Here is a 72,089-nt window from a genome sequence, read left to right as displayed (position 1 = left end):
ATTCAGACACAGCCAGACCCACTGAATTCAAAGGAAGCTAAATTCATCCTGGCTAACATAATTCTCATTGATTTCTAAGTATGACCAAAGGGTTTTCTGCATAGGCAGAAAGAATCAGCTCTGCCTCGTTTCAGAACTCATCTGTATAGATAATGCACATGGCTGAAATGGGAGGAAAATGGAAACAATGCTCTGCGGCTTTACACTGCAGCAAAATAGATCCCAGATTACCCAAGTTCAAGCTGAAAACAGTGAACAATTGCATCAATATGCAGGCTGCATGCTGGCACAGAGATGGGAGGAGGCCAGGTGGCTGGTGGAAGCAATTAGGAGCAGGTACTCTGGGCCAGGCAAGTGCTGGCAACATTGCTGGCCATAATGTTTTTTGTCACCCACCCATGAATCAATCACACAAGCACACAAAACATCAGCAGCACCATTGACCCATTGCACACCCCATAAAGCGACATGATGACAGACACACCAGGGTAACAACAATACAATAGATATAGTAAAAAGGTTAACAAACTGGCTGGTCCAACAGGAGGCATTGCGGGGAAGAGGGAGAACTTAGTTATGCTTGGGAGTAGGAGGATGTCATGGCTAGACAGCTGGTGGTTCTCCTAGGAGGGCTTGGAGGCTGCCTTGGATGTCCTGAGCTTGCCCTCCATGGCAGCAACCCTCTGCTCCGGTTGGTGAACTACAGGGGGTGAACAAGATAAAGGGAGGGGGCTCCATGATCATGCTGTTTCATTGTGTCACTGGATGCAATGATGTTCCCTCCAGGTTGGCATGCAGTTGATTCATGCACTCGAGTGACCAGTTATATGGGGCATCTGTACACTTGTGCATTTACATTTGTGGTGAAATATAATAATAATAATAATAATAATAATAATAATAATAATAATGGTACAGTGCAGCTTGTAGCTCTGATTGCTCCATTATGATGGGTCTATCCTCACAGCAGGAGGGGGGCGGTAAGGAGTTGTGAGCCCATTGTGGGAGTCAGAGTTGCAGTCAGCAGGCTCTCCCTACAAGTCAGGAAACCCAGGTGGTGAGCCAGTTTTCCCCCTGTATCTGCTTTTGGCTCAAGTGTATTCTATATACTTTTAAGTATGACTAAGTATGGGTCCAACTTGTTGAAATCAATAGGACTGCCTTTCTCTTAGGTGCAGAGCATGTGACTTGCCCAAGATCACCTAGTGGGTTTCTATGGACTAATGGGAATTTGTACCCTAGAATCTTAGTCCTGCACTCAAATAACTATGCCACAGGGGTTATTTATCCCATTTTTTTAACCTAAAAGATTTTTGAAGGACCAACAGAAGTACAATATATCCTCTTAAGCATTTGAAGTGGCAGAAGTGCAGGGTTTGAAGTAGTGTTTGTGTGTGTGGGGGGGGGGGGGGGAGAGCTAAACTTTTGTTTGCCAGCTGCTTGTCAGGTGATGGAGCTGTGTGCAGAATAAGAGAGAAATCAAAGCACTTAATATAATCTGGCTAAAGCATTTTCCAACTCTTAAATTGCCCCAATATCCCTGTGCTATTTATGATAATTGTCTTTTTAAAAAATCTTCCACAATGATTTCTAAGGAAAAGAGGGTAAAACAACTGTAATTTCTAATGCTAAAACTTTCAGCTCTCCACAACATACTGACAACATGTTTCATGATTAATGCACATGTCAAAAATGCTAATAATAAAGGACACACCTACATTCTTTCATATGCACATGAGGATTGTCTGTTAGCAATTCAGTTAAAAATGAATGTTAAATTGGGAGCACAATCTCTTTTCTTCTCCAGTCACCCGAACTGCCACCTCTGCTCACTGTTCCAAGACTTCTGCTATCTTTGAGGCTGCCTCAAGATATCTCTGTCAGATTTTCAAAGACCAGCAATGGCTAGTTGTGAGTGAAATCAGACAGAAATTGACAGCTTTAAGTCAAAGGAAGGGAAGCATGGGTAGAAGAAACAAATTGGCTAAAGATGGACTTTTGAGGAAGAAAGGGTAGCACTAGTACATTTGCTGGGGTACTCCATGACTTGTACCTTAACCCCTTAAATTTGAACATTCCTTCTTAGTTCTGTTTAATATGAAATTCCATTTGTTTCAGATACCCACTGATCAGGCACTATCTGTTTCCTTTCTATTAAATGACAGATTTAATTGTGTTTGTTTTGTATAGTGAAATGAACAATGGGGAAGTTTATAAAATGATCTTAAGAGAGCAATATTTAGATTGTTGATGTCAGCTGATAGATGTGCTCTAAATGGTACATGTTTGAAATGTTTTTTTTTGTACAGATTGTACAACAGCTTTCTGAAAAGCTAGCAAAATTGTTTGATATGCTAATGTCAAAATAGTAAAGCTGATGCCTTTTATTATAACAGCTTGCTTTGGAAGTTAAAGAAAGCAAAGGAACATGTAACATTTCAGAAGAGTGTCTGTTGAAAAACATTAAAAAGAGGCCTTTTGGATCATAGTTAAGTTTCAATTCAATGAACAAAAAACCTTTCAGTTTAATAAATTGTGTTAATGGTTTTTCATGTTCACTCAAGCTCCAAAATGCCGAGAAACTGTAGTTCTTAAATACCAGATCCCTAACAGATAGGCACCTTGTATATTTCACCCCATTTTGAACCCTACTTGTTTAATTTTATGTATTTATTTAGAGTATTTATACTCTGCTCTTCAACCACAAAGGCTCTCAGGGCAGCTTACAAATGCTTAATTAGACAATTCCCTATCCTCAGGCTAACAATCTAAAAAGATATGACACAATAGGGGAAGGGAATGGTGGTGGGGAAGGGAATCAGGTCCAGTAGTTCTTCTCTCCCTCTGAGGCCTGGATCATGGCAGATGGACTGGAGGGAGGGCTCTTCTTCTTAATCTAGGCCAGGCCTGATGGAACTGGGCCTTCATCTCTCCTTCCAAGACCGGTATCAGATGGACGATGCATGTGTCCAAAATGGGAGAAAACCACGATGACACTATGCTCTGTGGCTAATTGCTGGAGTAAAATAACTCCCAGTTTCCTCTTGATCAAGGTGGAAAGTGCAAACTTTCACACCTGTATGCAAACGGCACACTGGTGTGTAGACATTAGCACCAGCTAATGAGTAAGCAAAGTACCAGAGCAGCTTACAATTCAGTACTAACTTTGCTTAGAAAACAAAAGTCTTAAGTCCCAAAGTTCATTCACAAGTTTCAGGTACAGCAAGAGAGTTCATCAATATCCAAGTCAGGTAGACTGTATCCTGAGTTGACAACACAATCCAGGTCGAGTTCAGGAACACAAATGGGAGCCAGATAATCTCTGACAACTCCTGGAGGGCAGGGCTGGGAATTTATAGATCAGCATCTGCCTGCTGCTTAATTAATTGTTGCTTTCTTTAAATCCTCTGAGACTTCCTCAAGACATCCCTTTGTTATCTCCACTCGGTGAAGGTAAGTATGAGTAAGTTGTATTCTGTATCTGAATGAGCAAAACTCTCTGTCAAAGCTGGTATTGCGCACTGGTCTGTATCTGAGACTTGTGGCTCTGAAACCTCTTCCTGCTCTTATTCAGCAGAAGGTCCTAGCATATCCACAGCTTTAGTCTCTGAGTCTGAGTCTATTTCTGTGTTCTGGAAGCAGAGCATGACAACTGCACATATGCATGACTGGTCAGCTGCATCATTGACCCATCACACATCTCATGAAGTGCAATGATGTTAAACATGGCAGGTCACCAACAATACAATGGATTTGATAAGAATATCAACAAACTGGCTGAACAAAAAGGCATGGAGGGAGGGGGAAGAAGGCACATACAAGAGGACTCCATGATTGTGCTGTACCAATGTGTCACTGGGTGCACCAGGCATCATATGGGCGGTCAATTGCTTCTGCAATTGAGTGGTCAGTCACATGGCAGGTTGCACAGAGCACCATATGGGACAAGGAAGGAAATTGGTGACTGCTGCCAGTGCATCCATGTGCATGTGTACATGTTTGGGGCAGAAGAAGAAGAAAAAAAATATAATGGTGCCATACAGATTATACGCATTTTGGCTCATCCATCCTTGCAGAAGAAAGGGTGATGCAGACTGCCAGTGGTTGTCAGCACACTGTGGGAGTTGGTGATGCAGCCAGTGGATTTTCCTTGCCAGTCGGGAAACCTTGGAGGTAATCTGGCTATTCCCCTTTGTCTGCTCAGTGCCTCAGAACCTGATGGCTGCCAGAGCTGGATGGCAGAGGGGTGGGCCTTTCCATTCCTAGATTTGGAAACTGCAAACTGAAGCTTCTGATCTACTTTTACCAATACCATCCACGTGCAGTTGGAAGGGACTCCCCTGATTTCTGATTAAATGGCTGGATGTGATTTACTGTACTTAGCAAATAAATGAGAAATCAAAGTACTTAAGGCTTAATAATGCTTTCTAAAGCATTTTCCATTTCATTTTGTTCTTCATTTTATAACACTGTTTCATACCCTTTATTTATTTTTATAATGCTGTTTCATACCCTGATTCTAAGTCCCAAAATACATTAGCTTTGTATAAAGTTTGTGCCTCACAGAGCTTGGGAAAGCAAAGCTGATAATTTACAGGACTTGGGAAAAGTTAGTTTTTTGAACTACAGCACCTGGAATCCACTGGCCTTGCTAGCTGTATGATTCTGGTTTGTCACAGTCCAAAAAGAAACCTCTTAGTACAGTGATATTTTATCTGCTTGTTTGTTTTTTTAAATTTTATTTTATCCTTTTTTGTATGTCAGATCAAACAGTGGGGGAGAATCTCAAATAACATAAATAATAATAATAATAAAGGGGGAAAAACCATCTTCTACAAGACCATATTGTGTTAAAATACAACTAGTTTAGCCACCACCACAGCAATACAAAATCTAGAGCATAGCAAAGGGGCTTCCCATGTATTTTCGGCTTTACCTCACAGCTCTGTGATGTGACTTTTTTAGCTGTAAGTTAAAAACCACACCACAGTACCTTTTTGTTTTGCTTTTGTGCACCTAGGCTTTTAATATGAGGATTATATTGTTTTTGTTTTGGCCATGACATCATATTTAATGGTAATTGCTGAACTGTTGCTGCTAATTTAATTGAAGGCATTATTCTGCACTTGCAAAAACAAACAAAACAAAAAGAACACCTTTAATTATCCATAAATATGCAAAAACAACAACATCAAAGGTAAGCATTTTAAATCCCCAACATTGCTTTTCTGGAGAAAACCATTATAGTAGATTGTCAGTTTGTCCTCTTTGTTTACTCTTGTGTCCTTTTCCTGAATATCAATTTCTCTTTCACAAGCTTTTTATTTTATTTTCCGTAAGGCTTGGTGTATTCTTGGAAACTCCGTAGACCTTACCTTCTTAACTGAAGCCATTTATTGATATACTGCATCTCCTAGTGAAGTGATACATCAATAAATTAAAGATTAGTTCAATGTGTCAAATTTTCTGAAGCATTCTGGGAGAAAAAAAACACTTCTTTAGATAAATCTGGGGATCATGAAACAGATTCACACAGAAACCAAACACTGGAAGAGACACACTTTTAAAAATACTTCTTGGCACATAACTTTTGAATACTTCTTTTTAAGAACAATGCCCTCAATGCATGCTCAAGTGTGCCGTATACATGGTTTCCTTGTATTATATCTCTCCATGTAGATCTAATCTTTTCATTGTCATCTTTGTCCTCTTTAACCTGTCTAGGCTTCCATTTGCTTTTTGTTTTTTTGTTTTGTTTTTAGCATATTAGCATATTATTTTAGTATTTAACAGTGTGCTGTTTTATCATTCGCTTTTATTGTATATTTTTTGACGTACTACCCTTTGTTGGAAATAAACATCATCTATTATTGTTATTGTTATTATTATTAATCCCCCTCCTTCTTTCAAAAAGTTTAGATGATGTTAATGATTTTATATTCTACCTTTCCTCCAGAACTGAGATGCAAGGCAGTTTAATAAAACTGAAAGAGAAACAGACAGATACTGTAAATAAATTTATTTTTTTTTAAATGTGCATAGGTAAAGTTATTGTTAAAAAGGAATTAAACTAACTATAGAATTAAAAACAATTGAAAACATATCAATTAAAAAGGCAACACATCAAAAAAAGTACTGTTAAAAGTCCTTTCTTTAAAAGACTCAGGGGCTGTTGAGACCAGCAGTTTGGGCTGGCTTGAGACCGGAGTCAGGGCATAGCATCTCTACGATGCACGCCCTGGCTCTGCCCCCAGGGCGGTGTGGTGCCACACACCATGCCGCACAACACACGGCATCACAATGCTCCTCCAGCACTGCATACAGATGAAGCAGCACTGAAAGAGTGCCGTCAATCCACAGCAACATGGCTATCATGCCCTTTGATGGCTGCAAAAATGAAAGGTTTTTTTTCCCGATTACAAAATCACCACAGTAATGTTTCTGGCCTAGTTCTCAGTCATATGGTACACATAGGTCTGGGCTATATCATTTTTACTTGTAAATGTGGGTTTACACAATTGGATTGAAGATATTGCTTAATATAGGCAATTAAAATGTCAGAGAGAAGGCTTGAACCCTTTGCCTTGCCATTTCTATGCTACGAGATGATGATCATGATGATGTTCAGTTTTACAGTGTGCCAGATGTTAACTGACTGGAGGTTTGGACCTTCAGTGATTTAGATTCTCTTCATGAATCTAGGAATCAATAAGACTATGATTTCATAATATACCATGTTCCAGTTAGTGTCACTTATTTGAATAGGGTTATTTTGATCCTATATATATAGCAACACTATTCTACTGATATAATCACCACCACTATTACTGGAGCATTTGATCACATGAACTGCTTTCTGAAGAATGGACACAGCCTGACACAGCATTACCACGTATGCCCTAGTAACTGGGAGATTAATTGCTACTTTAGCTGCTGACTTTCATCTGCCAACGATTAATCAAATTTAGCCTGAATCAGGTAGCTACCACTCTGCAAGGGAAAAAAAGTAATTTTTAAATGTAAGACTGTTTTCATTTCATTTTTTCTGTGGGTGCATTTTTTTGTCTGTGTGTACATGTTTGTCCAACTAGGGAAAAGTGTGGAGATGATGTCTTGGAGGAGGTAGTGGATGGCCAGTGCCAAATGCTGTGTTTTGTAAGCTGTTTGTGTGAATGAAGGTTGCAGTGATGGAAAAGTTCCAAAGGTTCAATAGGGGAGAGAAGAATCCTGATTCTATAGTGTTTTTGAAAACAATGCTATTTTAGTGGGAGAATAGTCTGGTGTGATACTGTCCTAAGTGGTTTTGATAACTGCAGTTGGCCAAAACCTAAATCTTTGGCAATGAGACATAGCTGCTAAATTTTCAGACTTTAATCTTGGTGTTGATCCCCCCGCCCAAAGAAAGCAAGAGTGTAAAACATGCACTCACACACCTTTCTCTTGCATTTTTCTGGAGTTCTGTGCTGTTGATATTAGCTATATCCTACTTCAATTAAGATCTATCTTCCGTTTTAAATATTTCCTAGTATGAAGTTGGTTTTGTGGACTCTAAATACACATCTTTATTTGTTTTTAATTGACACTGTTTGTCTTTCAATTACCATACAATTAACAATTCTAGAAAATGCTTTTAATTGCATGGCTAATAATTTTCCCACATGCTTTGCATTTACCAACATGATTTGTCCTCAATAGACTCTGGATTAGACTTCACTGTTTTCCCCCTCTGTGTTGCCGGGGTTCTCTTTGAAAATATGCAGGTAGGAAGGAGGAAAGTAATGTGTTGGTACAGAAGCATCCTCAATTGCACCACTCTATCACCCTCTCATTGCTTTTACAATGTGGTGAGTGACTCTTGATGAGCTATCTCTCCCCTCTCTTTTCTTTAATGGCAACTTTCATGTCCTTTACTAAATTACATCTAATTATTTCAGATGAAGCACTAATGTACTTGGCAGCAGAAAAGATGGTATGCTCTTTCCTCTAATTTACAGCCAGATTCATAGACTCTAACTCATGTTAAATAGCATCTTAATCTTTGAGATGATTTATTGAGGTGGTTTCAGAGAGTATATCTTGGCTGCAGGTCAGAAACATGTTGGGGTTGGATGCTATGAGGAGGTCCACACACAAACCCAATTTTTAATTTAGAATTCTGTCATATCCTAGTACTACCTTAACCTGATTACACCTAATAACACTCATAGCTTAAGCTCCCAAACAACATGGTCATGTAAAAGGGCTGGGAGAGTTGTACTCAAAACATCTAGAGGACCAAAAATTCCTTATCCCTGGCCTATAGTGACCAGCAGTTTCACTACAAATCTGCTGTGTAATGACAATGCACATATATTTATCTTCCCCAAATGTTGTGCTTCTTTTGCTTAACAATAAAATTGTTCAGATGTTTAGTTCTGCACAGGATCAATGCAGGTCTGGTGTCAGATAAAGAGGAAAGTGGACGCTGGCCAGGACAAAATCAGATTGTCTGATATGAAAGGAAACTCCAGGTCATCTCTGTTACAAAGCTATGATCATTCCATTTGCACCCCAAAGCAGAGATGGTCCTCTTCCTCAATCTGGACTATTTTCTATTTTAGTTTATATGTTATTTGGGTATTTCCTCTTTTTTCTGTGTTAAAAAGAAAAACTGCAAGTTGTGTACAATGAAAATATAGTCACTACAAAAGTTTAAAAAACAAACATATTTATACCCTTCATACGTCTCACATTCCATGTTCCTATAATATGTGTTGTGCAGCTTTGGACCTTCCTTTCACCTCTGAGCACATCAACTGCTGAAAGTCCTTCAGCAATTGAGCCCAGTTGTGTCATTAGGCACAGTACTACTCATAGTTATCCTCTGTTCTACCCCAGTAGCTCATTGAGAACTGTCCTACCTGGGAATTTCATCTACTGGGACTATCTCTCGTTTTATTTTGGATTGTTTTATCATAGGGCTTTGTGGTTCAAAGACATTCAAAAAAGATTTACCGTGCCTCCTTTTCCACAGTACTAACTTGTATTAGCTATTGTGCTCCTGCTGTTGTCTTTGAGAGATCCTCTGTCAATGTCATCCCCATTATTGCTGCTGTCAAGTAGCTCTTTGGCACATTTAGTGTGGATCCTGTCGAACATAGGCAACCCTATCAGCAGCACTGTTGCCATCAGCACAGCTCCTTGCTTCACAGGAGCAAGCAGTCCCACCACTGCAGCAAGATAGTGCCATTGGTGAGATGGCAAGCCTGTCTAAGATTTTTCTTGGCAAGGTTTATTCAGAGGAAGTTTGCTATTGCCTTTGGTCTAAGGCTAAGAGAATAAGACTTGCTTACAATCACCCAGTAACTTTCCATGCCTAAGCAAGAATTCAGACCCTGATTTCCCAAAGTACTATCTCAGCACTCAAAATACTACACCATGCCTACTCTAAATGCAATTGCCTCAACAGACACTCCTTACCTTTAGATGTAAAACAGACAGAAAGTGAATTCTGAATGGAAAACCAACCATTTGTGTGTGCCTGTATGTATGTATTCATTGTAAGATTGCTTTTCGTCATCTGGTTACCTTGCATGATCATTTCATTGCTTCATCCGGTGTAATGGCCCTTGTTAGACAGAAGGGTGCTATTTCTTGAAGAGAATTTCAGAAAGTCCATAAAGTGCCTGTCTGCCTGGAAAAATTACAAAACAGAAGCATCTGCCACAGATGGAGTAGGCTGCCAGCTGAGTAAAACAGCAGGGGGAACCGGTGTTGGCCAGATTTGACTGTATCAGTGCAGGTGTCACTGCAGTTAATAAGAATTACTATTTTGGCTTGTTTTTAGCAATTTTGGAGACATGGGGATAATATAGTAGAAACCTTTATAAGTCATAAATAGAGAGCTAAGGAGGGAGCTTTTGTAAGTCATAAAGCGAAAAATAGGTATGACATCCGCTTTTAATGTCATATACTTATTTCTTTGGCATTTCAGAATCCTAAATACATCACAGTTTCTACAATGCACTTTGATACAGATTTTATTTCCAGGCTAGTATTAGGGACATCATAAGAAAGCTTTTCTAAAAAGGAGGAAAAACATATGTGTGAACTTGGTCTGTGAACCTACTGGGTTAGGAACAAAGATATCAAAATAAGTTTTATTCTTTTCTTTAAAACAACAACAATGCCCTATGTATTTTGCCAGAAAATATTTGTGTGACCTTCAAGAATTGTTAGGAAGGGACAATGCAAATACTAAAGATAATGCAAGTTAAATTAAATACATGAATTAGGGTTCAATTCCCACCTCGACCATGAAATCCACTGGGTGACCTTGGGCAAGGCACATGCTCTCAGTCCCAGGGGAAGGCAATGGCAAAGCTCCTCTGAACAAATCTTGCCAAGAAAACCCCATGATAAATTTGCCTTAGGGTTGCCATAAATCAGAAACAACTTGAAGGCACACAACAACAACAATTACATATCAGGATTGTCCCATTTCAGCTTAATAATAAAGCTGAGAGCTATGAAAATTGGGACATTAAGTCACATAAGTGTTAATATACATAAAAGGTATTATTCTGTATATCCACTTAAAAGAAAATATACATCACCTGGTAGGAATTTCAAGACAGTATGTGTCCAAAATTCATAAATAGTAATAGGCAGCATTCTAAGGAGGAAATAAGGTATTATACCTTTTTGATTTTTTTAATGTGGCACATTGTCCTGCCCCCAACCAGAAGGCATTTCCTGAATCAAATGTGTAGGGTTTAAAAAGGCAAGAATAAGCCCATTTTCTATATCCTTGAGATTTTGATATTTCCATATGAGGCACATGTATCCAGGAGGTTGCTAAAGGTTGCAGTATTTGTTGCTGTAGCTCTTTGGTTATTTTAAAATATCAAAACAGCATTCATGCTGTCCTTGGGAATTTGCTGGCAATTCACAACACCAGTGACAACTTTTTTATTCCCATTATTGAACTGGTTGCTTTTTAGATCTGATACATAGCAGAACAAAAAAAGTATTTGCTGGAATCATGAGCGACCTATTACATTGTGTAACTTTACATATACCTAGCTGTGTAGCAGAAGTGCTAAGAAGTGCCTTTACAGAATTGTGAAGATGTGTGATGGGACACCAGCAAGAACAACCAATGCACAGTGGGACTGATGTGAATTGGTGTTCAAAGGACATTGGTGCACTTGTTTGTTTTATCCCAGGCCTTCTGCCACTCCTCATATAGGATTGGGTGGCCTATATCTCGTGCCCATTTTATCATGCTTTCTTTTATTATCTCCTTTTCCAATTCTCTTTGTAGTAATACTTTATAAAATCTAGCTATCTTCTTTCTTTGCGGCTTCCACCAAATTTAATCTAACTCGTTCACGGTCACTTCAATCCCTCTGTTTTTTATATCTTCTTTAAATTTTGTTTTGATTTTCAGGTATTCCAACCAGTTCAATGTAACTCCTTCCTTTATTAATTCCTCTCTTTCTTTCATTTCTGGCTTCCCTTTTGCTCCCACCTTTACTAATTCTTTGTATGTTAACCATTTTGGTTTTTTCTTCCCATTCTTGTAAAAGGCTTCCTGTACCGAAATCCATAGGGGGACTTTATTATAGAACTTATCTCTGACTTTTACCCAAGTTGGGAACAAAGCTTTCCTTATATAATGATTTTTAAAATCCTTATATGATACCTGTTCTTTATAAAAAAGATAAGCATGCCAACCCTTCCTTAATCCTTCTCCCTCTAAATTTAATAAATCTGGGTTTTCCAATTTAACCCAATCCTGTATCCAATTGAGTTTTCCTGCCCACATGTATAATCTAATATCAGGTGCCGCATATCCTCCGCGCTCTCTGCTATCTTTCAGTGTTTCCCATTTAATTCTGGCTTTTCCCCCTTTCCACACAAATTTTTTCATAGCCTTGTTTATATTTTGTATCAATTCCCCTTTCGCGATAATTGGTAGATTGTAGAAAAGAAAGAAAAGCTTTGGCAAAATAGACATTTTTAACAAAGCAATTCTCCCCAGAATTGACAGTTGCAGATTATTCCATTTTAGTAACTTCCCCTTGATTTCTTTCCATTTAACTACATAGTTATTTTCATATAAATCTTGATTATTATTTGTGAGCCAGATTCCCAGGTACTTGACCTTCTTTGTTATTAAACAGCCCGATTTTTGCGATAGTTTTTTTTCTTCTTCCTTCCTCACATTCTTTATTAGCATCTGTGTCTTTTCTTTATTAACTTTAAACCCAGCATATTTCCCAAATTCTTTGAATTCACACATTAAATGATTTACTCCTTTCAATGGATCCTCTAGAATTGCAACTAAATCATCGGCAAAAGCCAAAACTTTCCTTTCCCTTCCCCCCAATTCTATTACCGATGATTTTCTTATTATCCCTTATTGCGTTCAGTACCACCTCTAATGCATTTATGAATAATAGGGGTGACAAAGGACACCCCTGCCTGGTTCCTTTGTTTATTTTGAAGACGTTGGATTTACTTCCGTTAATTCTAATTTGAGCAGATTGTTGGTTATATATCTGTTTATTTTCCACAAAAAAATTCCCAACTTTCATTCTTTTTAAGATTTCCAACATAAAGGTCCATCTGATATTATCAAAAGCTTTTTCCGCGTCAGCAAAGAGCAACGCAAGTTTTTTTTGTCTGTTAATATTATAGTGTTCTAAAATATTTATCAAAGATCTAATATTTGTTTTTATCTGTCTGCCCGTGAGAAAGCCATTTTGATCTTTCCCAATTGTTTCGCTTAAATTTTTTTTAAATCTCTCCACTAGAATCATTGTGTAAATTTTATAATCTGTGTTTAAAAGGGATATCGGTCTATAGTTACCCACTGATGTTTTATCTTTACCTTCTTTCGGTATCAGCACTATTGTCCCCTTCTCCCATGATGCTGGTAGACCTTTTTCTACAATGGGGTTGAATAATTTACACATTGGGTTTAATAATTCCTCCTGAAATGTTTTATAATACTTAGCGGTATAGCCATCTGGGCCGGGCGCTTTTTCCTCTTTAAGTTTTTTAATAGCCTCTCTTATCTCTTCTTTGGTTATAGCAACATTTAACTTATCTCGTTGTTCTTTTGTTATTTCCTTTATTTTCTTCCCATCCAAGTATTTGTACATTTCTTCCATTGTTCCTTGTGAGACCACTTCCTCCTTATATAGATCTTGATAATATTCCTGAAATGATTTTTTTATCTTCTCCTGGCTATGTTCCAATTGTATTTTATATCTAATTGCATCTATTGTTTTATTTTTTTTTCTCTTCTTATTTTTTTTGCAAGCCATCTACCTATTTTGTTCGCGCATTCAAAATGTCTTTGCTTTACTTTTTTTAGCTGTTTTGCTATATCTTCTGTCATTTTTGACTTTAGTTGTTGTTGCAGTATTTTAATTTTATTTACCAATTTTTTATTTTGTGGATCCCTTTTTAGTTTTTCCTCATATTTTCTTATCTCCTCTAATGGTAACTTTTCTTTTTTTTGTTTTTCCTTCTTAACTTCGCAGGTTCTTTGAATCAGCAGACCTCTCATTGTCGCCTTCCCTGCATCCCAAATTGTTTTTATTGCCATGTCACCTGTTTCATTTTCCTTAAAGAATAATGTCAACTCTTTTCTCATTTTATTAACAAAATCCTCATTTGTCAGCAAATCCTCATTTAACTTCCATTCAAAATCCTTTCTGTCTTGCCCCTGTATATGTAACTCTATTGCATTGTGATCAGAAAGGGTTCTAGGTGTTATCTCCATTTTTTTTATTCTTGTAACCCAATTTCTTGAAGCCCAAAACATATCTATTCTCGAATGCGATTGGTGACATGCTGAAAAAAAAGTAAAACCTTTTTTCTCCCCATATAATCTAGGCCATATATCAATTAAGTCTTGTTCTTCTCTTAAGTCTTTTGCACTACTTGGTATCTTACCCTGATTTTTCCCAATCTTCCTTATTGATTCTCTATCTCTTGATGGTTTTATTACCCCATTAAAGTCCCCCGCTACAATAATATTGTCTTTATTTATTTCACATAGCTCTTTATTCAGATTGAGAAAAAACTTATCTTTCTTTTCCAGTGGTGCATAAATATTTACAATTAGTAGTTTTTCGATTCTTGTTGTAACTTCAACTATCAATATACGATCTTCTGAGTCTTTATATATTAGCTTAGATTGAAATTTCTTGCTTATATAGGTTGCTACTCCTCTTTTGGTGTTTTTAAAGTTAGAGTAAAAGACATTTCCTAGTCTCACGTCGTTTAAAAGATGACTGTCTTTATCCCTTATTCTAGTCTCCTGAAGACATATGACATCAAAATTGTTTTTAGTTAAGCTAAAAAATACTTGATTTCTTTTCTCCCTTGTATTGAGTCCTTTTACATTCCATGATGTAATTTTTATCATCATATTTCTTTTTTCTACTAATAAGTTTAATTCCTTCTACACTATTAACCTCTTGCAATGTCGCTGTCCTTTTGTTGACTATTTTCTTTTGTCTCTTCTTTAATTTTCTCATAGAATTCTCTCGCTTTGTCCTTTGTATTTATCCTATGTCTACTCTGATTATAGAAAACCCAAAAACCTTCTGCTTTGTCCCATCTATAGTTTATGGCTTTTTCCTGTAATAATCTCGTTAGGAATTTATATTCCTGTCTTTTTTTTAGGACATACGTAGGCAAGTCTTTGTATATCTCTATTATATTACCACCTATGTTCAGCTTGTCTTTATAACTTTGTTGTATTATTTCCTCTTTTATTCTGACATTAGTAAAAGATATCAAAATATCTCTCGGGATTTTCCTTTCCTTGGCCACTCTTGAGTTTATTCTAAAAGCTTTCTCTATTTGAGCGTCCAAATAATCCTCAGCCATATCCACATATTTTGCTAAGTGAGATATTATTTTTTCCAACAACTTTTCTTCCTCTTCCTCTGCTACATTTCTTAATCTTATACATTTTTCTTTATATTTGCTTTCATAGAAGAGAATTGTTTGTTCATTTAAATTTATCTTTTCTTCTAAAGCTTCTATTTTCTTTTCTAATTTCACTGTTTTAGTTGAATTGCTCGCTACTTCTATTTTTAGTGTCTCCACCTCTTTGTCCACTTTGTCTATTTTTCCTACTAATAATTCCAATTCTTTATGTATGTCTCTCTGCATCACTTCTCTATTTTCCTTTAATTCCTCCTTTATCTCGTTTTTAAAAGCTTTCTTAAACTCTTTTAGTTCTTGACGTATGATTGCACCAATCTCTGATTGTGGAGGTGCCCCTTCAGATGTATCACTATGAGGACTGTCCCCTCACTGAGATTTGGACATGTTCTTTTTCCTTGGCATTCTATTTTTTCAAATTTTCTAATTATAAGAAATATGGAATAAGGTATCGTTATTTTAATACGAAGCAAGAACAATAACAACCCTATCACAAGTTGGTGTCAGACTAACGCCTGCCCTAGGCGTGCCCAACCACTAATGGGCCGTTCAACAGGTTCACAAATGGAATGAATATATCTAAAAGTAAAAAATTGATAATCAGAGAATTTCTGGTTGTCGATATCTATGCCTCAGAACCTTATAGCAGCATCCTTGGTTGGAACCTGTCCAAAAACTCCCCTGCAGGCTCTACCTGCAAGGTACGAGTCTTTGTCTCCCATGCAGGGAGGGCCCGGTGCTGGGACTAGTATTGTGATGTCCTCACAATACCCAATGTCCCACCAACCTGCATCCAAATCCAAGCAAAAGTCAAAGCTAAGGTTACCACCAGTGTTTTGGAATAATTAAAGCTCAAAACCTCCGCCTTCCTCCGCGCCGCCAGGGAACGCCACCACCGCAAGGGCTAGGGAGCGTGGGGGCTAAGTAGCCCAGCTGTTCCTGGCTCCGCCTTTCTCCGCGCCGCCAGGGAACGCCGCCGCCGCAAGGGCTAGGGAGCGTGGGGGCTAAGTAGCCCAGCTGTTCCTGGCTCCGCCTTCCTCCACGCCGCCGGGGAATGCCGCCGCCACAAGGGCTAGGGAGCGTGGGGGCTAAGTAGCCCAGCTGTTCCTGGCTCCGCCTTCCTCCGTGCCGCCAGGGAATGCCGCCGCCGCAAGAGCTAGGGAGCATGGGGGCTAAGTAGCCCAGCTGTTCCTGGCTCCGCCTTCCTCTGCGCCGCCGGGGAACGCTGCCGCCCTTACCACTTACCACTGTGTAATTGTGCACTGATGCACATTGTGCTCTGATGTGCATTTCACACCAATGTGCATTTCACACCAATGTGCATCATGCACTTTGCTGGCTCTGCTATGTTCCCTTAACCTCCTATCTTTAATTTTTTTTAGAGTTATAGTGCTGTAGTGCCTCAGTGAAACTGCACTTTTGCACTGTAATTGCATAAATCTGGGAGGGGTGGAGAACCAAAGACCTTTGTCCTTCACACACAGGTCTGCCACAGCAAGCCTGCCATGGTTTAAAAATAGCCCTAGGGCAGACCCAAATAATTGCTACGAACAGCCTCAAAAAAGAATGAAATGAGCGGATGCAGAGGTTACAACTGCCAGAACCAAAGCAGCTATATTTCAATAATTTGTGCTTCTTTGGCCAACCTGGAAGAGTCCTCATCTCTTCTTTGCATGATGCTTTGTTGGATTCTTCCCATTTGTTTTTGTCTTATTGTATTGGCTAGTTCCTTATTTTCAACTGTAGGGCTCCATAGTTCATGTTTGTGTCATAAAGCTCACATCTGAGTGAATGCAAATCTGCATATCTAGAAAAGGACAGATACCATTGCAAGCCTAAAGGTAAGGAACCAAACTTGTGGCTCAGAGTGCTTGTAGATTTCTGGATGTGCATGTAATGAATGTATGAATCTGATTTTTCAAATACTGTATCACATGCTCTCAGCCTCAGAGGAAGATAAAGGCAAATACACTTTGAATAAATCTTCCCAAGAAAAGCCTGTGATAGGGTTGCCTTAGAGTTACTGTATTTCAGCAATGAGTTGAAGACACACAACAAGAACAATAATCTTTAAAGAGGAAGGGAAACTAAAGTTCCAGAGACAAATCCTGACAACGTGAATTGTAAGAACTTCTGTACTCCTCTCCTTTTAACAGATTCTGGGGCTGGATTTTGCCCAAACATAACCAGTTTTCTGGTTTTGGCTTTTAAAGCTCTAGGCCCAATGAATCTCCACATCAGAATCACATCTTTTAGAATTAAGGCAAGGCAGGGCAAGGCAAGGGGCTTACCTGAACTGTATAAAGTCTGGATTGGCTTCCAAGTGGATGGTTTTAAATATTTTTCAAATGGGATCAATCAAAGTGAAGGAAATGAAGCTTAATGCAGGTAAGGTACTGTGAATGAGAAAAGCAATGTGATGTTCATGTATGACCTGTCTTGTATAGTACCGTTCTCTGCCTAAAGGACCTAGTTCATGTCAGCGCAACTGCTGGGGTCCAACAACCATTGACAGCAACTCAAATGAGTCCTGGGGTTAAATCAGACCCTTGTAGCAGAAGCGTGGCTCCAAAGTCCATTTGGGATGACAGCAACTGGATGTCTTTCAGGAACTGCAGCAATGCAGGAACCTCCAGGGACACACAGCAAACCGATGCTGCAGCTTCTTCTGATAAACCACCAGAGAAACAAAGTCCCCAAAGTGCTCTTTATTCACAGTGCTATAATACAAAACCAGATCTCTAAAACTCCAAAACATACCAATCCAACTCGTACTTCAAACCCACAAGCTATCCCTTGCAACCCCTGGGTTTATATAGTCTCCAGACCATGTGGTCTCCCAAACCCAGTGAGTTCAGGTGTGTAACCATGTCATGTGTCTCCTGTGCAATCCAGACACATGTTTCATCATCCATGGCTACGTGCACTTGGACACAAGTGTCCTTGAGCCAATGAGCTTCAGCTCTGCTGATCAGCCTTGTCACTCTGCTGAATGCTCATGGCCAAACACACACACATCAAGCATTTCCCTTTGTGCTGTGTTTTAACCCTTCAAATCCCTGACAGTTCATAACTTCAAAGTCACCCTAAATATAGTTCTGTCTCAAGAAATGTAGGTAGCCTTAGTGGATAGGTGTGACTGTAATTACTTAGGCTTACTTGCCTGGTTACTTTGGTTACTTATGTTGTAGCTATATCTATGCTAGCTATATCACGCACCCTGTGTGAAGCTGCCTTTGAAGGCTGTTCTGAAATGTCTACTGGAACAGAATGTGACCACTTAGAGGTTGGTGGGAGTCAGCCAGTCAGCCAGAGCATGCAACAGTAATGATATTTATAGCACTGGTTGAAGATGAGTTTCCAGGCCCAGTTCAAAGTACTGGTGCACTGGCATGCATGTAACCACACTGTCAGAAAGGGAAGAGCTAAGTAGAAATATGTATACAAATATTTCCAGTTGTGACTGTATTTACTCCTACTTTCCTTTTTCAAAAACTGTGTAAGCTTTTTATTCACATGAGAACTCTAGAATGGTTATTATAGGTTGTTTTGCCAATTAATTCTGTATTTATTTGGGCTGTGTTATATATGTATGAATTTAAAAACCTTTGAGATTACCTGGAGGGAAAATTCTAGCACAAGTTTCAGTTGATTACAGTCCACTTCATCAGATGCAAAGATTCTGTGCTTTTTTTGTTTAAACAACTTAAAATGCATTCAGAATGTGATGTATAGTACAGACTCTGCCTTAATGATTTAGCTGTTTGAAGAATATTGAGTAGTGATAGATCTACCGTAATTGTTTTTTACAAAACATATTCTGATTGTGTCAGCATTGAATATTAAGAGTAGCCAATGAGTGAAGAACTTTTAAGGACACTGTGTCAGCCATCATTCTGAAGAATGAATGATCAACTTCTTGATCCTACTAACAGTTTAAATAAAAGGGATAATTTCAGTTCTGCTGGTAATGTCCTTCTGCCTACTCAAGTGTATAAATCAATTTACAGAGTAATCCAGGTGAGCAGTGGAGAAAGAAGTGATGGACAAACCACTACTTCTGCTACTCTATAATTAGATTTATTCCCCCTGCCTTCTTCTCACCTTTCTCCTCCCATTGCTTTCATTCAGAAGGAAATAAATGGTGGCACATCCAGCAATGGTATAGTCTCTCCTAACTTTACTTACTATTCATTCATTCATTGCACTTACATTTTACCTTTTTCTCAAAATGGAATCCAAGGCAGTTTACAATAGTTTAAGAAACAATAATAGTTAAAATATCGGTTTCAAAAGTTAGAATCCTAGAGTTGGAAGAGACCACAAGGACCATCCAGTCCAACCCCCTGCCATGCAGGAACTCTCAGTCAAAGCATCCCAGACAGATGGCCATCCAGCCTCTGCTTAAACACCTCCAAGGAGGGAGACTCCACCACTCTCTGAGGGAGTGCATTCCACTGTTGAACAGTCCTTACTGTCAGCAAGTTCCTCCTAATGTTGATGTGGAATCTCTTTTCCTGTAGCTTGCATCCATTGTTTCGGGTCCTGTTCTCTGGAGCAGCAGAAAACAAGCTGCTCCCTCCTCAATATGACATCCCTTCAAATATTTAAACAGGGCTATTGTATCACCTGTTAACCTTCTCTTCTCCAGGCTAAACATCCCCAGCTCCCTAAGTCATTCCTCATAGGGCATGGTTTCCAGACACTTCACCATTTTAGTCGCCCTCCTTTGGATGTGCTCCATTTATTCAACATCCTTTTTAAATTGTGATGCTAGATTAAAGAACAGTATTGTTAAAAACATGGTTAAAAACAATTAAAAGCACTTTTAACATTAAAAATTTTAAAAACCATTTAAAATGGTTAAAACCAATTAAAAACACTTAAAATATATTTACAATATAGGCCTGCTACAGACAGCCAAAATAAAGCTGCTTCGAGTCACTGTGGAGGTATGGTGTTTTAATGATGCATGCGTCCTAAGAGTCCAGAAGCCACACCAAAGCCACGCTCCAGTCTGGAGTGTGACTTTCGTGCGACTTCTGGACTCTTAGGACACAGGCATCATTGAAACACCATACCTCCACTGTGACTCGAAGCAGCTTTATTTTGGCTGTCTGTAACAGGCCACTATTTCATTTAAAGATTTTTAAAAATACAACACACCCACTACAGCCCCATAATTAAACTACAAAAGGCCTACCTAAATAAGAATGTCTTCACCTGCCGATGAGAAGAGAGGGACCCAGTTGGGCCTACCATGAAAGGGAGCACAGACTGGGAGCACCAACTGCACCTGCAAGGATGATGGAACTGTAACCAACTGCACCTGTTAATATGGTGGGACTGTGAGAAAGCCCTCCCCTGCAGAACTCAATGCATGTTGTGGCTTATAGAAGCAGATATGGGCCCCATACAGACTGCCCAAATAGAGCTGCTTCGGGTCACTTTGGAGGTATGCTGTTTCAATGATGCATGTGTCCTAAGAGTCCGGAAGCTGCATCAAAGCTACACTCCAGTCATTAGCACTGAATCGTGACATTGGTGCAGTTTCCGGACTCTTAGGACGCATGCATCATTTAAACAGCATACCTCCAAAGTGACCCGAAGCAGCTTTATTTTGGCCTGTCTGTATGGGGCCATGGTCTTTCATATAATCTGGACCTAAGATACTGTATGTAGGGTTTAAAAGGTCAAAAACAGCATTTTGAATTCTGCCCAGAAATGGACTGGTAGCCAACACCACTGTTTCAATGAGGGAGTCACATGATCCAGGTGTACATTCAGATAATTATCCCTTACAATACTTCTCCCTCCAGAAAGACCCTTGTTCTCTCTCTCAGCTGGAGTTCGATGGTTTGGGAGCTAGAACTTTGTGCCACTCAGGATGGGGGCTTTTTGTTTTGTTCCTTCATTTCTGACTTATGCTGACCATAGTATGTATCTTTGACAGGGTTTTCTTGCCAAACTTGTTTCAGGGGAGGTTTGCTTTTGCTTTCTTCTGCAGCAGAGAGAGTGTGACATGCCCAGAGTCACCCAGTAGGTTTCCATGACCAAGTGGGAATTTGACCCATGGGCTCTCAGTGTCCTAATCCAACACTCAGACTGCCACACAATGCTGGCCTATGGGGCTTTTAGGCAGAAAGGTAATTCTCCCCAATCATTTGGTTCTAGAGATGCCCTTCTAAAGAACCATGGGATTTATTTGCAATGCTCACTTTGCACAATCCGTTTCATTTCATTTCCAGATACAGAAATAGTATTAATTATGAACCACTCTCACTTCTTAACTTTGCAAAAACAGAAAGACATTAAGAATTTTGTGGGAGTTAGCAAGCAAGCAGGGTCTGATAAGCACATCTGATAAGGCAAGCAGAGAATTGCCAACCCTGAATTTGCCTCATAATGCCAATCTGAAGGTATTTAACCCTAACTGATCCAGTGATGCAGAGTTGGAAGCTAGTTGTAAGAGCAATGGCAATAATGTCTTACTAAGAGCATATGTTTCTACATCTGCATTCTAGAAACAATGCAGTTTAATAGTACTTTAACTGCCATGGGTCTATCCTACAGAATCCTAGCATTTGTAGCTTTGTGAGGTACCAGCACTCTTTGGGAGAGAAGGCTAAAGGCCTTGTAAAAACTACAAATCCCAAGATTACTGCACCTGAAGCAGCATCAAACTGCATTATTTCTACAGTGTAGATTTACCCCTAGTCCTGAATACATTACCTGAGCTGAAGCCTGTCAGCCCTTTAGCCAGAGACCCTTGGAAGGTACAGGACCTGAAATTTAGGCTGCTGCCACGCTACATAATTATTCAGTTTGACACCACTTTAGCTGTCATGGCTCCACCCTATGGAATCCTGGGATTTGCACCAGAGCTCTCTGATAGAGAAGCCTAATATCTCACAAAACTGCAAATCCCAAAATTCCATAGCATTGAGGCATGGCAGTTAAAGCAGTGTCGAACTGCATTAATTCTGCAGTGTAGGTGAAGCCAAATTCTCCTGAAGGGGCTTGCACCAGAGGCTTCCTGCTTTCCAATGCAGGCAAGATAATAAAGCCCAAGACGACTGGGAAGTTATGGAGTCTTAACTTCCACATCCATAAGTCTACATATAAATTAAGGTTCTCCAAGGACAGGATAAAAGGCCTCAGTGGAGTGCCTGCCCTTATCAAGCCAAACGTATGCTTGGAGCTACCTATGGTTCTACAATTCTAGTCTGACCATACGTGCTAGTTTCTGACAATGTTTCCCGCATGTCTTCATCATACCCAATGGAATCTAACCTGTGGCCAGGCTAGGACAAGATACATCTTCAGACTTGAACAAATGTTTCTTCAGTTACAGCTAGAGTTAATTAATCACAGAAAACAAAATTCTGTCTTTCTGAAAATGGATCATATTTGTAGAAATAAAAATACAAATTAAGTCTCCTTTATCTGGCATTCCAAAATATTCCAAAAACCAAAACTTTTTTCATGGGTGGCTGAGATGATGACAGTTCTGGTGCCACAACAAATGATCATTCCCAGAATTCCATAGCCTTGAGCCATGGCAGTTAAAGCGGTGTCAGATTGGATTATTTCTCCAGTGTGGATACAGCCAAAGTCTTGTGTTTCTAAACTAGAAAGGCAACATATACATGTTATGAAGGTGTTTGAGGAAAAATGCAAAACTTTTGGAGAAATGGTCATATGGCAAACACTAGCTGTACCTCAAATCTCAGTGATGATAAATGATCCTTTAAAAGTATTAATTCTGTGATTGTTGCCAGTCTTGCAGATTAAAGATTGATTGGCTGGGAATTCTTGGATCACACCCGTAACATAGATTTAGTTGCTTTGTTCTGTAATGTCTGGAGTTTCTCCAGTAGCTAAGCCCTTGTATCAGAAGCATAGCCAATGCATTGATGGATTGATTGATCAAAGCTATGCAAGCTGTGAATTCTCCTGCTCTGGGAGTTCCTTGAAAGGAGGAGAAATGTAGTTAAATTACTGCTTAATTTTTGGCAGCTGTATATTGAAAACACTGTAGTTCCACACTGTGTCCTTTTGTTAAAGAGGTTACAATGTTTCTGTGCTAAAATAGAGAAAGTAAAACTCTAAGGCTGCAGTGCTAAATATATTTATTGAGGAGAAATGCACAATGAATGTCATGGAACTCATTTGCAAACTTACATAGCATTGTACAGCATGGTTTGTTTGAACAAACAACATCTAGCAGGATTAAAACTGCTGAAGCCCCAGATGAAATATTCATTTACTGTGCATTATGTTAAGGAAACAAATAGGAAATATTTGGTCCAGTATATCTGAAATGACCTTCAAGAAAAGAAATATTCATTCTTTGTAATTATTCTAGTATGACTCTTTAAAATGTTAGATTCCCAATTTTTGATTTGGAAATCTTGTAAAAAATATAGTTTTCCCTAAAATAATATCTGTACTTCTTTAAAGTTTCCAAAACTCATTTAAGTTAACAAATATAATTACTTAGGGATTTTATTCCAAATCTAATCAAAATAGTCAAAATGCTATTTATGATCCTGCTTCTTACTTTCCCCACTTTGTCTGAGGATTCCATTTCTCTATGGCCAATGAGCATTATCTTTTTACATCTTTGACTATTTGGTTATGCAACAGAAGACAATTTTCTTCATCTTCCTGAAGAACTGCTTCCTCACATCTATGTGAGATCAGTATGCTGTCTCATCTTTCTTTGCAATGTATTATATATTTTACAGAAGACCAAAGAACGACTGGCCTGTTCAAGGAATAGCTTTTTTCTTCTGATGCTCTGAACATCTCTGCTTTCAGTCACTTCACTGTCTTTCCATCAATCCTCATAACAAATTATTATTAATCAACACAGCTGTGTCTGAGTATACTTGTTTCTTTCAGATAAACACATTCATAGGTGGGTTATAAACCGCTGCTTTGAGGCGGTCTGCCGCCGCCGCCGCTTGGTCCATGCGGGAGCCGTAGCACCCACACCGCGCGGCTCCCGCGCGGACCAAAGAAGAAGCTCCAAAATGGAGCTTCTTCTTGCGGCGCCTCTGTGACGTCGCGAGGCACCAGGGGTGCATTCGTGACATCACAGACGCCGCGACACGTTCAGACGCACAGCGTCCGATACGTAAAGATGGCGCCGGCCGTGTGGAACGGCCGGCACCATATTGTACGGACAGAGTCCGTACTAGAGCCAGGGGCGTCTAGAAGAGATGCCCCTTTTTAAAAATGGGATGTCCTGCAGACGTCCCAAGTGGCGGTTTATAACCTGCCTTAGAAGAAATAGTTTTCAAGCAATGTATGTATGATCCAGCTAGACCAACATAGTACCATTGCTTGGAAAAATTACTTTTTTGGGAAATAAAATTAACCAATCCACTCTTTGGTATTCACTGACTATGCTGCCTGGAAGCTTTAAGGAATGTATCTTAAAAAGATCAAGACTCTGTACTGAACGTGTTCTATACATTGGGCTGAATTCAATTATTAGTGGAGTAATTTAATGAGTGGGATTTGTTAAAGCCCCACTCACTTATTTTGGACTAACCTTTAGATTTTGCCTTTTGAAATTTGTTCACTTGGGTGGGTTACAGATGGGCAGGGGAAGACGTCTTGAAGGTGTCTTCCCCTGAATACAGAGCCTCCAGACGGCCCGCCCCAGGCGCGTGGCTCAGGTGTATGGGGCTTCCACACCGGGGGCAGTGAAGACGCCTCACCTGGGGCCGTTTCTGACCCATAGCTTCCATACTGCTGCCTCGCAAGACACCGCAAAGAGAGAGGCAGCTTCCGCACGGGTGGCCAAAAACGCGGCTTTTTTTTCTTTTGCCGGCTGAGAAGTGCACAACTGCGGCAGTCTAGCACCGGCCGGCAATTTCCCTTTTGCCAGCTGCGGAATGCGCATGTGCACCGTTAAAGGGCCCAGGCCCCTTTAAACTTTTTTCCCCGCCCTACCCAAGAAAAAAGGTGGCCCCCTGCCAGCTGGTGATCAGCTGATGTTGGCATCCTTGTCCGCTTGCGCAGTGCCAGTGTCACCGGCATCATTGATGCCTCCACTCCTTTGGTCCCCACGCTCTTACTGAATATGCAATGCATAGCCACAGTTGTCGCCGCTGCCACTGCTGCCCAGTCCGCCCCCACTGCCGCAGTAATGGAGGTCCCATCATCCATTTCAACCACAGCTTTAGACTTGGCTGACAGCAGCAGTGATGATGATGATGACACAGAACAGCGAAGGGCGGCAGTGGCTGCCATAGTGGTTCATCAGGGTGCTGTTGGCGGTGCCATGGCCCTGGCCCGAGTGGCGCAGCTCCGCCGCTGGTGGAAGGTCCCAAGATCGCAACAGTGAAAATGGCGCAGGAATGTGTGTAGGGGTTCACTTTAAATTCCAAACTTTCCCTTATCACTTTCTACAACCAAAACATCCGCCGGCAAAACTTACAACTTCCCGTGATTCTAGCAGCACATGTGCACATGCAGCTCTACGGTTAGGGTTATGAGCATTAAAATAGAATGCAGCTGTGCCATAGCTTCCACAGCTGCATGGCATCTGATGCTGCAATTAAAGCCTGACTGCAAACCGCGCATGTCCCGACTCATTATGCGATGCAGCAGACACGGAGCTTTTAGATGGGCAACTTAAATTTGCGGTGTGACAATTGTGGCGTACCGGTGCAGCAGCTTATATACGGAGATGCGCACGTACGCCACTTATGAAAAAGAAGCGGAAAAAAGCGGCACCTTTTTAATGCCGCTTCTTCCCGCTTGGGGCATACAGGCGGCGCGTTCATGGCGGCATTCAGGTAAGGGCCATCTAAAGGCTACACCTTCATGACGTCATGAACACACCCCTTTTTGCCCAGCTGTAATGTGCCATAGCTACTTTTAGAGACACAGGGCCTCTACAGACAAGCAGCTCAATACCACCCCTTTGAGCCCCAGATGGAGGCTGCGGCAACCACATACTGCGGCCTTCAGAAGGAGCAAAAAGAAGGCCCCAAAAGGGGCTTCTTTTTGTGTTCTGCAAGGGGCGTCATAAGTGCTGCACTGCAGGGTCATGACACCCCTTCCATGCAGCTCCATTTGGGTGCTGCACCCAGCATACATCATCATCTGTATGGCTCTGTATGGACAGACACATGCCATGATGGCATCCAGGTGCGCAATAAGGGCTTTGAGCATGTGAACGCTCAGCTCTCACTGTGTGTGCAGGCCAGCACAAAGTGCCAGTCTGTACCGCCCCATAGCCATGTTAGTCTGGAATATCAGTATGCAAAGGGATCTTGTAGCACCTTTGAGACTGTGAAAGATGTAGTATAAGTTTGAGGCTTCATTATTTTAATGAATTTTTAAAAGAGAAAATCTTTTCCTCACTACCACTCACGTAGAATACAGTACTTCCTAACTCAAAATGGAGGAGCAATAGAAAAAAGTTTCCCAAACTCAAAATTACATGCTGCCTCACTTAAATTGAGGGAATTTGCAGTGTATTGGATATTTGTTTGACTCATGTATCCAACAAGACAAAAAAATCCTACCTTTATGAACCTTGACTAACATTCCAGAATTTTAAAATAACAAGGTCTAAATTGATGTAGGTGTTATATTTTATCAAGGTGAAACATCCATGGATAAATAAACAAAGAAAACAAAATTAATAAGTGCAATAGAACACCAGATTGCTAGATGTAACATTGGGATTGTAAGAAAAGCATACTTCCAAAGGCCTGAGTTTCACTGAAATCATTGTCCTGTATTTTCATCTAACATATTTGGTATTGAGATATAACTATGACTTATTAAACGTAGGAATGTATAAGGCCGTGATGACGAACCTATGGCACACAACATGCCACAGGTAGCACGCAATGCCATTTTGCCAGGCACGGGGTGAGGGAGAAGGCGGAAGAGGCAGACACGTGCCTGTTCCACCTCCTACCTGCCATTTTTGGGCCTCCCGCTGTCTCTCTGATTGACCTTATCTCTGAGACAATGGGAAGCCAGAAAATGGCGTTCGGGAGGAGGAGCCAGAGGTGCACACGTCTGGCTTCTCCTCCCAGCCCTCTTCCCTCCTGGCTTCCCTTTCCTCGGCGTGAATGGGCCCTTGGAGCCCGTTCGTGCAGAGGAAAGTGTTATGCCCAAGTTTGGTAAGGGCAACCTGTTTAACCTGAGAGTGTGTAATGAAACTTTCTCTTTGTGTGGACTTATTCAGAGCAGGGCTGATACAGACAGTGAGACACCAAATTTGGTTTTAAACACTATGCATGTAACATTTATTAAAACATTAAAATAGTACAGACATTAAGCATCAAGAGAGCTCTCTCAGACACATATACTCTCACACACAGTGGCACTTCACTGAAGCCGTCGATCAGTTGTCTCCATGAAGCCCATGGGAGTCCTGTTGCCGCAGATTCAGGAACACACCTCTGGTTTGGAAAGGTCTCTCTTTTAAGGCCTTCTGCTTCTCTACTTCCAACATCCACCGCCCTTTGGCCCATGGACAGAAATTTCCTTGATTGATGAGTTCTCTACATTTCCCCTCTTATCAGTCCATGTCAGCTTCCCTTTCCTTGGCATAAACGGGCCCCTTGGAGCCCGTTCGCATGAAGGAAAGGACTGAGGATGTAATGGTAATAGTTGTGACATAAACAACTGGTATAATTAAAATTATATGTTTAAATTACAATATAATTTACATATACATAATTTCATGTGCTTAAAGTGAAAATTTGGTAAAATGTGATGTTTTTAAATATTTTTTAAAATAATGTTTTTTAAAAAATAATTTTGTCAAAAATATTTGCAACTTAATTTTTTTGTAAAAAACCAGCAGCCTGGGGACCCTCCTTTTTCTTCACACTGAACCTACTACCACTCACACCATCTCTTCTTAATTTTAATGTGACATAGGAGAATGCCATAGCCTGTTTCTACCCAAAGGCAGATATTTGAGGAGCACCTCTTAGGGTGTCACCTGATGTGGTCCACACACTTCCCATATCCCTACTTATGCCACTGCCTCCCTCTACTCTCTCATCCATCCAGTCTTTGGTGGGAGCACAAACAGATTTGCTTGCTGGAATTTTTTAAGTTCTTTGGCATTGTTTTCCTTTTCTTCATCCCTTAGAGCCTTTGTTACATGCCCCTAAATTTTACCCTTGAGTGACTTATCTATGGGTCATATCAAAATCCATAATTTTGACCCCCAAACCTGCCCTTGACTTATACATGAGGTTGACTTCTAGTCAAGTATACAGTATATGGTAATAAAACTTAATGTAGCACATAAAAGTTTAGGAATCCAAATGTCTTTGTTAATAAGGATGTAGAGATGGTTGTGACCATTGTCACACAAATTCTAAAAGCCAGCAGGACTTACCATTCTACTGGCATACTATGCACACAAACCAAAAATGGAGGCAAAAATGATATTCCTACAGTCATTTCAAGTTTTCTAGCTGCTGATCCAGATATCCTTTTATACTACATTTTTATAGTACTATGACTCAACTTTAATTGCTACATCCTATGGAATTTTGGGATTTGTAGTTTGGTGAACTACCAAAGTTCTTTGACTAAGAATTCTGAATACTCTTGCCCAAACTACAAATACCAGGATTCCATAGAATGGAGCCATGGCAATTAAACTGGAAACATAGCGCTATAACTGTTTAGAGTGAAATTAGCCCTGGTCTTATAGAAAGACAGAGTTGGTCCCACATGCTGATAAGCCTTTAAGCTAGCCTGTTTTCTTTCAGATCAATGGGAATCTGCTTGCATATCAAAAGGACAACTACCAGTGTAACCCATAGCTGTGCTATACTAATGCCCAGCCAAAATATTTATACATACTTTTATAATTAACTTGTGAATTGATTAATATATTTCAGCCTGTTTAAATTTCCTTTATGGTTTTACATTTATTTTAAACTGCTGAAAATTATTTTTGCTGTATGTCAACCTGACCTTCCATGACATAGGGCAAGATATACATATTTTGATAAGTAAAACTACACACTCACCACTTTCTCTGACACACAACATTGTGTGCACGCTGCAGTCATTTTTTCATAGAGTTAAAAAAAACCCTCACATGAACCTTTCCAGACTTCACTCACTCCATAAACTTAATCCATCAAAGACCATTTGATATTTCCCCTTGAAAGAAAATGATTATTGAACTTGGACTATAGGACAAAATAAACAAGCATTTAGGTAGCACCTTCCCTAAATTGTCAAAAGGCATGAGATAATATTTTGGGCTTTATGTGCACACTATAGATGTGTTTATTATTCTCCTGAAAAAGTACAACAGTTCAGTCCTATACGTGCCTCAAAGAGTTGAATAGGGCTTATTAGAGTGTAGAAAAGCACTCATATTATCTCAGTAATAGCGTGAAGAACAAGGAAAGGAAGATTGTTGCTGTGTCCGACAATCGAGCTAAAAAGTAATTAGCACTTAATAAAGTAAGATGAAGTTATGAATTTTCCCCTACCCCTTTTATATTTTTTATTTTTTTTTTTTTTAAATTTTATTTTTAAAAGGATACATACAAGACATAAAATTAATTCTAGTATCACATAAACTATATATTGAGATCATAATCATGATGCATTATCAAACATAAATACTTCTCCAATTACTAGCGTGTTTTCTATGTACCTTATGATTTTTTTCCCCTTTTATTACATCCCAAATACCCTTTCCCTTCCATCCCTCCCACCCTTGAACAATTAATTTTTGCTTGACTTGTTTCTCGAGCAGTATTATAATTGCATTCTTACTACTAGTGGTCGTTACCGACTTTGGTTGATATTGGTTTGTGATTTGTCATTGGTATGTTATATCATACCTCTTACATCTCTTACTATAGTACTTGGAGTTACTGTTTATAGTTGAAACATATAGAAAATCATACTTAGAGAACAAGAAAGGTCGCATATATAAATAAAATTTTTATTGTTATTTAAAGCCTACAGATATTTTTGCGTTTATTGTTACTGTGAGGTATAGAGGGCTGCTAATTCCCGATATCATATCCAAATTTTGTTACAAAATTCTTTAAGCCGGGTCCAATCATCTTCAGAGTCGTCTATCCATTTCCCTCTTAAATACATAGTAAGTTTATCCATTTCTAACATTTCCAGACTTTTCATAAGCCAATCATCTATGGAGGGAACTTCTTTATCTTTCCATTTCTGCGCATAGACCATCCTTGCTGCTGTTACTAAGTAGAGGATAAATTTTAAGTGTTTCCTGTCCTCCTTACTTTCCACTATATTCAAAAGAAATAGTTCTGGTTCAAATTTTATTTGTCTTTTAAGCACTTTTGAAATTATCATATGTATTTTCCTCCAAAATGTTTTTGCTTTGGGACATAGCCACCACATATGATAAAATGTTCCTTGGTTAGCCATACATTTCCAACATCTTCTTTCCTTTCCTTTTTTGATTCTTGCCAGTTTGCATGGAGTTAAATACCAGCGATGCACCATCTTATATAAATTCTCCTTCATGTCCATGGACAAAGTTATTTTGAGATCTCTTCCCCATACTCTTTCCCATACATTCAAATTTATGGTGTGGCCTATATTTCTTGCCCATTTGATTGTACATTCCTTAATAGTTTCCTGTTCCATCTCTCTAGAAAGGAATAGTTTATACAATTTTGAGATCATACCTTTCTCTGGTTTAGAGATAATTTCATCCAATTCATTATTTTTAATCATAAATCCATATTGTTTTTTATCCGCCAAAAACTTCTCCTTCAGTTGCAGATAGGGGAACCATGGGCAAGTAATACCTTCCTCAACCAATTCTAAACTAGATTTCAATGTAGGTCTGTTGTTCTGCCATTTAATTAAATCTTTGTATTTTAAAGGGGTGGTAGATTCTGAGGGGAGATTTATATTCCAAGCCTCCTGGGGTGACAACCAACTGGGTATTTGATTGTAGAATAATTGTTTTACTTTCTTCCAAACGTTTATTAATGATTTCCTGATGGCGTGGTCTGCAAACTGACGGTTCACCTCAAGTCTCTTATACCACAGATATCCATGCCATCCATATAATTTGTTAAATCCTTCTAAGTTTAACAGTTGTTTTTCTGATATTCTGATCCAAGGAATTAACCATATCATAGTACACGCATAGTAATATAACCTCAAATCTGGAATCCCTAGTCCACCTCTTTCTTTAGCTTCTTTCATAATTTTCCATTTGATTCTAGGCTTTTTCCCTTGCCAAATATATTTCGAAATTTCTTTCTCCCAAATTTTGAAAACTCTTTCCTTTTGAATTATTGGAAGATTTTGAAACAGGAACAAGAGTTTTGGTAATACTGCCATTTTTATAGTTTCAATTCGACCCATTAATGATAAATGTAATCTTCCCCATTTTGTAAGATCTTCCTTTATCTCCTTCCATAATTTAGAGTAATTTAGATCAAAAAGTTCTGAATTCTTTTTTGAAAGGAAAACGCCTAAATATTTCACTTTTTTACAAATTTGACATCCTGTTACACTTTCCAATTTTACCGTGTCGGCTTCTTTCAAATTTAAAGTCAAGATGTTTGATTTTGTTCTGTTTAATTTTAGGCCCGCAAATTTACTGAATTCTTGAATGACTGAGAGGGCTGTCTGTATAGATCCCAGCGGTTCTTCTACTATCAACGCCAAATCGTCTGCATATCCTCTAATTTTGTATTCCATTTTTTTCCATTTGAGTCCCTTTATCTCTTTATTGTTTCTAATGTTATTCAGTAAAATTTCAATTATGGTTATAAATAGTAACGGCGAGAGGGGACACCCTTGTCTAGTACCTTTTGAAATTTTGCACGCATTCGTTAATTCTCCATTTATGATGATTTGAGCGGTTTGGGACTTATATATTTCTTTGATCCATGTTAAGAAATTTGATCCTACCTCCATCTTTTCTAATACCATTATCATAAAGTTCCAGTTAATCGAATCGAACGCTTTCTCCATATCCAGAAAAAGAATTGCTGCTTTTGAGCTGGGGTTTTTATCATAATACTCAATTACATCAATCATCGTACGAATGTTTTGGTTTATATGTCTATCTGGCAAGAATCCACATTGATCTTTGTTAATTATTGTTTTTAATATTCCTTTAAGTCTTTTTGCCAAAATTGAAACAAATATTTTGTAATCTTGATTTAATAACGAAATGGGTCTGTAATTTTGGGGTTCCGAATGATCCTTATTAGGCTTAGAAATAAGAGATATATAAGCATGTTTCCACGTGTTAGGTACTCCATTCTGCTTGATGGCGTTAAAAGTATTATATAGTAACGGAGTTAGTTCTTCTTGTAATTTCTTATAATAAACCGCTGTAAATCCATCTGGACCTGGCATTTTCCCCAATTTTGTTGCCTTTATTGATTCTATTATTTCCATCATTGTAATATTTGCATTCAGTTTCTCTTTCTGGTGACTTGAAATTTTGCTTAAGTTAGATTTTTGAATATAGAGTTCACATTCTTTTAATAATTCTTTACTTAATTTCTCTCCTTGATATAAGTTCTGGAAGTAGCTTTGGAAGATCTCTTTAATTCTTTTAACATTGTGAATAAGTTTTCCCCCATCCTTCATTTCCACAATCAGTCTCTTGTCCCTTTCTTTCCTCAGTTTATATGCTAATAATTTGCCTACTTTGTTTCCTGATTCAAAATATCTTTGTTTAGTAGCTCTGAGTTTTTTCCCTATTTCTTGCAAAGTGAGTTCTCTTAATTGATTTTGTAAAATCTTGATTTGTTTCACAATTTTAGCACCGCTATGATGTGTGTTCAATTCTTCCTCTTTTTCTTTAATTTGTCTGTTTAAAGATTCTATTTTCTGATTTCTTTTTTTATTCTGCTCTATGCTTTTTTGAATAAAAAACCCTCTCATGACCGCTTTGGAAGCTTCCCATACTTGTATGATGTCTGTCCCTTTATCCATATTTTCTTCTTTAAAGAAGTTGAGTTGATCTTTTGCTTGTTTAAGTATTACATCATTGTTTAACAGATATTCATTAAGTTTCCAGGTTCTTGTTTTTTTCTCCTTTCTCAATTTTAGGACTACCGGGTTGTGGTCTGAGATTTTCTTTGGCAAGATTTCTGCTTCAATTATATCTTTGAATAATGGAGAGGAGATTAGAAAAAAATCGATTCTGGAGACCGATTTGTGACGGTCAGAATAATATGTGAATCCTTTAGACTGAGGATTAGATGTTCTCCAAGGATCAATTAATGAAAGTGTTTCCATAAAGTGAAAAAAAGGTTGCGGGAGTTTACCTTGATCCTTAGATATTTTCTTCTGTGATGATCCTCTATCAATTAAGGGGTCAATCACCGCATTCCAATCCCCCATTATTATTAGATTATCATAGTTCGTTTGATATACTTTCTCAAAAAAGATTTTAAAAAATTTTGCTTTATTTCCTTGTGGGCCATACACATTGATTACCAACAATTTCTTCCCTTCTAAATTGACTTCAACCATTATATATCTGCCATTTTCATCTTTAAACACTTCTTTAGCTGCAATGTGCGGTTTAACATATATGGCCACCCCACTTTTTTTCTTGTTCCTAGCCGCAATGAATAATTGCCCTAATTTTGCATTCTTTAAATATTTTTCATCTTTTCCCCTAATGTGCGTTTCTTGTACTCCTACAATATCACATTTTTCTTTTTCCAAGAGGTGAAAGATCTGCTTCCTTTTATATGGGGAGTTCATTCCTCTCACATTCCAAGATATAAATCTTGTCATGTTTTATTATCAAACACACAGTCAAATTCTTTATGATAGCCTATCCAATGTAAGTTAATTGAGAGATGTATCCCGCTTTTGGGTCCCAGAATTTATTGATTCCTACTTCCTCTAGACCTTCTAACAGTTCTTCTTCTTCTATATTTAAACCTCCTGTCGCTCCTAACAGTATCTCTTCTTCTATTTCTTTCTCTTCTGACTCTTTCTCTTCTGTACCTACTCCAGGATCTTTAACTTCTTCCACGTGATTCTTCTTTTTCCCAGTTTTCTTTTGCTTTTTCTCTTTCTCACTATTCTTCCCGTCCTCTTCTTTAGAGTTTCCCGATTTCTGAATAGTCTCTAACAGCTTCTTTGCTTTATCTATTGAATTGATTTTGTAGGTTTTGTCTTTCCAGTATACTGTTACTCCTTCTACTGTTTCCCATCTGAATCTAATATTTTTTTCTTGTAGTAATCTAGTGAGGAAGTGATAATCTCTTCTCCGTCTCAATACGGTAGCAGGAACATCCTTGAAAATCTTTATAACTTGATCATTAACCTTTAAGACCCTTCCAAAACTTGCTTCAATTATCCTGTCACGCATTCTTTCCCGTGTTAGATATACCACAGTGTCCCGGGGAAGCTGTTTTTTTCTAGCTATTGCCGAGTTCAAACGGAAGATCTTATCAGTCTCTAGATCCATTACTTCCAGTGGTATGTCGGTAATTTCTGCTAATAATTGGATTACAATTTCATATATGTCCTCTTCAGGGTCCTCCGGAATGCCTCGAATTTTAAGACATTTTTTTCTGTTATTCGCCTCCCTCCGTAAACTCTCTTCTTCCTCTTGTTTTTGACGTGTTTCTATGTTAAGTGCTCTTTTTTCTATGTTTTCAGTTTTCTTTTCAAGTCGCGAGATCTTTGTATGTGCTTCCTTCAAATCTTCAGTTAGATTGTGTATAGTGCCTTTCAAATCATCTATTTCTCTTTTGAAATCTTTGCGTATGTCTTCTCTAGATTGAATTAGTTTCATTGTAAAATTTTTTTCCATTCTTTCAATAGCCTCCAATACTTTCTGGTTAGAGTCTGGTATTTTGAGCTCTGTAGAAGGTCTTCTATGAAGGCTTTGGCTGGCAGCCAACATTTTTTGAGATGCAGTTCTAGTGATTATCGACATGGTACCTACTATAGAGTTTCACAACATGTACCTTTAAACCAATAAGGATATAATTTTTACTTTTCTCCTCAGTGTTTCTGTATCAACTTTCCCTTGTTATACAATCCTAACTTACTTAAAGCAGCGACAATTTAAGAACACCCTCTAAATGATCAAGAAAGGAGGGGAATTAATATCAAAAAAAAAAAAAAAAAAAAAAAACTTTGAGAGAATGTCTTCACAAATTTCCCACCATTTTTAAATAACCAAGTAATACTTTCTGTCTTAGTATAATGATGTGAAGGTTCCCTTAATATAAGTAATCAAACCAGGCAGTACCCCCAACAGGACATTCTAGAAATTGTTAATCATTTCTTCTTACTGCTCCTTGCAACCACCACAACCACAAAAATTATTCCTTAATTAATGTATATATAGATCACAATAATATACAACTTATACTACTGAAGATCAATCAAATAATTTTAATGTCCTTGTGCTGCTCACGGTGTCTCCTCCCCGGTCCTCTATCCGTCGCACACTTTCTCTTAATTCAGCGTCTTCCCCCTTGCAGTTTCTGTATTTATATGGAACTCTCCAGAATAAAAAATAAAAGGAAAAGAGAAAACTTAGAACCCAGTAGATCGTTAAAGTCTCTATATTCTAGATAAAGATGTTAATCCAGAAATGATCCTTGAATTGATTTTCTAATTATCAGTGTCTCAAGACGTCTCCTCCCCCGTCCTCTGTCCGTCGCACTCTTTCTCTATATTTAGGGAAGCTTAACAGCTGAGAAAATCCCATGAAGATGGTTCTTCCACAGAACTTATCAAAAGGCAAAATTCAAAATGCCCCTGTGTTAATCAAGACGCCTCCTCCCCCGTCCTCTGTCCGTTGCACTCTTTCTCTATATTTAGGGAAGCTTAACAGCTGAGAAAATCCCATGAAGATGATTCTTCCACAGAACTTATCAAAAGGCAAAGTTCAAAATGCCCCTGTGTTAATCAAGACGTCTCCTCCCCCATCCTCTGTCCATCGCACTCTTTCTCTAATATTTTATATTCTTCTTCTTTCAATTTCTGTACTTAAGTGCATGTGTCCATATATTAGAAGGCAAAAGGGAAAAAAAAAACCAGAACAAAACCAAAAAGAAAACACAAGGGGGACAAGCCTTTCTTTCCCCCTGCCAGTAATTTCGCTTTGTGTTAAAGTAGGTTTGTTTCACCTCTCAGTGAAATGTATCTCACTATTATGTTAATGTAAGATTGTTACATCTCTCAGTAGAAAGTCTCCAAATTACAGTTCCTTACATTACAATGTCCATCTCTCACTAGAAATTAACACCTTAGTAGCCTTTTGTTCTGAATCCACAAGCTTGGGAAATTATGACTGAGAGAATTAGTTAATTATTCACAGTACTTTGCAGCTTCTTCAAGTCGCCATTCTCCCTCTGGCAGTCAGTAGCATGGGGGAGAGGGGAGAGGTGAAGTAATCCTATTACATCCAGCTTTGTAAATTGCTGCCATCCAACCAAACAAATAGAACTGCAGAGCTTAAAGGATCTTGGACTTTTTAAATGCAAAATTAAGTGTTCAGCTGTCCCATACAGCCTTAGATCCCCGCTCTCTTTTCAAAGGTTCTTCCACTCCAAGCTTCAATTCGCCAGACACACCATCGTGTCCTCCCACCAAATGAAATGTTTGGAGGTTTCAGAGCCACCCCCTTTGGCAATAAAGTTCTGCACAAACCGTTTGTTGAAGAAATCCTTTGCTGAGCCAAGCTTACTTCTTTGGTACAACTCTCTTCTTTCTTCTTAGCCCATAAAAACACCGGCACGGCTGAGAATCGGCTCTGCTGAAAGAGCCCCAGTTGCTGCTACTTGTCCTCGGAAGCTTCCCCTCACCCTGCAGCTTCTCCTTTCTCTCCTTTCTCTCCTCCTTGCTGCGGTTTTGGGAATTTTGCCTCCCTCGTGGACCGCTCCGCGCCCTGTTTATCGGCAGGGCAATTTACAGATCAGCAGGGGTCCCCCTCAAATCTGATCTGCCTGTCAGCAACTGTTGGAAATGAGACCCTGCTCAGAGGTCCCAGTCCTTTCTTCTCGCCATCTTTACCGGAAGTCAATGTCCCCCTTTTATATTTTTTAGTGTTTCATCACAAACGTTGCCCAAAAGGGTATGACCTACGATCTGTTCTCCCATTTTCAGAATACTCTAAATGGACTCCTTTCCTTGCCCGCTGCTGCAAATTGCTTCTGAGGACACAAAGTGTGTCAGATTTGTCTGTTCGTTTTCTGTTTTCAGTAGCCTCCACTGGGCATATTGAAGAATAATGGGGTGAAATTGAGCAAAGAAAAATCTGGACTGAACATCAGGAAAATTTTCCTAACAGTGACAGCTATTACAATGTGGAATAGATTCCCAGGAAGTGTGTAGAGCACCCTATTGCTTGAATCATTTAAATAGGATAGAGGGCAAACTGTGCTTAGAAAGAATTGTAGGAATAACAGTCAAAATAAATCATTTCAGACCAGCTAGGGCAATGGCATGCTCTAATTTATTTTATTATTTTTTTAAAAAAAATGTTTCATATCCAATTTCTAATCCAAAATGGTCACCTCAAAAATCAATAATGTCAAGAAATTATAGATTTGATCAGACACTCACATTTTTCAATATCTCACTGCTGAGGGCCAGTGCAGTGGCCAATTCCCTCTGATTTTTAGTCTTAATTTTAAATGAATTATTTTAAAGGTGTTGAACCTATTGCGGAGAGATAGGATTCAGCACTTTGAGTAGGAATCTTTCTGTTGAAAATCTTGAGTTCTGTGAAAGTATTTGTGTTCTGTGGCAATTTCATTGAGAAGCTTGTATGATTGACTCTTAATATCTCTGTCAGTTTCTCTGATAATATCAAAACTTTTTCTCTAATGTTTATCTTTAAATATATTACAGTGCTTTTAGCTGTTTGCTGATATATCAAAACATAGAGGCGGAGAGCAAAACAACGACATTATCCTCCATTTAAGAATACTTCCCAACCAAATAAAGTTTTCCTTCAGTCCCCAAACTTGCACAGAGTGAGACACTGAAAATCATTCACACCTAAAACTCTTCTAATTGCTGTGTTCTCCTTCTTTTGGTCATATTGGTTAGTACTTTTCTTTAGATGCTTAAATTACATTTCTAAATGTTCAGCTGAAGTTTTCAGTTACTATGATGTTAGAAATTTGGGGATTAAAGGGACATTTCATAGGGGGGGGGGATAATTTTTATTTGGGTATAGTGCCCTCATTTTTCCTTTCCCCCCTCCATAACTACATTCTTGCCTTGTACTCTTATCCTCAGTTTGATGCATTAGAATTATTTTATGGTGTTCTCTTAATTATCTACAGAAACATGCATAATGTGCTGAAATCATGCATGAAAGACCAAGGCTTGGGGAGCCAAAGACAACCCTGATAATGAGTCCCTGATTGATGTATGATACATGTAAATACATTTATATTTAGAGAAAGGGGGCATTTGTTACCACAAGTGTTTCACCTTCAACACAAATATGCAGTGCCCTTACATTTACTTGGGGATTATTGCAGCACTATGACTAATTACTTCCCAGCAACTATTGGCCTCAGGTTAGAGACAAGCCATTTCTGGCAATATGTGGAATGAGTTCATGTAAAAGCGGGGTGGGAAGAATTATCCTTTGCTGGTCATATTGCATTACTCTGGTGACTTATCTTGAACATACATAGCTGATCACAGAAGAGCATAAGGAATTTATTCCAGGTACACAGAAATGTTTATAATAAGAATAACAACAATAATAGCAACAATAATATAGCAGCAACCACATTTCAACTGGCATTTAAATCAAGGAAGTTTGCTTGGTTATATGTCAAATATGTGGCTGGCAATTAAAGAGACATATGTCTGAAAGTATTTCAAGAGGTACAAAGTATAGGTTGAGTCTCACTTATCTGCAATTCTGGAATCTGAAATACTGCAAAATCTGAAATTGTCCACAGTGGCGGCTGAGGTAGTGACACCTTTGCTTTCTAATGGTTCAGTGTACAGTGGAGCCTTGTTATACGCTGGGGTTTGGTTCCAAGATCCCCCGTGTATAACAAAATCCGTGTATGCTCAAGTCCCATTCTGTCCGGGAAAGCAGCCAAAGGCTGATAAGGCAGCTAGTTCCCAAACAAACAACCCTCTCCCAGCACAGCAAAGTCAGTCCTAGAGAGATGCAGTAGCTTTACCAAAAGGGATTACCAAGAGAATTGTCAGACAGTCCGAGGTTCAGGGCAACAGATAGGCAGGTCGATGAAGCAGTCCAAGGTCAAGGTTTCCGGGTATTCAAGACAAGAAGCCAAGGAGCCAGAGACAGAGTCTTTCCTCTAAAAGAGTCAGATATCCACTGGCAAAGAACCACACATGCTCCAGGTGTTTATAAAGGCAAGGAGCTGGCCTTCAGCTGTGCCTGATTGCGAAGACGCTTCTGATAAAGCCTCCGAGATCTTCGAAGGCCCTCTCTTTCTGCTCGACGCTCATTGAAGGTAGGCACACTGCCCAGATCCTCCTCCATGTCCACAGCCTCGGCACCAGGCAAACTTGACTGCTGAACCTCTGGAGGGGCCACAGACTCTGCTCCAGCAGAACTAGGGCCAGCCTCTGGCTCCTCCATTACAGGTTCAAGCCCCTGGGGCTCTGGCTCCTCCGTTATAGGTTCAGATCCCAGAGGCTCTAGCTCATCCTCTGAGTCCTCCAAGCCATCTTCCAGGCTGGGCATGACACATTAAATATAATGACATAGCAAAATGGTGTTCCTTATAAAAATGGAAAATCAAGGTTTGATAATTGAAATTTATACTTTTTTGGAACATTTTCAAACCGTGTATGCTTGAATCCATGTATAAAAAATCCGTGTATAAGAAGGGCCGACTGTATATCAACTTTGGTTCATGCATAAAATTATTAAACATATTATGTGTAAAATTACCTCCAGACTATTTTGTATGAGGTGTATATGTACTTGGGTGCCTTCTCCAAGATATCTCATTATATATATGCAAATATTCCAAAATCCCCCTCCCCCATAATCCAAAATCCCAAACAGTTCTGACCCCAAACATTTTGCATAAGAGAGAATCAACCTGCACAGGGTTGCCCAAATAGTATTACCATGTTTATACATGGGGTGGTTTCTGCACAGAAGAGTCATGATGACTGAAGTGGCTCAACTCTTGAACTTAGACCAGGGAGACCTGTATTCAGTTACTTCGCCATGAGGCTTATTGAATAACTAGGACCAGTCAGTGTCTCTGTGCGAAATGAATAGCAAGAAACAAAGAGCAGAAAGGAAAAAAAATAATAAAAAAGAAAAAGGAAATGAAACAAAGAATCAATGAAACTAATATTTACATTTACTTTTAGTTTTCGTAATGATGGTTATATTTCTTAATATCAAAGCCTCACTTCTCCAAATGCAATATATACAAAATTTTGTATATTTAAGTTTCTCTCACTTTAATTATCAAATCCCACACTTAACACGTTACTTTCATTTTTCTGCAAATGGTCAACCAGAGGCTCCCAGTCTTTTGAAAACATCACCAAAGATGTTTGCCTAATAAGAGAAGATAGGTTATTCATGTCTGCTAGATCAGACATGTTAACAGCCAGTCTTCTTTTACTGGAATTTCAGTATTTTTCAATTTCTGCACATACAGCAACCTTGATGCTATAGTCATGTGTCACAATAGTCTTCCATATTTCTTCTCTATCTGGTCATCCATCAGTCCCAATAAGAACAATTCTGCTTTCAACTGAATATTGATCTTCAAAATCCTTTGTATTATGCCATATACAGTATGTAAATACCCTAAAGATACCACATTCCCATCTGATCTTGGAAGCTACGTAGAGTCAGCCATGGTTAGTAGTTGGATGGGAGACTGCCAATGAATACTATATTTCAGAGGAAGGAATCAGAAAAATCACCTCTCAAAATTCCTTGCCTAAGAAAACCCTCTGAAATTCATGTGGTTACCATACATTGACAGGCAGTTTGAAGGCACATACACACATGCATGCAAATCCAAAATATTTTAGCTTTATCCACCACTTATGGCAAAGTGTCACAACATGTTGTTTGCACTTCCAGCATATACTAGATGTCCTCCCATACATTTTAGCCCATTTTTCTGGAGTCAAATATCAACAATATATCATTTTACATTAATTATCCTTAAGATCACAATAGAATGTAAATTTCAAACTGTATGACCACATTTTCTCCACTGCTCTATCTGTATATTATATCCAAAGATTTGTGCCCAGTTTATCATGCAGTTTTTAACGTGTTCCATCTCCCATTTTAACAAAGCTTATACATTTTTTCCAAATGCTCATCACCTGTAAATACCTGAATGTCAAATTCAGATTTATTATATTCAAAGCCATGCTTTTTAAATTACTTTAAATATTTCAAAGATTTATCTGTAAGAGTACCATTGTAAACTATAGCCTTCTGATATGAACTCTTCATTAAATTTAATTGTATATTGATCTTGGTCACATTTTAAAGGTCTTGATATGTTAACAATTTTCATTTGCTATTATTTCTTTTCTTTTCTGTAAAATGGTTCTTGTATTGAAACTCACAAAGCAATTTTGGGGAACAAGGCCAATACAAATAATGTAGCTGTCCACCTCCTCCTGGTTCTCCATCACTATGGGAGAGATGGCCTGTGCAACCACCAATTTTCCACATCACTCCTTCCATAGCTACTTGGTGCTGAGGCCCCCTGAAGATAGGTATACATAAAATAATCAGGTTGCAACTAGCCAGTCTTCTCTTCCAGTTATTGTTAATGCTACTATCTCACTTGAACAGAGATAGAGGTTGTCAGCCTGGTTGCAGAGAAGTCCATTCTGTGCATCATTTGTCACAATAGGCTCCTGATCCAAGGGTAAATTGCACCAAGATATGAGCTACAGGTGGATTAATTAAAGGAGACACTCAGGTTCTGGCCCTAAGAAACTACTATGGGGGTGTTCCCACTTGCGATTTACAACGATTTTAAATACAGCGGTTCATTATAAAGTGACTCAAAATACAGCAAGTTTTATCCCGCTTTTCAAATCGCTTTATCTTCATCGTTCCCATTTATTTAACGTTTTATTTTGATTTGCTGTAATTGTCCTGGTTTCGTTCCCATTCATGGATGAATCGGTGTATATTTAAACTGTTACTTTTTCGTTCACATTCACTTGTTTTGGCTGTCAATCAAAGCGACGTCATCATGACGTCACAATAATTCGGAGTAACATGCACCGATGTATCCTGTACCTGCGTTCCCACTACCTGACAATTTTTAATTTGTTTTAAATTTCGTGGTTTTTTAAAATGAGCCAATGAGGAGGTGCTTAAAGTGCCTATGAGCCTATGAGCCTAAGCTCTGAGTCCTGTAATTTCCGGTCTCTCTTACTTTTGTTATTCATGGGGAAGGATGGTTGAGGGAGAGAGAAAACTGTCTCCCCAAAGCACTTCTGCTTGGTTGCCTTGGAAGAAAGACCCCAGAGAGGCTGGGGGAAGTTCCTCCAGCAAAGCAGTCATCCTTCTGGCTTGGAGATTTGGGGAGTGATTTTTTTGGAGGGGCGGCAGCCAATGAAAATCGTCTGCATCCGAGGCTCTTCTGTTGCGTCTCCCCAGACAAGAAGGAGCTTTATTTGTCCTCTTCTGTGTCTCCCCATATTAACTGCCATAACTCAGTGCTAGGGAATCCTGGGAATGATAGTTTATTATGGCACCAGCATTCTCTGGCAGAGGAGGATAAATGTCTCACAAACACAACAGTCCCCATAATTCCTTAGTACTGAGCCAGGGCAGGTTAAGGGGTCTCAAACTGTATTATTTCTACAGTGGGGTTTGAACTACAGATGAGGTTTTTTTCATAAATTAAAAAAGTTGTTACTTTATAATTTACCTTAGAAATACACACACACACACACACACACACAAATATACATTCATATGTGTATATATACATGTGTGCAAACACACACACACAAATATGTATGTGTGTATATACCTATATGTTTGTGTGTGTATGTGTTTATATATATATATGCATGTGTGTGTGTGAGTATTCATATATAAACCTGTCTGTCTGTCTGTCTGTCTGTCTGTCTATCTATCTATCTATCTATCTATCTATCTATCTATCTATCTATCGTGTGTGTGTGTGTGTGTGTGTGTTTGCCAAATCGGATCAAGGAGGAGAAGGCAGTGGGTTTAAGTGGGTAGAGACTCTGCATCCAAAGCCCAGGGTTGGAAAATCGGATCAAGGAGGAGAAGGCAGTGGGTTTAAGTGGGTAGAGACTCTGCATCCAAAGCCCAGGGTTGGAAAATCGGATCAAGGAGGAGAAGGCAGTGGGTTTAAGTGGGTAGAGACTCTGCATCCAAAGCCGAGGGTTGGAATACACACACACACACACACACACACACACACACACACATATCCAGGGTTTCCTATGTCTCCCCAGATTCCGTTTGGGAAAGAGAGAAGGAAAGGCTCTATTTCCCCCCAGATCGCTGTGCATTCAGCCTCTCTCCGTTACAAATGGTGTTCAATGGCTCTCCTCACACAGAGGGGAGGTTGCAATCCACCGGGGGAAAGTCTATGCGAATGGAAGAAAATAGTGCTGGCGATGCAGAAAGAGACCAAAGAGGGTGACACCCCCAGGCCAGCCCATCACGCTCCACTCCTCTCATCCAGTTGACCCGATTCAAAGGCCGAAACGTTCCTATTTAAATACTCCGATTCCTATCCCGAATCAAGGGATAACCCTAGGGGTAACCCTTCTATTTTTTTACGCCGGTTTATAGGCCTCTGTCCCGGATTAAATGTTATAAATCGAATCAGATTCAAATCGTAGTAGAAATGATATCGGGTTAATCTAGAACTGTTCTAGAATTAATTCAGGTTTCAGTAGGAACGCTACACCTTGGATTCGATTTGTAAACCGGTGTATAAGCCAGTGAGAACACCCCCAATATATGTAGCATTTTCTGAATATTGCAGCCCTTTGGAAAAATATGTCTTTTGTGATGGTGATCCTTTAGCAAAGGTCATGAAAGTGTATCATAGAAACATTTGCCACTCTCAGTGAGTTTTTACTCCAAAAAGCACTTGCTTATACATAGTATCCCCCTATCAGCAACAGATGAAGACGTATAATGACATATTATTCATTACTTATGGGACACAAAGGTCATCTAATATAAACCCATATTGGAGGCATTGGCTTGAAACTTTTCATAAAAATGTGAACCATAGTATATATGGTCAATAAATGGAGAAAAGTTTATAGGCAATTTGTCTTTCTTTGAAAAAATCCATTTTGCATGGAGTGGTGTTTGCTGAAATTGAGTTCTTGTGAATGCATGCACAGTACATAGAATAATGGCCACATGTTGCTTATGTGGTCTGGCCACAAAGCACAACTGTCTTTCCAAGAAAAAGAAGAGAAAAGAAAAGAATCCCAAGATGACACCTCATTTCTTAACCTATCCTTTGGCTTCTACTGTGGCTAAATGTTTTGTCTTTCATGCTCTAAGTAAAATAATACAATAGAAATGCTTATCTAGGACAATTCAACTTCTATCAGGCCTCATTCATACTGGCATAAAAGACCTGGAAGGAACTGGGCTGATTCGGATGCCCCTCCCCCGAATCGCTCCGTTAGCAAGTGCCCACTACAAATTTTAAATCGAATGCATTCTGTGTCTGCTGGCGAGGTGGCCGCTGTCAATCAAGCGATCGTCATGGTGACGTTTTGAAGGGCATCGGAAAGTGTCCTCCCCCTCCTCTCTTTTTTTAAAGAGCCAGGCACAGGGTCAATTTTTTATAAACCTGTGGGCATTTGGGTCAGATCTGCCCCTGTTCCAGGCAAAGGATGGAATTGTCATGCATTTTTTTAATGCTTTTAAAAGCAACATTTGTAGCTTTCCCTTTGCTTCCCTTGATGTATCTGCTCAAGAAGACAAATCATGCGCATATTTGCTCAAAAAAATTGTTAAAAAATGTAACATTGATTGTAAGTGAGGTCTTTTGCAACATTTGTAGCTTCCCCCTCTGCTGTAAGTGAGGAGATCCAAGGATATAAACTGCAAGCCTGGCTCTATCTGCCTCTGGAACACAAACAATGTGCATATTTGCTCAAAAAAAATTGTTAAAAAATGTAACATTGATTGTTTGCAACATTTGTAGCTTCCCCCTCTGCTGTAAGCGAGGAGATTCAAGGATATAAACTGCAAGCCTGGCTCTATCTGCCTCTGGAACACAAACAATGTGCATATTTGCTCAAAAAAATTTGTTAAAAAATGTAACATTGATTGTTTGCAACATTTGTAGCTTCCCCCTCTGCTGTAATCAAGGAGATCCAAGGATATAAACTGCAAGCCTGGCTCTATCTGCCTCTGGAATACAAACAATGCGCATATTTGCTAAAAAAAATGTTTAAATTTGAAAAGGGGGGTGGGTTGCCTGATGTGAGCTCCGTTCGTGAGCTGAACTTTTTCCTCCTGCAAGGGAAGGAATGCCCAGCGACAGAGGGCTGTGGGCAGGGGATGCAGGGAAAAGAGGCTCCTTCGGTAAAGAATGCCTTCCCTTGCTCCCTTCTTCCCAGGGCTCTTTCCTCCTCCCCCTCCCCTCCGATGAGGGGAGGAAATGCCTTGCCCTTTGCCCACCCTCTGACCTAAATCCCTCCCTCAATTTGCCTCGATCGTGATCAGTGCCAAGTTCTCATTCCCAGAACCCGGGGTTTTCCAAAAGAAACGGTATTTGCGCTGATTTCAAAAACACCGCGCTAGTGGCCATTTACCACGGAACGGGTGTGCAAGCCTTGGATTCGCTTGTGTGAGATTCGGGGTGAGTATGAACTTCACGTGCAAGAATCGCTTTGAAAACCATTTTTTTTGTAGTCTGAATGGCCCCTCAGTGTGTCCTGGTTTTACACTGTTCTGTGCAATATACAGCTGTTCCATAGGAGGCATACAGGAGTTCATTGGCAGATTAGTTTTGGGGGCTAAAACCCTTTCATTTCAAATCGTTGATGAAGGAAATCTGTGCTGAGCTTTGCATAATCTTAAAAATGAATTCTGCTGTTGCTAAAATGGAAGTATGTTATTCTTTCAGTCTCACTATTTCTGAGAAACACTTCTGGCTTTTGTCGTGATATAAACTCCCAATTTTCTTTCCATTTTTTGAACAGGACACAATGGCTTAGCAATATACCATTTATTTTCTCCACTAATTGCAATGAAAATCACACTTGGGCAGGTTACAGACCGCCATTTGGGACGTCCTTAGGATGTCCCAGTTTAAAAAAGGGGTGTCTCTTCTAGATGCCCCTACTCTGTCCGTAACAAATGGCGGCGGCCGTTCCACATGGCTGCCGCCATTTTGACGTCTTGGACGCCTAGCATCCAGATGTGTCGCGCCGGAAGTGACGCTGTGAAAGCGCGCCTTGTGCTTTGCGGCGCCACTTCCGGGGCCCAGGAAGGAGCACGATTTCCACGCTCCTTCCTCACAGCGTCCGGGAGTCCTGCTGTTTAGAAGCTGCGGCTCCCGGATGCTGCAAGAGGCGCCGGCAGCAGACCGCCGCAGTTCGGTGGTCTGTAATGCGCCTTAGTGTCACCATTCTTAGTTGAACTAAAAACAAATCCCTAGCAGCAGGGGCACACATTTAATATTGCACACTAGAACACTTCTAGTTCAATAGGTATGTAACATGTGTACATACATGTGCAAAAAGTGTAATATACACATCTATGTGGATAAATATGCAGGTATGCACACACACACACACACACACACACACACACATATGCAAAGGCTCAATTGTTGTAGACTTTTTTTTTTTGGTGAAGTCGAAGGCTTCTGAAGATGCCAGCCACAGATGCTGGCGAAACGTCTGGAATAAACTCTTCTAGAACATGGCCACATAGCCCAAAAAACCCACAAAAAAACTATACTTTTTTCTCCTTTGTATAGTAGGAGACATTTCCCATCCTCACTTCACTCCACCCCACAGGGAGGTAGCCAGGATTTTGGGAAGGGGGGGGGGTTCCAGATTAAGTGCCACCATTATAAAGGGGCTTGGGCGTGGCAGCGCCACAGCACGCACCATTCACTGTATTTAATGGAATGGGGGGTCCAGACCCCATGGACACCCCCTTGGCTATGTCCCTGTACCCCATCCCTTAAAAGAGAAACACAACATGAAATCATTGGTTCTGACTGTTGTTTTGGGGTTGTGGATTTTGCTGGCCAATGGCTAGCTTCAGTCTCCACAGCAGAATTGAGAGTGATTATTCATCTGCAGCATCTGGGAGGATTGTTCTCCACACCACAGAATGTCTTGCAATTTGCCCAGAATGCTGCTTGCTTTAAAAACAAGACAAAACAAAACACCTTCCATACTGAAAATGCAAATTTTGGTGCACAAATAGAAACTCATAAAAATTAATGACATTTCTCATTCTGATCCAGTAATTGTTTGTTCCAATGCAGGGTTAAATTTATCTTCAATAAGAACCAAAAACCATAAGCCCCATTTTTAGTTTTTTATGATATTTCATAGTTTTCTATGCCTTTAGTATTTTTAGTTGATGGTGTTTTAATGGAGACTGCATCTAATAATTTGTTTTAAGTATGTCTTAGCTTAACTTAGCTTGGTTTAGCTCTTCATTGTTGCCCTCTTAATTTAATTTGTGACACGAAGTCATGGTAAATACAAAATGCAATTGGTATGTTAAACAGAGGTATTGTAATGACTCTCATGTACAAACTTGACTTGCTCTTGCTGCCATGGCACTGGTCTGTAACAGAATACACAATTGTGCTGCCTGTTTCAGTGGGATGTCCCCATGGCTCACAGAGAGTGCCTCGACCTCTCCTAGACTTATGATACATGCAGCCACATTTTAATGGCTGAATTGGCTCCGAGGCTTTCCCAGTAGAGCCAATTTTCACCCTCTGTGAATAGAAACTTCAGCCTCACAGCAAAGAGCTTAGTTTGGTGATGAGTTAACATGTGAGACCAGCATGAGAATAAATTTGTGACTCTTTGCCCCCAGTGGCAAGGTTTTTCACATTGTGATGAGTGGATACGTGATGTAGGCTTTCTTGGAAGAGACACAAGACACCAGGCTAATATAGGCTGATGGGATATTTTGTCAGGGAGAAAAAATGTTGCTACTCACAGCTTGTCAGCCTGCTGCCATCTTCTTAGGCATTCACCGAGAAAACTATTTAGGACAATCACAGCCATTATGATTTCAGGCCTCCACTGATAATGGTGCCTTGGTGAATTCTGAGGCACAGATAGATATAAATGTGGCCATTTCAGTCTCATGGAGCAGACCAAATCATGCTGTTGGCAATGGCAGGTAAGCTCCTCAAAACAACTAAAGAATTACAGTATCTTTCTTATGGAGCATCAGGGACAGCAAGCCTAAGATGAAGAAATATAGTACATTTTACCAGATCAGTGATTCCTTCCACCAAGTAATTTATACAACATAATCTGTGTTCATATGCTGGTAACCATATATAAATACTGGAAATGAACAGAATATCCTCTATGGCAGCCTTCCCTATACACTCCATTTGTGTTGTTCTATAATTCCCGCCACCCAAATCAGTATGACTAATTGTGAGTGATGGTAGAATTATAGTCCAAGACATTACACCAAGAAGGAGATTCCCTATAGCTTCTCATTGTGCAGTAGTTGCAAAAAGCCATCCTAAGAAAGAAAGTGTAAATACCCCGAGGCACGTTGTGCCATTTGATCCTGGAAGCTAAGCAGGGTCAGGCCTGGTTAGTTCTAGAATGGGAGGACTGCCAAGGAATGTCACGTGCTGTAGGCTCCATTTCAGAGGAAGAAAATGGCAAACCACCTGAGTATTCCTTGCTTTAAAAAGCATTATGAAATCAATAGGTCACCATAGTTCAATGAATGACTTGAAGGCATATACACATGTACAAGGGAAGAAAGATAATGGTTGGGTCAATAGTGTGTTGATATGATAGTACATGTGTATGAATACTGTGGTATCTACTCATGGCTTCATAGTTTTGTTTTGGAAGGAACCCAGAGTTTATATGATATCAAGTATTGCCATAATAAAACAAAAACATACCATAACATAATGGAAAGTGTGGATCCAGATTATAGTTCTTTCTTTCTTTCTTTCTTTCTTTTTGATAGAATGGGTTTTCTCAGGTTCACTGGAGGAGGTATATACAGTTATGAATGGGGTGTGAAGAAATGAGTGGGATAGGAAGTGCTATACATCAGCAAAATTGCCACATACAACATAATCCGGAAACTGGCCTGTCTGCCACCGTTCCAATAATGCCGTATAAATAATAAATAGCGACTGACAAGGTAACATATATAACACTAGTCAGTTCTTTACTTCTTGTTTTCTGCTGTGTGCCTTGATCTTTTCCTTTCCATTAGGAGTGGCAGAAAGAAAAATGGTAAGGGAGTGTGGGGACTTTTGCTACTTAGTAGTAAACCCCTTTATTTGGGAGATTATTCTTGAAAATTGGCTCTTGGCAGGCACTAAATATCCCTGTGATACAACGCAGAATATCAACAACCAAGTTACTTGGCTGTTACCAAGTAAGTTACTTGGGCCATGGCATATTGGACAGGCTCTGTTTAGGAGGGGTTAGGACTTCATGTCCTCCAGGACAACCATGGGTCTTTCCTCGTTGGTATCTGATCCAGCTCATTCTGGAGACTACCCTTTAGACCAGATTTTCTGTTCCCAAAGGTGGTAAAACTTTGTTGTTGTTCTGTTGTCATAGGACTTGTCTACCCTTTTTTAAAAAAAACCTTACTTATTTCAAATTGGCAGTGATCCAGACAGTCAACGTTTTTGTCAATTGGGGGAAATAGTGGAAGGGAGGTTGGTACCTGAGGGCTTACTTGGCTGATAGTGTTGGGGGGGACACCACAGTTTCCCCCCCAGAAAAATCCAGATGTGCAATAAGTGGCTAGCAGATTGTCATTGGTGGTCAAGGAAGGACAGGAAGTGATGAGTCCCCAAGAATGGGAAGTTTGAGCAGTACAATCACCATTACAAAAGGCAGATTATTTATACACATATATGCACAACCGCATATATGAGTATCTTGTTCATTTTTGTCTGTGTCCCTCTGCATGTGCGCATCCTTGATGGACAGGTAAAAAAAGATTGAGTGTCATGTGGCCAGATGTAATTTGTGTACAGTTGCCATTTTATGCAGACATGACTTCTGAATAAAGGGAACTTTTGGCTGCTTAATCAAAACTGGCTGTGAATAACCTCCCAGCCACTTTTAATAGTGTTGTAGAGAGAATTGCCAGGTTTGCTGTAAATTTGGAAAATCCGGGGCACCCTGGATTTTACTATACATATAGACAAACTCTTAGAGAGATCATAATATGGTCACATTTATATGTGCTGGTCTGTGGAACTCCATTGACCCAGATGGCTGATGGATCCAAATGGGCAGTTCTAGGGAATTTTCCTGTCACTTTAGCAATTTATTCTATCAGAGGTCTAGTTGACTTGTGCAATAGGGAAATGACCTGGATAGCTGGAACCACTTCTGAAAAACCCTCTCTTGCTTAGTAGGAACAAATGAGATGCCTACTTTTCAAGAGATCTGTGGGTAATGAAACAAGTCATACTGAGGCTGGAGGAAGCATATTTTCTGCTACTTCAGAGACTAGGACATGGAGCAATGAATTCAAGCTACATGAAAAGAGATTCCACCTAAACTTCTGGAAGAACTTCCTAATGGTAAGAGCTAATTTGGCAATGGAATATGTTGCTTTGAAGTGTGGTGGTGTCTCCTTCTTTCAAGGTTTTTAAACAGATGCTGGATGGCCATTTGTTAAGAGTGTTTACTTGTGTATTCATGCATGGAAGGGGGTTGGACTGGGTGGCCACTGTGATCTCTTCCATCTCTATGATTCTATGAGACAACACGAAGAGGAACAGAGGAGGAAAACTCAGAGTAAATCTGAGTGAGGATAGACTAGAACCCATTTGTAGACCTATTTTGTGGTGGTTAATGTAGCATAGATATTGTGCACCACTACAACTACCACCCTCAAATCTGTACAAAATTGCCTAAAGTATCTGTTTCAGTGATCCAAGGTCCGCTATAGGGCTGTAAAAATTGAAAATGGACCATCACAACTGTAAATGTAGAAGCTAAAAATACACCTGCCAGGTCTATAATGAACTATAGCATCCAAGTTGGCCTCTTGGCAGATAAAACTATGTGATTCTGTCTGTAAAGTCCATATAGATTTGTTACAATGAATTATTGTGTGACCTACATTTTTGCTGCATGGACCAAAATGTAACAGACCTCTGATTACTTGAAAGAGGCACATTAGCACCTCTATGGAGATGCAGTGGTGGCAGAAAAGAACAATTTCTATGCTACAAAAGCTTAAAGGAGCAGTTGGAACCTGGATTACCTATTCACAGGCCAGGACAACCTTACATGGCATGAACAATAATCTTAGAACAGTTGTTCAGTCAAGTTGTTTATGCTCCATTTAAAAACCAAAGATGGTTGCTATGTGTTTCAGTAGGTTAACATGAATAACTGTTGAGTTTAAAGACCTCTGGTATTCAAAATATGGAATACCGTGTCTTAACAGTAAGTAGTGTTATACTATGATTTCTCATCAGATTATACATTAGTAAATAGTGATATTGTCCTCAAAGACAAGGTTTGATCAGTGGTTCCTTTCAAACCTGTGGAAATCCACTGAGTAAGGGTTTTATTTTACCCAGCCCATAGCTGGGAAATGAGAAGTCTAAATGATTTGGGCAAAGATGAAACTTTCCTGTTGTAGCATGAATTTCTAATTCATAGCTCTCTGCTCTTGACAAAGCTACTTAAAAGAAACAGGAGTAGTCCAGGCAGGGGTAAATTCCCTGGGAATGATTAGTATGGATTCTCTGAACTTTTTTTGCAGGTTTACTCCCTGTATCCTCATCATCAAAAGCAAAGAAAAACCAAACACTCAAGGCATGCTGCGCTGAATACTCCTTCTGCAGTTTGAGTCACTGTGCCCCTGGTAATGGCCTGCCAGCCAAACTGCTATCATGTGTGCCTGTGAATGTGTGTGCGTGCATGTCTTTCTTTTTGAAAGATGACAGTTCCCAAGTGAAAGGACACTTCAGCTCTAATAAAAACTTTCTTTCTATTGTCTGAGTTTTGTTTGTTTTCTGGCAACCCCCTCATTGCCTGTGTTTTGTGTGTACGCGTATATTTCCCACTTCTGTGCACAGAGGCCAACTGGAGTCTTTGGAGGCTTCTTCGTAGTATTGCCTGAAGCAAATACCACAGCTCAATAGCAATTTAATATTGTAATCAGGGAGCAAACTGTGCAGTTTTGGCACATGGTGATAATTATTAACTAGCTCTATTAGTGTTCAGATGCTAGTAACTAATATTTACAAAAGGTTCCCTGCATTGGGGAGACCTTTCCTAGACACCAGCGTTTGACATATTCCTGAGCGATTGTCAGTGGACCTTTGAGCCACTGCTCAGACTCCCTGTTTAAAGATGAAACATCAATACTGCAAAATCACACTTCAAAAGGCCTATTTCATGAATAATAAATTCTCAAGATGTAAAACTATACCAAGCGTCAGAACATTTTGTGAATTTATGAGCAACATACCTGTGGAAAGAAATGGTATTAGGAAGATCAGATTTACAAATACGTACATACAAATATACACACAGCCAGTCAGGGATGTCATTTAAACACTAATCTTATATTTGCACATTTTCTGCATGCTTTCCAAACAGCATGTAATTTTGATCTCTTAATTTCATAGCTCAAAGATCACATGCAAGTAGAGGCAATGTGACCAAATATATCACTCTCCTACTGAAGTATTTTTTTAAAAAGAGGTATACTTGGTGAATCAGGAACTGTCACTATAAGATTTTCTTTATTTCCCTCCAAACTCCAAGTCTTTGTGAAAGACATTAATATCTCAGCCAGGCTATCCCAAAACTAGTCAGAGCTCACTGACAGAATGGTCTAAAGAAACCAACACAAGACATAGTGGAACTTTTTCTAAAAATTCTAGAAGTTCCCATGTATCAATTTGGCTCACATTCATAACCAATCAAGGGAACTTTAGCAAGCTGGGTTGGGGTTTCTCTCTTTCATGCAATCCATATTCTACAAATGACTTTGATAACTTTTGTTGTTGCTGTTCTTATGTGTCTTCAAGTAATTTCTGACTTATGATAACTCTATCACAGCGTTTTCTTGGCACGATTTGTCCAGAGGAGGTTGCCATTACCTTCCTCTAAGGCTGAAAGTGCATGACTTGTTCAAGGCCATGCAGTGGGTTTCCATGGCTGAATGGGATTCAAACTCTGGTTTTCTGGAATCCTAATCCAAAATCAAATCACTATACCACACTGACTCACAATGATTTATATAACTTAAAAGTAGAGAACAATGACATTGAAACAGATAAAGATCCTCTATACCTTGGCTTAATCATATTAATGCATTGATTACATGTGTTAATGAAAATGGAGACTGTAGTCAAGAAATCAGAAGTCCAAGACTTGGAAAGGCAGCTATGAAGGAACTAGATAAAATCCTGAAGCATAAAGATTTATCATTGAATACCAAAATCAGAATCACCCATCCCATAGCATTTCCAATTTCTATTTATGGGTGTGAAAGCTGGACAATGGAAAAAGCTGACATGAGGTGAATAATTCCATTTGAAATGTGGTGCTTGACAAGAGTTCTTCTGATACCATGGACTTCCAAAAAGACAAATAAATGGGTCTGAAAGCAAATTAAGCCTGAACTCTCACTAGAAGCCAAAATAACTAAACTGTGGTTATGATCCTTTGGACATATCATGAGTCACGAGTCTACTTTTCCACTGGGGAAAAGTGGAAGGCAATAAGAAAAGAGGAAGACTGCATTATAAGAGGACAGATGCTATCAAAGAAAACAGAGCCATAGGTTTGCAAAACCTGAGCAGGACTGCAGAAGGTTCTTGGGTCACCTAAGATCATGATGAGTCAAAGTCAAGTTGATGGCAAACAACAACACAAACCCACATGGCTTTGAATCACTTCCAGATTTATTTCAGAGCCCTTGCACCATGTAACGTTCAGTGGCAGCTGAAATGGGCTGAAGAATGCAGTGTGGGTTTTAGTCTAAACTTTTCAGGTGCTGTTGAGGGAGCTAAATGTATGTTTGAGATGGGGTATTTCTAAGATAGGGCCAAAAGGGGCAGTGATCCACCACAGTAGCCTAGGCGTGTTACAGACCACCTGAAAGCGGCGGTCTGCCTGCGACATCATTTGCGGCGCCGAGGAGCCTCAGTGGCCAAACCGCAAGGCTCCCCAGTGCCACAAAAAAGAAGCGCCAAAATGGCTCTTCTTTTGCGTCGCCGAAATGATGTGGCAAGGTGCCAATGGCGCTCGTCGCGTCATTTTCGCGGTGCGATGTGCGAACTCTAATCGTCCACGATGTCAAAATGGCGGCACCCATCTGTATAGGGCATCGCCATTTTGTATGCACTCCGCGCATACTAGGATTAGGGGTGTTTCTAACCCTAGTACGCGTGGAGCGCGTACTTTATGCCTGTCTGGAACGGGCCCTAATCTCACATTTTTCCAGCTCAAAAAGAAGCAGCAGAATGCCATTCCTTTTTGGGGTGGAAAAAGAGTGCCCTTGCCACTGTTGCAGTGATTTTTCAGCATTTCAGTGCATGTAAACACCACATCACCAAAACATTGTAAAGCCGCTCAACGTGTGGCCAGCCATGCTGCTTCCTGGCAGTGTAAGGGTGGCATCAGAGCATGAGGTGTCTAAACACTGAGCTCAGATGCTGCCCCCAACCCGGGGCTTACTGTTGGTCTGTTTTGCCCCATAGTTCCTTTATACTTGAGACTGAAACCAATAGTGGATTCACCACTTCAATGACATGGAAGGTTTCAGCTACTGCTTGTAGCCTGAAACTAGCATTAACACAGTTTTTCTCATCTTCGGTGTTGGGACGGGCAAAGTGTGGCCTTACAGATAATATTCAACTACAGACCCCAGCATTTTTTATCCATCTATATGGTGGCCAGGTGCTGTTGGAAGATATAGTTCAGCAAGGCCTAGATGGCTACACAGTTCCCACCCATGCCCTAAGTGTTTAATCAAAAGGGTTGAAGCAAGCTACTTCTTCTTCCCAGTGGCTTGCTTGTGCAGTATCTGGATCCAGCATTTCTAGCAAAGCAATATACATCCTCAGAAAGTAAGAGACAGGCCAGGTTGTGTCTGATGCACTATATGGAGGAGCCAAGTTTACCAGTTTAACTAATTGTATAATTAGAAGCAACAGCAAATCAGGGGGTGAGTGGTAGTGAGCTATCATGTTTCTACAGCTTCTTCAGATGTTTTGCACACCAGAGCAAGAGCTAGAACAGAGATTGGCATTAGGTTATTTCATTCTGCAGTTAATCTTCTCCGCTGGGTACTTGTTCTGTGTATATGCACTGCTGATGTAGATAATGGAGTTGCTGAAGAACTCCTTGCCAGAAAAAGAAGGAAGAAGAAGTACTGGGCAAAACATGGTATGTTGATTAGACTAGGACTGGTAGAATTCAAGGACAAAACTGTGTTAATCTGGAAAATCAGTATGCTAAGGGGTCTTGCAGCACCTTTGAGACTAGCTGAAAGCTAGAAGTTGGTGGCATGAGCTTTTCTGGACTTGAGTTTACTTCCTCAGATGTATTTGGTGGAGTGGAAAGCTCAGGGACAGACCTATATAGCTGTGTGAGAATGTCCATAAGAATGCAAAATGGTGTGGAGTTCTGGTGTGGAAATGAGGTGATAAGTTCATTTTTAACAATGGTGATGGTCATCGGGGCACAAGGCAAGGATGTTGCCTAAAGTCAAGTTTAGTAAATAATCATATGAATGAGTATTGGGATGTAGCATAGGAGCCAAAAAGAAGATATGGGCGGGATACAGACGGGCAAAAGATGAACCATCAAGAAAGTCCCCATGAGGCTGTGGGGTTAGCTAGTGTTATAATGTGTGTAGTCTGTCAGGAAACTATTATCTCTGTTCAACCCACTGCTGACGGATTGCAATTAGTTGATACACTCCAGTTCTGACGTTTTTCTTTCCAATCTTCCTTTGTAGTCTTTGTAGTCTTTAAACCAGACATTCTTGTTAATACCACAAGCATCCATATCTGGGTGTAAAGCTTTGGCTCTGCAGTTTCAGGGCCTAAGGTGCTCTTGTCCTGTCAACTATAGTGAGAAGATATACAGGTTGTAGGAATAATTCAGTATTGGACAGCTCATAGGATGAGGTCAAACAAATAAACAGAATTTGTTGGCTATAAACTATTATTTCAGCCATTGATCAAATGATAAAAGTAAAAGTAAAAATAATTTATATCAATTTTAGTAAATTAGATTTGAGTCACACTTAAAGTTAATTATGTTTAATCTCTTGAACTGTAGCCTTATACACTATTTTTTCCACCCAGTGTCATATGCAGGCCTCAAATAGAGAATTAGCTATAATGAGTAATTAATTTTAATTATTGCTTACAAAATCGAATACTTTGCACATTCCCTTTTCCATGAGGTTCTCCTACCATGCATGCACAAAGTAAAATGTGTGCTTTGGTGCTTTTCATGGGCTGCTGTGAATAAGGCCCATGTCATTTTCAGGATAGTGAGGCATACCATTAACCCCCTCCCCCCACCCCCAAGAAAAAAGATGTATTCTATGTTGTATGAATGTGATTTGTTTTTATTTGAAACAAAAAAATATTTAAAAAATAATAATAGTTTATTTCAAGAGTTATGACTTGACTTGAAAGTATCTTGCAAGCGCCTGAGACTCAGCTTTAGACTTGAAGGTAGAGACTTAAGACTTGGAGTAAAAGACTTCATTGTACATCACTATTTTGTATGTAGACTATTACCCAGCCAGATGCATGCAAGATGATGTACTGCACAGGGGACATATAGTTAATAGGACCCCAACAAGAGGAAGCCAGGCTGAAAAGCTTTTGTAGATTTCAAAATACCTCCTTCTGTATCAACGATTTGGTTCACAGAGGCTTCTGTTTGCATCATCCATACAAATTTGAGCACAGTCAATTCTTTTGGAATTGCCAACAAAGACAGGTCCAGTGTGTTAACAGTAGGGACCAGCACTTAAGATGCAAGAGGCAAAGAGCTTGACCGCCACTTCTTAAAGGTGCCAGGTCTAGTTTGGTTAGACATACTGGTTCCATGGTGCATGTCTCCCAGGATGTTTCAGATTCCCATAATATATGTGATGCCTTTAAATCCAGCTTCAGTATTCCTTTTTGGATTTTCCACATCATCCTTTTATGTTTATGGTAATTTGAAATTAGTTAAGCATCTGGAATTCATAGTTAGATAGCAGATTGACAAGGAGTTTCATGAGGGAAAAGTGGTAGGTCACTTTCTTATGCTCCTGGTTCCCAGTTTGAGAGTTTCTCCGTTAGATATTGGCCCATGAAGACTCCTGGTGAATATAGACCTGCTCAGACCTCTGGAAATTTAGATGTGTGTGGTAGTAAGGACCATTAATACTTCACTTACTCCAGGCAAGAGAAGGAATAGGGCAGGGTGGGAATTTACCCAGTTCAGGCAGCAGCAGGGACTTTAGGTTGGCTGGCCTTTACTGGTGGCACACATTTTAGAGTTCTGTGTTCACTCCAATGAAAGATGGGGGGGAGGGATAGGGGTTGTAGAATTTTAACTGTATCCTCTTTTATTGTTGTAATCCGCTTGGATTCCAAGTGATTAAGCGGAATTATTATTATTATTATTATTATTATTATTATTATTATTACCACAGTCCATTAGAGCAAGATTGTTAGACCTGACCTTTTATGCTCAGGCTCTGGGATTTTCAGATAGCACATGAGGGGCTTGGGAGGTCCATGCATGGATGAGTGTTGGTTGGGCCAATATTTTTCCCTCACATTATGAAGTTTTACTCTTTCATGTTGCTTTCCTTAGAGTTTTATTTAGAGGTTTGCATGTTAGTAAGTTAATGGTAGCATCTAGGTTGGGACATCTCTGGTAAGTTGCTTGAGTTAAGGGATATTGAGCTACTTAAACAGCAGGCATTCCTTACCATTTGTTCCTCTCAGACAGACCAGAGGATAACCAATTCAGCTCTTTGAAGGGGCTCCTGCAGTGATAGCACAGTATGCCCTATATTGACATTGCACAGATTTTTGCAGGTTAGGGGCAGATAATGCAGATAGCTTGATTCAGCAGATACCAGTTTTGGGTGGTTACTGCTAACTTAGGCACTGTCAGGTTGGGGCCTGAGTGGGGTTTGATTTGGGACTCATTATTTTAGAATTAGAGCTGCCTCAGTAGCATCTGCAATGGTCATGGATATGGGTGCCATTCAGAAGTTGAGGCAATGGAGGTGTCTGACCTACGGGAAGTATATTCATACTCTCAGGTGATAAAGTTTTTTGTTCACTTATATTGTTGTGTTTCAGATTCTGAGTTCCACTTGGAGAGGTTCCAAGTTTTGATCTGCAGACATACCATTGTCTATTGGGCAGTGCAACTGGCATGGATATGCTATTTTGGGTCACTGTTAGGTCTGACTGACCATGCAACAAGCAAGTAGCTGGGGAAAAGAGACCTGTGATGACATGGTTTGCTTCCTTTGTTATTTGAGGAGTGCAAGTGGCTTCCACTTTATGTTCTAGTAATTCACCTTGGGGCACTGAAGCAGCTCCAGTTCTAAAATGCTACTGAGGCAGCTCCAGTTCTAAAATAATGAGGCCCAAATTGAATGCCACTCAGGCTCAAACCAGACAGTGCCTTAGCAGTAACCACCCCAAACTGGTATATACTGAATGAAGTTATCTGCATTATCTGCTTCTAACCTGAAAAAATTCATGCAATACCAATATACTGTCCTATCATTGCAGGAGCCCCTTCAAAAAGTTGAACTGGTTATCTTCTGGTCTGTCTGAGAGGAATAGACTGTAAGGAATGACTTGGGGGTTGGTTTTCTGAAGGAGAAAGCTCTGATCATCCAAGCCTGATAGCCTGGGGTATGTGTACTGTAAATGTGGTCAGCTGTTCTTCTCTGCCAGGTTTGGCTGGGTGAGGGTGATCCGTGCTGAATAAGAACTGAAGATGAGTCAATAGGGAAGTCAAGAATGCATTGATGAAAGTGTTGGGCCATTTGTTTACTACATCCCCAAATTATAGTTCAGAGGCCTGATCTTTACAGGGCTGATGGTGTTCACCTCTCAGGATTTGCAGCAGGGGGGGAGAGCCTTGTTGGCTGGTCTGGTGGGGGAAAGGGGCTAACTAAATGCTTATCTCTTCTTCATGGCAGGTACTGGGGGAAGAAAAGTAAGATTATGGTGAAAACCTATGCACCTATTTCGGTGAAGAGATGGCCTCTGGAATTGGCCCTTTAAGACATGGAACCAAAGGGGTGGGGAAGGAGATGGTCCTTAAGGCTGGCCTGGGGACTGTCCTCTCACATGACTTGCAGGAGGGATTCCCTGGGTTTGCCTTCCATTTGGGCAAGCTGGGGGACAACCCACTTATTTGGGTTCTCCTTGAGGCTCTGGTGTTTGCCTGCAGGAAGCTTAGGAGGGGGACTGGTGGAGACCTATTACCTTAGTTGCTCCCTTACCAGGTTACTCCTCCCTATTGCTTATCAGTGAGTTAAAATTAGTTATATAGTATAATATGTCAGTAAAGTGACCCCAATTCAACCCAAGTTCTTGTATCTAGTCTCTTTATTCCCATTGTGAAGCAGTAGATATATCATACTGATAGAAAGCTGACAGTATGCTTAATAATATCTTAAACAATAAAAAAGTTATTGATACTGTAAAGCATTTACTTCATTCCTAACAACCTAAGCATATAAAGATAACATTTTCTTGCTGGGAGAAAGCAATGGGGGCAGCTTCTCTGATTAAATATAACTCAAAGTCAATCTCACCCACTTGCTTTGCTTTTGCCTCAGGCACTGGCTTGTGTGTGTGTGTGTGTGTGTGTGTGTGTGTTTCCCTCACTGCCAAGACCAGCTGCTTCCTAGCTGGCTAGGTTGTTCCTCCAGTGCCATAGGGCTGCTTCTGAGATGACAGGGGAGTCAATCCCTCCAGGGCTTGTAGGGGGCAGCTGGGTCTCTCCTGGCTGGGTTAGTGTACTTTATCTGCCCATCAGGCCTGGCCACTAAGGCAGAACATCCCCCCCCCCCCCCCCACTATCTTTCTCCTTTTCCTTCATTTCCCTGCTAATCATGACCTACATCACCTTGCCTGAATGTATTTTGGTTTCTACTGGGATGCTATTGAAGTAGGTTGTAATCTGATGTTTTGCCTGACATACATATATAGTTCTGCTTACAATCTGTTCTTTTTGTGCAGAGCTGCAAGCTCTTGTGATTGTGTTGAAGGCTGGAGACAGGAGTTGATGTGGAAGACAAAGAGGTCCTCTGTCTGGTTGACCCCATGCTCTCATGAATAGGAATTATCTTTAGGTTCTAGGGGAAGACAAAAGCAAGGACAATTTACATAAATCAATATTTGTGCTAATATACAGCTATTGTGAAACAAACTAATTTGTGAGAGAAAATAGACTCAATGATGGTCTATGGTATACAGGTATTCATGCAGCCACGGCTTGAAAATATTCAAAAAAAGTATAAATTTCAAATAGCAAACTTTGGCCCGTTACAGACAGGCTTTTGAGATGCCCCCCACCATGTGCTAGGGGTTGGCCAGGGACCTAGCGTGCACACCGGCCTCACCCCTAGCATGTGACTGGGGCGTAATAATGGTGGCGCCCTATACACACAGGCACCGCCATTATTATGTGCCGGACGCATAGCATCCGCATGTGGCGTGGTGCTCTGTCCTGAAGAATGCAGCTGGAGTCCCCAGAGGTACCTCAAAACTTGTCCTGACAGACCTCAAGATCATGCAAGTTATTGTGCTTTATTGCCCAGATCTTAATACCATATGCCATTTGCCACTTCAATAGCATCCCAGTAGAAACCAAAATACATTCAGGCACCGCGGGAAGAAGCGCCATTTTGGGCCTTCTTTTTTGCTCCGCGCGGGAGCCGCGCGGTTTGGCTGCTGTGGCTTCCTCACGGAGCAACCAGCAGCGCCGGCAGACCGCCACTTTTAGGTGGTCTGTAACGCGCCTTTGATTTTCCATTTTATATAAGAGGCACTATTTTGCTATGCTGTTGTATTTAATGGGACTTGAAAATGGATTTAGTTATTCATGGTGAAGGTGACGGGTCCGGGAATCACACCCCAGCAGATACCAAGGACCCACTGTATGCTTTTTAAAGAGGCACAGGTATTATGCACAGAAAAGGGGGAGGGAGGTTACAGGAATGATTTTGAACTTTGAGTGATAACTCCCTCACCCCACCTATTAGTTTAAGACCAAAATTAAGGCTGGCTAAGTGGTGGCTCAAGCTCCACAAGGTCTGGAAACTGGAAGCCAAGTCTGATATCTTACGATGTTGTGCAGTATCACAAATTGTGCTTCCTTAGAATTTGCTGTTCATGAACCCTCAAAGCAGATATGTGTGTAGGATAAAGTGAGTCCCACTCTCAATTTGAAGACTCACGTTCCACAGAATCATGGCATTTCCCTTTCTGGAATTTTATTGATGTCTTAACTTTGGCCACCTCTGTGGTGTATGCAATTTTCATAAATATATTCAGAAAGAAACACGGTCGATAAGAGCAAGACCCCCCCTTCTGCAAACTGAAGGCTGCTTATCCCCCTTGAAAGGGGCTACTACCCCTGTAAATAGCACATAATTCTGCCAATAAAGCAAATTTCCCTTTTAACAAATTCAAAATATAAAAAGGTACAGAAACAAACAAACAAACAAAGTAAGCTTCACCTATTTGTCTGCAGTTTGTTAGGTATACATCCTCATTTTGGGCTACTATGCCTGAAAATGCCATCTACTTCTAACAACAGAGGAAAAAAACTTATAGCCTCTTCTTGATTTCCAAGGAAACTCAATGGGAGGCATAAATCCTTCTGAAAACAGAACTGACAGCTCTCTAGCTTTACAATGAAAGAGTGTGCCCAACATGATTTTGCTAGGAGTTGCTGGTATCAGGTTTAATGGGGCATGAATGCCTTAATGGCTTTTGAACCGTTGCTCAGAACCTCATGAAACCATTGAAGGATATCCTTGCTCAAACAAGTCTGAATAAAGTATATAAATAGTTTCCACCAAAATTTGACAGAAATGTATGACATGAGTTTTTGAAAACTGAAGAGAAGGGAGTACTGTGTCAGTTTCTGGCACTTTTAAATTTGCTGTACTTCTGGCAGTGTTTACCAAATCAATTTGGAAGTTGGCACATTTGTAGACCTTATGAGAATGATCATGGATGACAAGTTTCAGGTTATTTGCTTAACAGGTGTGATTTACAATGAAAATAGAATGTTGAGGCTCATAATAGTAGAAGATTGATTGATTGATTGACTGATTTATTACAACTCATCATTATGATATGGATTATACTGTGTCCCTTTAATTACTATTTTCTGAATCAGGAACTAGTTTGAGTCTGATTTTTAAATATCCTGTAACATAAAGTTGACAGCGGAGCATGAAAAAGTGATCGGTTTCCAGTTACAAAATATTCAGAAGAAAATGCATTGTATATAATAATGTATGCATTTTTTTAATTGTGAAGAAAGTACAGTTGTTTCTCCATATCCACAGATTCTTTACCCATGGAGTCAAGCATCCATAGCTTGAAAACATTTTTTAAAAAAGTATAAATTTCAAAAAGCGAACCTTGATTTTGCCATTTTGTTTTTATTCTGCCATTGTGTTTAATGGGACTTCAGCATCCATCCAGATTGTGTTATCCATGGGGGTGTTGGTCCTGTGACGAAACCTTAGCAGATAACAAGGATCCACTGTAATAAAGGCAATTTCCCCATATTTTCTGTTTTTGTTATTTGGACAGAATGCCTTTAAAAATGGCACATTGAATTCTCATGAAATCAGTGGGCTCAAGGAGAGCTAACTCTTTCAGATCAAATAAGTGCCAACATGAGCGATGGGAGCTAGCCAATCCAAGATAATCTTCTTGCCTGACACTTTGCTGTTGGCTAATTGGCTACAATGATCAATGATGACTAACGGCTGTAATTTCACATGATAATGTAATTAAATTTAGAATGGCATTTATCTGTGAATAATATGCTTACTTCCAAATGAATGTTTAAAGATTGGGTTTAGTTTCTAATCATATCCCCTTCGAAACAGGAACGTGGAGTAATAAAGAAAATTATCAGATCCAGACACTGAACTGTTCTGTTCATGGAACTGATTGTTCTCTTTTATGTCATTGTATAAATAGTGGTCCTGACCTTCTGTTTATGCATAATTATGATATTATAAGAGATTTACATCAGGATCTGAATTTGAATGTTGTAACTGACCATAATCCAAAAATAAACAGAATTTAACTTTGCAAAAACCATGAGTTCAAATAGTTGAGCTGCTGAAAACTTTTTCAATCATGTCTACATAATATAATATAATATAAAATACAAGATCCAACTCTGGATAAATACAGTACTTCCACAGGGTCTCTCTTCATACTTTCTAGTTGGCTGTTGTGGATATTTCTTCATGGAAATATATCCACTGTTTGTCCATAACATAGGAAACAGTCAATTTTGGGTGGACTTGAAGAGAAGGTAAGAGTAAGCCACTACTTGGCTATTTTTGCAGCTGTGATTAAAAGAGACACAGGTAGTCAGTCAGGTGACATGGCTGATGTGTATACACTGGGCATCACACTGCTCTCTAAGAGTAGTTGCTATGGTAACAGAGGCAGGGATGGAGCAGCAGTGAAGGAGAGCTACCCTGGAAGTGGAGGGTATTGATTAAATGTACTATCTTTCCCCCCCTCTTTCAAAGTGTTGGGGCTGAAAGGGCAAGGCCAACCCATAGCAAGCAGTGTATAGTGGGGCTGGGAGCTATTGTCTAATCCTGACAGAGCTCTTCATTCTCCCTGGAAGTCCATAGTCCCTTGTTTCCCCAATTTGTTTACTTTGCTTGCTGTTGCTCTGCTCCATGCATTGTTAATGAATGTGACATTGTTTGGTACCACAGCATCATGGGTTGGAGTACTTTGCCAGTATTCAAAATTCAAGCAGAATTAATTTACTTCTATGCTGTTTGTCTCCAGTGTTATCACTTGGTGAGTGGATAGATGCAGTGCCCTGCTCACATGTTCTCCAGGAAAGATAATAGAGGAGGCTACTTTTCCAGATTATCCACAATGACTTTCATTTTCTGTGGTCTGTTCAGTTTGAACCACAGGGATTCGTTGGCTGGCTGGTTGGTATGAACAGTGCTTTTTGAGAAATAGTTACTGTAATATTCATTATTCCGAGCCTGACCTCAGACGAGGATGCTGTGACCTTCCTATAATAATGGATACCCATCACTCCCAAGCCTTATGACCTTTCCTTTTTCTTTTTGGTTCTCTTGCCTTCCTCCCCTGCAAAAGAGGGAAAAAAGGCAGCACAATACAATGCAGCCCTCTGCCAGCAGATTTGTTTCAAAAGGAACTCATGCATCTTGCATCTTGAAGATGCATTATTAATGCCTGGACAAATCACATCAGGTGGAACTCAGCAAGTCCCTGGCACTGAAAAAAGGAACAAAGGCTGGTTCTACAAGAGAGTGAAGGATGAGACAAATTATAACAGCTGGATGTTCCTTGTAAGTAAGATGGCATAAAAACAGGAATGCTCAAATTGTTTGCACATAATGTAACATGTGTATGTGTGTGTGCTAGTTACTCATTGCACTATTAATGAAATACTTTAATTGTAGGCTGTTAATAAACATCTATCGCCAGGCCTCTCTTCAGATTATAGGACAAAACTGGGCTGGCTTGCTGGTATCCAAATTGCTTCCAAAATGAGCTACAGAGTATTAGTTAGCAATTGGGCAGGGCTGCAGTGATTGGAGTCACCAGCAGAGAACCCTTGGCTATTATTGTTGCTATAGAATCACATTTTATAGCAAACTGCATAGGTGGAAGGTGTAACATGGAGCCCAAGAGTTTTGTGTTTCCTTAAATACTAGCACACACACTTGTCCCTCCACATTCGCTGGGGTTAGGGGCACAGGAGCCCTGTGAATAGGGAAAAAATGCACGTAACAAAAATGCTATATTTTTACCTGGGAGAACACCTCTCTGGGAATCTCTAGGTCCTTCAGTCCAACTATGTGGTCAACATCTGCCAGACGTTGACCATAGAATTATCCTGGAGGAGCTACAAATGCCTAGTGGGGTGTTCTCTTTAGGAATCTCTAGTTCCTTCAGTGCGACTTTGGTTAAAGTTGACCATAGAGTTGTACTGGAGGACCTAGATATTCCTAGAGAGACCATATTAATAAAATCCATGAATAATCAAACCTGCAAGAGTCAAAGCCGCAAATGTGGGGGGAAGAGTGCATATCATAGCAGAAAGTTTCATGGGCCGGTACTCACTTTGTCAGATCCATGACTACCTATGGGCTGGAGCTCAGAAAAGTTACTCCTTTAATTACAACTCCCAGAATCCATCAAACAGAATGGTTATAATCCAGAAAACTAACTTTAAAAACTTTATTAAGTGGTGAGGTTGCCAGTGGTGAATATGCTGTCAGAGGTGGATTAGGTCAGATATAATTGGAAAAGGCTGTATAAAGGTTAGTTAGCACAACTCTGCACTCATAGGATGCACAAGATTTATGTTTATTACTTTTTGTTGTTTGTTATTGTGTGTGTTCAAGTCATTCCCAATTTGTTACTTGAAGAGCTATAAAAACAGCAGGAAAAGACATTAGTTTAGTAAAATTAAATGAATTTTTAAGACTAACAACATGGAACCAACTGCTATAAACCTGGGTGGATTAGGTTGAAGGTTATATATTTTATTGAATTGAATTTAATCATTTTAATTGTTTATAATTTGTAGTGAATTGTTACAAACTTAATTATTGCTGAATTACTGAAAGACAGAATTAGAAAAAACAATAAAATTGTATAACATCCTGTACATAACCTTTCCTTCAGAAAACTGGTGGACACAGACTCAATATTTCTGCAGACTGTTACAATATACTATGTGCTTATTTCTTTGCTGAAGAAGGGGAAGGTAAGAATAACATAGAGACAACCAATTGGCAAGAAAAGGCCACAACTTCATTAAATACAGCAAAAAGTGAACAGAGGGTTGGCCTGAAAGCATGAGGTCTGGATCTGACATCCACCAACCCGCGTTGGTCGATGAACCGAATTGCTTGGTAATGGCCAGGCTTCGGGGTGACAGAGGGGTAACTGGCCTAAAGTGTGTTCACCACTTAAAGAGCCGGCTATGTGCATAAGTGCATCTTCGCCCCATGTTACCGGGGAACGCTGAATCGATGTTGCCCCCGCACTGGAGACATCGCTAGCCGTCAACACCCCCGGGTCCCGGTGGGACTTCCAATCCCGTGCTCCGCAGCACAGGAAACCAAGCCCATCAGATCTGAGACCTGTGCTGCCACCACAGGAGGCCGCCTCTTCTGAAAGTTGTGCCAAAGACACAATTGAAACAAGGGAAAGAGGGTGGGGAGCCGGCAAGCAATGGCGCCGAGAGTCATGCACCCAGGGCCTAAATAGGCCCAGCGGCCAATCATTGGCCAGCAAGCCAGGGAGGGACCGCCTCCCCAAGCCTCCTGGCCAATCTGGAGCCACAGCTCTGGCTCATGGCCAATCGGGGCCACCTCCACCTCCCCGAAAGGTAGGCTGGGACTTGTAGTCCCAGCCCAGAAGTGCCCCGGCAGCGCGACACCTCAGCTTCTGCTCCCAGGGGAGCCTGAGAGTTGAAGTCTGGCCCCCATGTGGCCCAGGAGCACCACGGCAGCCACCAGCCACCCGCTCGCTGACAACTGGAGCCCAGCGGGGCCTGGAGCCTGCAGGCGAGTGGGCGACCCGGGGCTGGGGCACAGGGAGCCCCAGCCACTCCTGACCTCCTCCCACAGCAATGGGTCCAGCCCGGTGAGTCAAGTGGTCCTATTTCTTTATCTCCCAGTACCTGATATAATTGCTTTACTTTGTTGTAAGGAGCTATCTGGTTAATAGGAAACTGATGCACTAGCTTTCTTTAATAGGAAGTATCAAATCAAGCCTTTTAGTTGTTATTCTAAATTCTTATGTGTGCCAATTTGTGAATGAAAGCTGGGAAAATGTTTAAAAAGGAACAGAAAAGAAGGGAAGCTTTATTTTAAAAGAAACACAAAAAAATTAGGAAAGGAAAATATTAGAATTCTGTGATCTGGGATGTAGAGGCTTACATCTCTCCATTGTAAGACCCGAGTCTTACAATCTTTCTCTCTGGCTTTTCTCTCTGTCCCACCATCCTGCTAGGCGATGTCATGAAAGGACACGGGAAAGACCCTTTCTTAGTGACTGCTCCTACATTATGAATCTTCCTCCTAAGGGAGGCTCAGAAGGTATCCTCTTTGTTCTCTTTTTGCCGGCAGTCGAAGACCTTCCTGTTTAAACAGGCTTTCAGCCTTTAACTGGTTGGTGTAAAGGGTGTGCAATAGGCATGCTGTTTTTTTAAAAAAAATACATAGTATGTGTTTAATGTGTTTTTAATTGTTTTTAATTGATTTCTTTAAAATCAATGTTATAATTGGATTGATTGTTAAATGCTTTTAAAACATTTGTACCATATATTGTTTTTGCTATTTCCTTTCAACTTGTATTGTACACTGCTTTGGATCCCATTTTTGGAGAAAAGGGCAATGTAAAACAAATAAATAAATTTATAAATAAATAATTTCCTTCCATTTAGTTTTCACCCCCTATCATTCATACCACAGAATCAAAAGAGAGTCCTCAAAAGCAGTCCACCCAGCTTCTGCTTGAAGGTCTCCACAGAAGTAGAGATTCCCTCGTCCCCCAATAAATGCTTCTGACCTATTTTGATGTCATAGCATCACCATTTTGTTTCCAACCCAGATTTCAGAACCCCATTAGTCCAGTAAGTAGCAACCAGGTTGAACATCCAGAATGGGAAAGTGGAAGAAAAGCAAAGAAACAGAGAGAGGTACCAGTTAAGCATCGCCTTGGCTGGGCTCCAAACAATAGCAAATTGATAAGAAAAAACTCATCATATAGTCCCTTGTATACAACTGTGAACACCTTAAATTGACCTGCATGTGGGAGTGACAAGAAAGAGCTGTCAAATGTAAACAGGAAAAGCTTGCACAGATAATATATATTTCCATATATATATATATATATATATATATATGGATAAAGCTTTCTGTTTCTCCTAGTTATGTGACGTTCAGCTCACATGAGGAGGAAGAGGCTGTGCAGACCATCCCTCAGGGCCTCCAGCTGCACCAGATTGGGGCCACGGCAACTGCACGCTGCAGCCCCAATCTGGCCTTTCCAGAGCACAAAAAAGAGCTGCAAAAAGAGGTTTTTTTGTGTGCTCTGGAAAGGGTGTGATAGCCATGGCACTGTGGCTTTAAGGCACACCTTTGGTGCTTTGTCATGTAAATGCAGCACCAGAGGAGTACCATGATGCTGCGTGCCATGTGGAGTGGTGCGTGGTGTCATGGCAGCATGGGAACGGAGTTGGGACATGTGTCGTATGGACCTTAATGGCTGGTCTGCACAGCCCCAAAATGAGCTTGCCCACATAGCAAACAACTTTTGGAGCCTTTGGCTCTCAACCCATAATGCACTATTCTGATTAGGATTGTCAGGTTAGGATTGTCCCAGGAACTAAGATCTATGAACAGTCCCCACGGTGATGTCACAAGGGGTGGACCCTAATTATGTCACATGGGGCAGACCCTGGTGGTGCCATTAAACATTACAGTTCAAGTATCAATCACAGGTGCTCACAGCTTGCCAAAGGAACACACACAATCACAGAGGCTCATAGAATATATGCAAACATGCAGTCACACTCACACAGAAAAGCTGCAAATATTTTCCTGGCTGAAAGCTAAAATAAAAATCTCTGGTGTGTTACAGACCGCCTGAAAGTGGCGGTCTGCCGCCATTAGTGGTGCCAAGGACCCCCAGCGGCCAAACTGCGAGGCTCCCCGGTGCCGCAAAAAAGAAGCGCCAAAATGGCGCTTCTTGTTGCGGAGTGCTAATGACAGCGCAAGGTGCCAATGGCACACTCGCGGCGTCATTAGTGCCACACGATGTGCAGATGCTAAGCGTCTGCTATGTCAGGATGGCGGCACCCGTGGAGAATGGGCGCCGCCGTTTTGTACGTCCCCAGGATGTACTAGGGTTAGGGATGTGCGTAAAGCACACCCTTTCCTAACCCTAGTATGTCCTGGGGATGTACTTTACGCCCGTGCAGAACGGGCCTCTGTTAAAATGGGCTGTTCCAAGATCCATCTTGTCTCTCTACAGTAGCCTCCACAGAACAACCTACTGCCATAGGGGACTCAGAAGTTACAGATGATAGACAGACTGATAGATAGATGATTGATTGATTTTCAAGGTGATGCATACATACATACATGGAACTACAATTGTTATGGTACTGTCTAATATGTCTTATCCACAGGGCTACCATAACAATAACAGTCTAAGAAAGTAGACTGAGGAGGGCAAACGTTGTCCCCATCTTCAAAAAAGGGAAAAAAGAGGATCCCAACAATTATCATCCAGTTAGTCTGACATCGATACCAGGAAAGATTCTAGAGCAGATAATTAAACAAAAAGTCTGTGAACATCTAGAAAGCAATTCCATAATCACAAAAAGTCAACACGGGTTTCAGAGAAAGAAATCATGCCAGACAAACCTGATCTGATAAAATTACCAACTTGTTAGATGAAGGGAATGCTGTGGATGTAGTATATCTTGACTTCAGTAAGGCCTTTGACAAAGTTCCCCATGATATTCTTGCAAACAAGCTTGTAAAATGTGGGTTAGAGAAAGTAACTGTTACATGGATTTGTAATTGGTTGACTGGCCGAAGCCAAAGAGTGCTCAACAATGGCTCCTTTTCATCCTGGAAAGAAGTGACCAGTGGGGCCCCACAGGGCTCTGTCCTGGGTCCAGTTGCTATTCAACATCTTTATCAATGACTTGGAGGACAAAATTGGGGGCATACTTATCAAATTTGCAGATGACACCATATTAGGGGGAATAGCTAATACCCTAGAGGACAGGATTCAAAATGACCTGAACAGACTAGAAAACTGGGCCATAGCTAACAAAATGAAATTCAACACAGAGAAATGTAAGGTACTGCACTTAGGGCAGAAAAACGAAAAGCACAGATATAGGATGGAGGACACCTGCTTACTGAAACTACGTGTGAAAGGGATCTAGGAGTCCAAGTAGACCACAAGTTGAACATGAGTCAACAGTGCAATGCGGCAGCTAACAAGGCCAATGCGATTTTAGGCTGCATCAATAGAAGTATAGTGTCTAGATCAAGGGAAGTCATAGTGCCACTATATTCTGCTCTGGTCAGGCCCCACCTGGAATATTGTGTCCAGTTCTGGGCACCACAATTCAAAAAGGACATTGAGAAACTGGAGCGTGTCCAAAGGAGGGCGACTAAAATGGTGAAAGGTCTGGAAACCTTGCCCTACGAGGAACGACTTAGGGAGCTGGGGATGTTTAGCCTGGAGAAGAGAAGATTAAGAGGTGATATGATAGCCCTGTTCAAATATTTGAAAGGATGTCACATTGAGGAGGGAGCAAGCTTGTTTTCTGCTGCTCCAGAGAACAGGACCCGGAACAATGGATGCAAACTGCAGGAAAAGAGATTCCACCTCAACATTAGGAGGAACTTCCTGACAGTAAGGGCTGTTCGACAGTGGAACAAACTCCCTTGGAGTGTAGTGGAGTCTCCTTCCTTGGAGGTCTTCAAGCAGAGGCTGGATGGCCATCTGTCGGGGATGCTTTGATTGTGATTTCCTGCATGGCAGGGGGTTGGACTGGATGGCCCCTATGGTCTCTTCCAACTCTATGATTCTATGATTCTATATAGCTACGCTAAACAGAAATGTGGTTAGTGATGGCTAATAGTGATTCCTCAACCCATTAGATGGCTTTCTGGGATGAGTTAAGATGGAATTAAGTGACTCTCTATCAATGGAGAGATGATCCACTGGGGTGGGCATGTCAGCCACAGAGATTCCTGGTATATCCAGTAAAAGCTCCACAGTCTTAGATCTGCTCCCCAAACATAACACATATGTTGGATCCAAAACACTTCTGTTCTCTTGAAAGGCCATGGTTTGAGGCCCTTGGGTTATTCTAGCCTGGAGCAGGCATATTGAATTCCCACCCTCACCCCATTGATTGTGTGTGAGGTAAGCAAAGTGATTTAAGAAAGGGGTTGCCAGTACGAACAGCTCAATAGAGCATCTTCCCAGCTCTTAGGAGCAGTTAGAATGGCACTTTCCCATTGCTTTCTCAAATAGTAAATAGAGAGAGAGCAATCCCATTGCTGGATTGCGCGCTCTGTATTTACTATTTCTCAGAGGTGCATTTGATTGGGAATCATATATTTCTTTATTTTAAACAAAGAAACAACATTCACTGTCGAATAATACTATCAAGTGTTATAATATTGCAAATGTAAACAAACAGCTATTGTTATTTCTAGAAAATGCTAGCTTCATTGCAACTTTTCAGTTTCGTGTGACAGGCCTGAAACCCTGTAAGAAGATTTCCCCCTTCCTATTCAGGTCACAAATTAATGCTTGTCAACACATTGAAAAGAGGCATGTTTCCAAAGCCACTGCACTATAATCAAAGTTCATTAAATAAGAGTCATTTTAGAATCTTAAAGGCAATGGTATTCTGTACATTACCTACTCTCCATGTTTCCTCTTGTCTGAAACCAGAAATATATTTATATGTGTGAGTGTATACATATAGAGCTTGGATAATGTTATCTGTACTTTTCAGAGAATCACTTTTCCTCTGTATTCATCAACCAACATGAAACCACCTAATTATATTTCATAATCATAATTTCAAAAAATCTA

This window comes from Sceloporus occidentalis, unplaced genomic scaffold (assembly GCF_023333645.1).
Source record: "Sceloporus occidentalis isolate IW3139 unplaced genomic scaffold, rSceOcc1.0.p SCAF_3, whole genome shotgun sequence".
NCBI classification, from domain to species: Eukaryota; Metazoa; Chordata; class Lepidosauria; order Squamata; family Phrynosomatidae; genus Sceloporus; species Sceloporus occidentalis.
This window is presented reverse-complemented; position numbering follows the sequence as displayed.